This window comes from Protobothrops mucrosquamatus, unplaced genomic scaffold, assembly GCF_001527695.2.
Source record: "Protobothrops mucrosquamatus isolate PMUCROS unplaced genomic scaffold, P.Mucros_1.0 scaffold324, whole genome shotgun sequence".
Classification (NCBI taxonomy): Eukaryota; Metazoa; Chordata; class Lepidosauria; order Squamata; family Viperidae; genus Protobothrops; species Protobothrops mucrosquamatus.
In genome coordinates this window covers 237,174-309,262 of record NW_015386663.1, presented here as the reverse complement: position 1 = coordinate 309,262, position 72,089 = coordinate 237,174, and the positions used below count along the sequence as shown (strand labels likewise).

Below are 72,089 nucleotides of genomic sequence, written 5' to 3'. Positions count from 1 at the left end.
ACACCATTTCAGACAAATGGCTGTCCAGTCTTTTCTTAAAAACTTCCAGTGTTGGAGCATTCACAGCTTCTGGAGGCAGGTTGTTCCACTGATTAATTGTTCTCACTGTCAGGAAGTTTCTCCTTAGTTCTAGGTTGCTTCTCTCTTTGGTTAGTTTCCATCCGTTGCTTCTTATGCTGCCTTCATGTGCTTTGGAGAATAGCTTGACTCCCTCTTCTTTGTGGCAATCCCTGTACCAAAGAAATGTTCAGAAACTGACAAACAACATTAGTAATAGGTAATCATTGTTAATCATTCTTTCATTGTGAAAGCAAGACAGAAAATATTACAATCGTTGCTAAGGTTATGGTCATAGTTATTGAATGATTACTTTGAGTAATGCTTCACAGACAATATGCCTCATGTGGCTCATGGTTTAAAGTTTGACACAGAGAAATAATGGAAGAATGGAAAGGGGGCATGAATTTCATGAGTAAAAACTTCCTTTCTTCCAAGCGTATGTGATTTTTGCAATTGCATAATTAACTTATGCAATTGCAAAACAGGGATGGGAAAGCATGGGAATCAGAAACTATTCCACAGAGATACAGATAGTCCTTGACGTATGACAGGGGTATCAAACTGCCGGCCCACGGGCCGAACGCGTCACGTGGAAGCCGCACCCACCCCATTGCCGGCAATGGCAAAACCGGCCCGATACGTTGCGCGACGTCACGTGACATCGCGAGTTTGACATGCCTGACGTATGACAACTGAGCCCAAAATTTCTGTAGCTAAGCAAAACAATTAAGTGAGTTTTGCCCCATTTTACAAACTTTCTTGCCACAGTTGTTAAGTGAACCACAGCAGTTGTTAAGTTAATGACACAAAAGTTAAGTGAAACTGACTTTCCCATTGACCTTGCTTGTCATAAGGTCATAAAAGGTGATCACATGACCCAGGGACACTGCAACCATCATAAATATAAGCCAGTTGCCAAATGTCTCAATTTTGATCCGGTGACCATGGGGATGCTGCAATGCTCATAGGTGTGAAAAACAATTATATGTCAGTTTTTTCAGTGCAATGTAACTTCAAACCGTCACTAAACAAATGGTTGTAAATCAAGGACTACCTGTGCTCACCCAGAGGTTGCTCTGAGATACCATAGGACTGCTGAGGGTAGACAACTTGAATTTCAACCTAAGATATGGTATTGAGCATATTGAAGCAATTGAAGAACTGGCAGTCTTGGAAGGAGTTAAAAGTTGGGTTTATGGTAGAGCTGGAACCCAGAGCTAAGTTGTTAGAACAAGAAGCGTTCTTCCTTCATCCTTCTCTTTTCTAGAATGCTTCTTATCATGCCTTCTGAATGATAAATAGGCAATTGGTATCTAGGACACTCTTCCTTGGCTGGAAGCGAGCCATCCTGTCTGCCTGGAACGGCAGCTGGCTGGAGATGCCTGGTCACTGACACAAACCCATCAGCACATCAAAGGGCCTTGTGAGCATCTATTTCCTGTCTTCCTGTTGCAACCCCTTATGATGTCAGAGAAGTGGGGGAAGGGAAAGAAGGGAATTAGTCTGGGGCACTTCCGAAGCATTTGTGGGCTTTGCAGTCCAAATGCAATTTTCTGATCACAGGACTGCACCTATTTCTCCCCACCCCCTCTGGCTGTTTTCAATTTCTATTAAAGGATTCAGGAAGCACAGGGGCCATATATATATATATATATACAGAGGCCAACCCAGTTGCCCAGGTGTTTAGGTTTTCCAGTTGAGGAGACCACATGAGTCAGATACCAGTTTTCAAAATACAAGTGGAAACAATTTTCTGTGGGTGACTTCTGTGTTACTCATGATGCATTTGTACTCCATATTTGGAAGGGCATAACCCCAGAATGTTTGCTTTGAGTCCATTGTTTATTCCATTCCTTAGTCTTGCACTGGTTGTGCAACATAATTATCAGATTTCTGCTTGCTTCTCCTTATCATTTTTGATAAAAAGGATTAGTATAAGAATATAGGAAGTGCCTTTCACTGAGTCACAGACCTTTTGGTCCTCTAGTTGACATTCTCTGTGGTTCCAGGCAGAAATCTTTCCAACTCTACCTCCTAGAGAGATATAATACAGTACTAAATCTGGGAAGTTTTGCTTCTAGTTAGATTGCATTCTAATCCTAGCAGTGTTAATTCAGCTTTACTACACTTAATGATGGAAATGAACTACACTTAATGATGGCAAAATATACGATTCTCTTTTCATTTTTCATTTTTCTTTGTATATTGTTGATTTTCATGTTCAGCTGGTCATATACTTTAACTCGTGGGATTGTTGGTTTGTTTCCTGCATTTATATCTGTCTTTTATCCAAATATCTCATATCCCCTCCCATTTTATCTTCAAAAAAAATCTGTGAGCTAGGTCAAACTATTAGGGAAAGTTTACACCCAGCAATATGCGTGGTTTTGAAGTCATACTTCAATTTTTTTATTACTATGATTCTCCCATAGAAAACATTGAGAGTCATACTCACTGCTTTTTTTCTAAAAAAAAAAAAAAAGGTGCCGGAACTCACACATGTGATACAACCCGCTTTGTGTACCCTACAAGGTTCCATCCAAAAAAGGTGCCGGAACTCCGTTCTGGGCGTTCTATGAGAAAAAAAGCCCTGGTCATACTGATCCATCAGAAAAAGAAATCTTGAAAATTCATAGCTGGATAAAATCTATATTAGGATTGACCAAACTGACAGCAAAATACTAGAAAAAAATAATTCCATAAACTCTCACTGTTTTGTGATATTTTGTTTGAATCCAGTGAAGATATTGCCTAGTGTAGTGAATTTTGGAGATATTTCTTCCTGTTTATCCTATGGTTTCTTCGTAGTTTCCAACTCCTCAGAATTCACATGTATGAATTCTGTTTCAATACTGTCCTCTTAAACGGGATCAGATTGTGCATGGGCCGACCCCCCCCCCCCCATGTCATAATGTAAATGGTAATGAAGTAGCTTTAGACATTCTATTCTGGCTAATTTGTCTTTTCCTCTGGTGATGTATTTTCCTCCACCCTCCTCAGCTAATCAGGAGATTGTCTAGCCTGCATGTTAATGATGCATAAGAGTGGATTGCATTTCCTTTGGGTTTAGGTTTTGATCTTACCAGGCCTAGCAATGCGTGGAATTGCGGTTTTCCAGCATTAAATGTTTTCTTCTGGGTGGTTAATAACCGGGACAAATGTCTTTGATTTTGCTCTGCCGTTGTTATGTTAGAGCACTGGACAAATCAAGTTAGCTCTTTGCCTGCAGGGTTGTAAGCAAAGAATTGGTTATACACATCAAAATATCACAGAGTAGCCATATTTTTAGGACTAAAATATATTTTATTAACTTGATTGTACTGTGGAATCAGAGCCATATTGAGTTGGCAGCATGTTCAATGCCAGAAAATATTTCTTATGCATACTATTATACATGTTTAGCAGCCAATAACATGCCATATTGGGTGCCTGTTTTTAAACATGTATTTAAACTGGCAACGATTGTGGATTTTTATCCAGCTGGTACTGAACATTTTGTTCTGAGGCATAACAATATTTAGCAGACACAGGAATTTCTGTGTGTGTTCCTGTGATGCTATGTATGTGCAGCCATGCTCTGTCAGAGATCTAGGATGGCAAGTGCATGTGTGAGGAGACCCCTCAGCTCTTTTTTGTGGTGTGACCTTTTCTGGAATTATTCCCACTACTTCCTTCTATCTTCTTCATTGTTGCTTTTATAGAAATTACATCTTCTTCCCCAGGGAGAGGACCCTGTTCATGCACCAGCTGTGCCATTGCTCCAGAGGAATGAGATTTAAGGGTGGGAGAGCTTTTACAGGATCACACTGGGAAAGGTAACACCTGCTCTCACAAAGAGGGAGGGAAGGATATTTCTATCCCAGGCAAAGCTGCCAGATGATGGTATCCTGATTTTTAAAAAATATGGCCACAAGTTGAAAATAATTGAGGACAATGCAAAACTACCTCCTGCCACAGGGTAATTTTTAGAGGGAACCATTGATTCTGGTTATAATATCAGTAGATATTTTAGGGTATGTCAGATGTTTAGGGTGTGTTATTGGAATTTCTGTTTTCTTATTATCACACCGATTTCCTGTCCTATGCTGCTTTGGGTGCATCAATGGCCCGGAGTCTAGGACCTTGTTGGTTATCCCGTGCCAGAAAACCCCAATCTTTTTGAATTACTTACCAGACAATTTTGAGACCGTGTTGTGGGTACAGTCACAAAATGGCTGCCATTTGGGTAGGGCCAGTTATAAAGCATGTAAAGAAAACCCTGGGTTACAGCCTTCTATAACTGGAAGGCCTAGAGGCATTCTTGGAATAAAGGTTATGTTTGTGGCTAGTTCTTTGCTTGATAACATTTAGCTTCCCCATTAGCTTTTTAAATTAAAAATGCTCATGAAATTAGGGGAGATATTGAACCTTTTGAGAGATGTCCTCCAGAAGTTGGTGCCCAGACCTTAAGCACAGTCCTAATCAAGGTTCTTGATATTGAGGACTGTCAAGGTTTCTGTGGCTTTCAGACCACTCTTGCAGATTGATAGTCTTTATATAGTGATTCCCGGCATAGATGATGCTGTGATAGAAATTCTCTGTTGCAAAGCTCTTAAGGCACATGAATCTGACAGGGCAGAAGGATGGGGGTGGGTGGGAAATGTGGTAATAATCAATATGCCCACTCAGGTAATAGACAAAGAGCCTTTTGAAGTTCCTCACTGGTGCGTCTTGAAATTACACCTTAGAAATCACACTTCGGAAACTGCCTGTTTCTATCACATTTATCCCCATCACGCTATTCTCTTTTGGTTAAGCAACTTCATGCAGAACTATAAAAAGGAGCAAAATAGTAAGAGAGACAAAATAGCAAACACAAGTAGCTTAAAAATAGCAAGAACAGAGAAATTAAAAGCATGAGATTAAAAAAAAGGGAAAGAAATACCGTACTGTTGAAGGAAAAGTCTTCATCATGGTTCAGTCCAAGCCGGGAATAAACAACATGGCGACTGCTTTAGAAAGAAGGTTGCAGTTTGTTGAAGAAGAGAGACAGACAGAAATATGGCTCTGGAAGAAAAGAGAGCGAGCACATGTAGGGAATGGGTTTTTATACCTTCTTGAGCCTTTTGTTTGGAGTTGTTCCTGTGGCATGAACTTTGACCTGAGTCTGAATGTGCCTTTCTGGTATTCTGATGGTGGTGGGTTAATCCAATTATGTCCCAAAGGTTATATCCTGCTTCCATGGGGCTGTGGCTGATGACTCTTAGATTTTTGGTGTGAGGGATTCTTGATTCTAGGGATCTTTCTTCCTAATCCCAGTTTCCTGACTCCAGTCTTTCTGACAAGATTATCACATCTGCAATTCTACAGACTGCTTTTAAAATCCTTTAGGGAAATATATTCTGCCTTTTAAATATTTCCAAAAATATTTCTTTCTCCGGGGGGGTGACTTCCCACAGTACAGCAAAGTCTAGTTTATACAACACTATTAATTGTACCTATCCACAAACTGACCCATGCATTCCTTTTTTGTTTTTAAAACTTCTTACCTCTCTTTTTTTCAACATCTTCCAAACTCCATCCAATCAGTTTTTCGCTCAACTCATTCACCCTTCCTTCCTATATTTGTTTTGCAATTCAATCCTCATTCATGCTATGTGAGGAAACTCCTTTTGTGTTCAGGTCATGTTCATCACTCATTTGTTCTTGAATCTTTTTGCTTTATTATGCTTGTAAAGTACCCTGTTCTCACTGCATTCAATTTGTTTTTATATTCCTTCTGATATAGCCGGCTCTCACCCCATATAAAAAAGCAGCAGAGGCATGGTCTTATGTACAGTCATTTTTCCTTTCCACAACAAACTATGTACTATTTACTACCTTTCTCTCAGCTTTCCATCTGCACACCTCAACATTCCCCATCTGTTTTTTCATCATTAGTAAATATTCTTCCAAGAATGTTTCTGAACAAATTCAGTCACTTGCTCAAATTTTTCACCATTTGCTGGACGTATAATTTGCCATTGTTCATTCCATCTTCTCTATCAATCACCACTCCCTTGATTGTCACATGATTCTCCAGTGCCAATATTCGACATAGTACCATTCTCTACAGCAGGGGTCTTCAAACTTGGCCCTTTTATGACTTATGGACTTCAATTCCCAGAATTCCTCAGCCAGCATGCCTGGCTGAGGAATTCTGGGAGTTGAAGTCCATAAGTCATAAAAGGGCCAAGTTTGAAGACCCCTGCCCTACAGTATATCTAAAATTTGCTGTACATTATTTTGGTTCTCGCCAACCACAAGCCACCATCTGCATAAAAAATTCATCTTTTCACATCCCCATCCTACACATCATTATGGTTACTACAACCATTACTTATGTGTTTATCCATAAATATATTAATCGAGCAAGAAGACACCATGCATTAGTTCCGTCTCTGTTCAGCGTTAAAGCACATGATAACAAATAGTAAATGTATCATATGTTCTCATATGTGGTTTTGTTCCACCATATCTGTTTTTTTCCTGTAGTCTTATAACATTAGGACTTCCTTTTCATCATTCTCCCCTGAGTAATAACATGTACATCGTTGGTTGTGGTTCCCCTCTTCAACTTATAAATGCCATTTTCAAATACTGTTAGCAGTTCTACCTTTCAATTTCATCTTCTATATAAATAAAAATGTAAATGTTTGTTTGTTCAAAATCTTAAATCTCCGAAAGTTCTTCACTGATTGCTTTGAAATTTTGACACAACGTTGCATTCGAATACGCGCGTGTTTTTATATACCTACTGTTATATAGATGTCACACCTGTGACAGGTAAAAACATGCTTTTTTTGAAAAACAGCGCCATCTGTTGGACATAAAAGCATACCCACAAGCATTGTGAAATTAAACATACTACAAATGTGTGCTTTCTCTTTTCTTTCTTTTCCATTTAACCAGACTGAGCCACAGCAACGCGTGGCCAGGTACAGCTAGTCCTAAATAAATTCATAACATTCATTTTTAATTCCTTTGGGTCTGCCAGGGGGCCCTTGTTTGGCCCTCTTCATACCCACCATCAAACTCATGTCCTGCATCCTCATCAGACCTTTGCACTTTCTCAGGCCTCTTTAATTTTAACCAGTCCTTGGTCTCTTTTAACATTCTGCAACTATTCGTCCCTGTTTATGTACATATTATACAGTAGCTTTCTCTTATTGTTTTTGCAACTGCCATTCTCTTATATGCATTGCCTCCTCATCCACAGCCTCTTTTCCTCATTCCTTCAAGCATCCTCTTTCATAATTCCCATTACACTGGTATAACTCCACATATTTCTTTTCACTGTATTCCAAGAGTTTCGTAATTCTCTTTCTTTAATGGCTCTTTTCTTTTCATTCTGTTGGGAGCAAAATTCATCTACCTTCTAGTGGGTATTTTTTTTCATACAGAATGCAGTCATTTGACTTTCACTCTAGTTTTTTATAATTCCTCTCCTTTTCTTCCACTTCTTTTCCCCCAATATTCCCTACTAGGCATGCTTATTGCAAATAACCATATTCATATCTTTTTCTATGCAGATGAACTACCAGACATATTTCTAATTAACTAATAGCACAATATTTTCCCCAGGAACACATTCATTTAGAATGTTCACAATTTGTCCCAATTCATTTCTGCTTTGGCTATTATGGTAATTTACTAAATCATAACATGCAGTAATAACCAACTTATGGAGACATCCTATCATACTCCCTTATAACAACAAAGATAGTACTAATTATTTCTGACCTAAATTGTAGCCCTTGCATTCATAATTTAACCCTTCATTTCCCTGTGCCATTTGCATCATTTCCTGCTCAGAAAGGGCACTACAGGTCAATTTTGGCACATGAAGCACAATTTTGTGTCACACTATTATATGCAAGCTAAGTTTTCTTTGCAAGCCAAAATGCTGTTGCTCGCATCCTACAAACTAGGAGATAATTTCACACATATTCAGGATTCACTCTGGCTTAGAGACAATTTTGGACAAATATGAGGATTTATTGATTTAAAATGTAAGTGAATATATGACAAAGACCATTAAGAAAAATCAGTGCAACAAGCATTAGATTAAAGGAGAATTATCTCTTGATTCCCTTCCTTCTTTTTTTGCTATGCCACCTTCTTAGCTGTTAATGCCCTGGGTAGCTCTTTGCTGCTCTCTGGAGGGAAGCACAGGATGTTGGGTTTGTACAATAAAATGCAATAAGACGCAACAGCAACAGCATTCATACATTGCACTAAAGCATAATGTGTTATTTGTTTAGTTTCAGTTTAATGTGTTGTGCAAATTCAGTCACTGTGATTTATCATGTTGGCTTATGTTTAGTTGCTGGGGTGAATAGAGCCTGTTGTGGCTCACTGTATAAGCCATATTTAATCAAACCATAGCTTAATGCAATGTGTCAGCTCTCCTTCCCCAAACTGCAAAAAGACACATTCTCTCAAATTATCCAGGCATAGAAAAAAAAGAAGCATCCTGCTTGTTTAAGGAGAGCAGGGACAGATTCATCATCACAGAGAGAAAATAACTTTCTATCCTATGTGCCTAGCATTTCTTATATCTCCTATTTCCTTTGTTCTTGCTATTCTTATCCGTCCTGACTCCGAAATGCATTCTTTGTCAGTTCTAGGGCTCATGGAGAGAACTGACAACTCAGCCCCAATAGATCGGCACAAAGAATAGCACCAACTACCTGTGAGCATTAGCAATCAGCTTTTTTTTTTTTTTTTTTGCACAAGCATGTTGCATGCCCTTTCTGTTAGGTTTACAACTCACCCCCTCCCGTGCGTTCATAAGGGCAAAAAGAGAAAGAAAAATTTAGGAGAGTAAAAAAATCTTGCAGTCTTCCTCTCCCTCTTCCAGAGTCTATGCATTTGTTACCATATATTTGAGAACATTTATTGGTTTGCAAAGAATTCCATAAGACTGTCTGCTGAGTATTTTAGAGAACTGTAGAAAGTACTGATGGACCTCCAATCAGAGGGCAGATGGTTTTGCAGCAAGCACTTGTCAACTGAACAATAACTCAAATGGATCCCACAAAACACAGGCAGACAACGCCTCACTTACTTTGAGTACTTTGATCATGTTATTTGTATGAGTATATTCACTACCCAAAGTATTGTCATTTTGGGTAGTGAATATACTCATACAAATACAATGAGAAGGAATGCTCCTCCAAGAACACTGTCCTCAGACCCCTTTGGCTCACTCTTTAGATGCTCTATTGCAGTGGTTCTCAAGCTGTGGGTCGGGACCCCATTTGGGGTCGATCGACCATTTCATGGGGGTCGCCAAGCAAGGCTGTCCGCCATTTTTTTCCCCCTTTTCCGGCAGGTGCCTTACCTCCCTTGGGCTGGGCTAGCTGGTGGTCGGCCTGCTCTGTCTCTGCCGCTTGCCAGATATGCCTCGGCCGGCGCAGGGGGCGGAACCACACATGCGCGGTGCTCCCGGGCAGGGAAAGTCCTCGACTTATGACCAGTTTAGTCCTCGACTTACGACCGGTTTAGTCCTCGACTTATGACCGGTTTAGTCCTCGACTTACAACCGGTTGGGGTCGCAGCATTAAAAAGGTTGAGAACCACTGCTCTATTGGTTGTTTCCAGCCATTAAGTGGGTGGTTGCCTCCTGAGGCTTGCTAGGCCTAGATGAAATACAGATATGAAGACTCCAGCCTTCAGACCACTTCCTGCTCCTGCTCATGTTTTGCCTACCCTTTATTGTTTCTGTGCTGAAACTTTTGTGGGGCTAATGGCCATTTAGCTTTCCTCATGATTTGACCATATGGAAAAGTCTACATAGGGTATTTCCCACTGCTACTGTTTGGAGGAATCAGGATTGATGGCTGTGTCTTGGACACATAGTTCAGACTCTTTTGAAATCTACCTTTTAGATCTTCATAGACAAATAATTTTATAATTAAAATGTTGAATAAATTTGTCACATAACAGACTGATAAAAGCTTGAATGCTTTGATTAGGAAAAAGTAGTTTGCAACCCCTAAGCTAAAATGCATTGTAATTAGCAAATATCTTTTCCCCCCATGCTGCTAAGCTGTAGGCATAGTTGTGTTTCTTAATGTGCATTCAGTCATGTTTGTGATAAGTTCTCCATCATTAATTCTTTAGCCAGCTGTATCATCATCCACAATTCCTTTGAGAACTAGAGTGCAATACAGAATATGCAAAGCTGTAGAAGATTCTTAAGAGTGATTGTCCCCGCAGCCATCTCAGCATACCTTTCTAGTAAATAGCTAAAGTCTCAACCAGATTCCCAATTTTAACCATGCAGAAAAATTTTCTAGGAATCCATTAGATTCCATAAGGCTCTAGGCAGACTTTCTCAAGTGCTTCTCCATTCTTGAAGTGAAAGACTGGTTGAATGTTATGAGCCCAATTCCCACAATAAATTCATCCAGATATGATTATTTTTATCACAATAAAAAACATTGCAACAGCCAAGGATATTATTTGCTTTGTGCGCAGATGGAGAGCAAATCAGGACATCCTCAAATTATTATTTTTTACTTGCATTCAATCATGTCCGATTCTTAGAGACTAACTGGACAAGTTCCTGCAGATCTCTTGGCAAGGTTTTTCAGAAGTGGGTTGCCATTGCCTCCTTCCTAGGGCAGAGAGAAAGTGACTGGCCTATGGCCATTCAACTGGCTTTGTGCCTAAGGCAGGACTAGACCTTACAATCTCCCAGTTCCTAGCCTGATGCCTTACCCAAAATACCAAACTGACTCTCTCCATGTTGTTATGGATGCCATGAATTCCTGAGCTGATCCTATATAATCTTAGTGTCAAGGTTCTGACTAATGAAACAAAATAAAGTAGAACTCTGAGGCTTGAGAATTCTTCAAAGAACCTATTTATTGGATACATAATATTGGCACGATCAAAAGTGAAACCAACTCTAAATTTTCCCCCAGAGATTCAAAATAATTAAATGTAACAATTCCCTCCCTTCTATTATGCTACTGATCACATTATCCAATAAGTGCATTTGGTGGTGGTCTTGACAGTTCTTCTCTCCCCCTTCAGTGTCTGATGAGAATGACCTTGGTTCCCTCGAGATCGTTCTATGTTTAGTCTAATAAAAGTAAAAGCAATCTGATTCCCCCCCTCTTTATGTGGTAACTGAGAACGAATGACAAAGATGGCATCAGCTAGGTCAGAGGTAGACAGCCTTGGCTCTTTTATGAGTTGTGGACTTCAACCCCCAGAATTCCTGAATCAGCATGGCTGGTTCAGGAATTCTGGGTATTGAAGTCCAAAAGTCATAAAAGAGCCAAGGTTGCCTACCCGTGAGCTAGGTTCATTGCAGAAGTTGACACTTAGCATGGGGGTTGATTTCCCCCAGGACCCATTGTTCTGAATTCTGCAACACCACTACTAAAATTATCTTTGTTGGCTTATTTAGAAGATGGTTGTACACAGGTGTGTACAGAGTAGCCCTTACTCTCAAAACCTCTTGTTCCAGACCATCAGAGCACCTCTAAGCTCTGTAAATTGAAGGTATCCAGGAGCAGTTGTGTATCCAGGCTCCATATGCTTCCCATGAATTTATCTTTTCAGAAGGGCACAGTGCATCTTTCTTGTATTTACCTCATTTAACAACATCCTTATCTTGCATTGATTAGTGATTTTTAAATATTTTCCAAACAAGTATCATTTGCTGTAACCAGTTTGTCCAGAGAAGACCAAACCCAAACCCTTTCTGGTGAAATCAGTGCTTTTCTAGTTCCATCTCCTGTTCTAAAAGTTGACTTTAGACTTTCTAATTCAATTCCAAACTCCAGCATGTTAGAAATATTTTTTCCCTATAATTGTATTCCAAAACCAAATGATGAAGAGATGGAGTAAGTCTCCTTTTCTCCACCCAGAGTCATGTATACTATTAGGGACAATAAAACAATACTTCAGAGATGGACGGTTTGACTTAGTATGTTATGTGAACTCAGTTGAAATTTTATCAGGTTCAGCTTAAGTTGCAATTTCTACCCTTTCTAATTCTTTCTTGGTAGTGAGATTGAATTTCTGTCCGTTGGAAATTTGTTCTCCATTGTTGATGGATCATAATACAACTATGTTTCTCTCCTGGCAGTGAGCCCTACAAGCAAGTTCCAACATGCTGTGTCCATGGCAAAAATTGTTTATCTCTCTCCCTCTGCTCAATAAAGTGTAACCAGCTTCTCTTTTCAATAGATGGGCACTGCAGCCTGAGGTGATAAGGTCTGAACTTCAGAGAATAAGGTGGGACATAAAAGAAAAGTAAGTGCATTTTTCATGCAAATTTAAGAGTCAGAGCATGGCCTTTTATTAGGCACCCCTCAAAAAGCTTTCCTTTATGTCATGATGTGTATTACAGTTGTGTGTTCCAGCTTGTAGATTACAATGTGTAGAGAAGTAATTTGGTTAAGTTATTTCTATAAAAATTAAAACTGTAGTACTTAGAAAATTGATGCATTTATTTGAGTATAACCTTTATAGGCTAAAGACCACTTCATCAGATATATGCAATATTGAACTCAGTTGTTCATATGTGCATATATGAAGAGTAGTGGAAAGGATGCAAAATGTTGGTATAGAGAAAAATATTTGGCAGTGAATTTCACAAACAACACGTTTGTCAAAATATATTTCCTTTTTTTGGATAATATTTTATCTATCTAGTTTATGAAAATGTATCCAGTACTGTATATACATTGACTGATTTTTAAACAGTTATAAGATTCTTTGTTATTTTGTTTTGAGGAGGAGATTTTTATGTGGGGGGAGCTACCCCAATTATTCAAGAGAAAACATGGGATTTTGTGGGTATGCAATAAACCTTGCCCAGTGATTTTTTTCCCCTCAACAATTTTCCTTTCTCCTTTCTCAGGTGGCCTATGGCACCTGTGGAAGCCCTGTATACCGTTCTTCAAGAGGAGATCCAGGCCTTTGAGAAGCACATAAAATGTTGTCAGCAGGCTTTTGACACTCACACTCTTTACAATGTATTGTTGCTACTGCTCTGTGAAGATGATGGTGTAGTAGGGATTCACAGTCTTGAGCAGCTGGAAAAGCTTGTGGAGTCTAAGGAATGTAACAGACAGGACATTGTGAGAATTGCAATTAGTGGGGATAAATCTGACATCGCCAGCTACATTTCTTGGTTTGTCTCTTACGTGAGTTACCTAAGTTCTTTAAAAGAAGAGTTTGATGCCAAAGTTGTGTTTCCTTTGTGTGAGAACCTGTATGTTAATGATGACTCGCTGGATGGGTGGCCTTTGGGATTCATGAAAGGATGCAGGCCTCATGCCACAGTGTCAATAGCACGTACAGCCAGGCAGTTGTTTGCCCTCAGAAGGAAATGGGCCTTGCTCCTGAGAAAGGACTCAATCTGTGAGCAAGCCTTCCACCCTCAGAGCCTGCTTGATCTGCAGGGCTTTGCTTACATCCATCCCTTTGTAAAGATCTTGAGGTTAGTCCCAGATCTTTTTCATAAGAGCTTAGTAGCTGCTGAGCTTACTAAGCAGTGGGTGAAATACCACGCCAGCAGGCATAGCTCCCACCCAGAACATTCACATCCAGTCCTAATCCGGAGGTGTGGTGACATAACAGTGATGAAAGGCAACCTCGCCCATCCCTGGCATGGTGTATCCCTTTGCCAATCTGAACTACCTCGAAACCATAATGACTGTATGAAGACCTCACGACCATCCACAGCCAACAACAACAAAAATAATAGGGACATGTATCAGACAGCAATTATCCAGGAAAGGAATCAGCTTCAGGAGATCTACGGGGAGCTCCTGTCCCTGTTCTGGCGGGAAGAACGTTCTTGGACACTGGAAGCAGAGATTCAGGAGGTAAACCAGAGGATTTCAGATCTGCATCTGCAGCAAGAGGCCAAGAAAAGCGAACTAAAAGCCCTTGAGCAACAACTCAAGAAAGGCAACTGGAACGTGTCTAGAGCACAGCACCAAAGAAATCTCTGTGCGCTGAATGCCTTACAGAGGCAGCTTAGGCTGGAGAAGTACCACAAGAACATCTTGCAGAGAGATTGGCTACTAGAGTTGGAGGTCAGGCCAATCCTTATACGACCAATTTATACAGTAAGAGTCTAGGTTAATAAGTTGTGGCTAATCAAGGATGGTCACAGAACTACCAGCTCTAGTTCTTCCAATAGCTGTGAGGAATTGGGTCCTGAATAAATTAAAAAGGCAGTGTGCTATATTTGGGGGGAGGGGATAGAGGCCTTTTCATAATGTACTGTATTAATAATCTTGTGTTAAAGAATGGAGGAAACGAATCCCTTTAGTTAGGTGTGGCTGTTAGGTAAAAGGGGTTCTTCTGGATTACTTAATTCTGCTATCATGTGAATGATTCATGTCATTTTTGTTTGCCTTCCAGTTGCAGGAACGCTGCCAGAAGTTTACGAGGCTTTTGCAGGCCGAGGAAGAGATTCAACATGATCTCCTGCCAGCCGATAGAATTGATTCGCACAGTTCCTGCAACTCAGTGGGCCTGAATATATTGAGTTCTTGTCCTTGAGAATGAAAAGTGCTCTAGCCTACAGTGATACCGTTAATGTAGACTTGGTTTCAGGGGAAATTCTCCATCTCACTTTCCCCCATCTTTATATTACATAATATAATCACCTCAGTCCTAGCTTCATAAGCTGTATTGTAATGTGTTTTACTAAGGGCTGCCATTGATGATTGTCTGGAAGCTGCAGCTGATGCAGATTTATCTTATCAGGGATGTAGATAAAGTTGCTACACCATATCTTTAAAAGTCTAATCAATAAGACTAATGGTGAAAGATGCTAGGAATTATAATTCAATAACAACTCATGTTTCTCACCCCTAATAAAATAATTTATGTGCCCATACTAATTCGTTGTTGGTATCCTTGATACTTTGGAATAGGGCAAAGTGTATATTATTACTGACCAAAATATCTTATCATGGAGTCTTGCTTACTGGAGAGTGGCCCCATATTTCTCATGTTCTGGAAAGAACTACTGTTTCAGCTACATCAGCTGGAACAGGCAGGTGTCCCAGCTTACGACCAGAATTAAGCCCAAAATTTCTGTTGTTAAGCAAGGCAGTTGTTAAGTGAGTTTTGCCCGATTTTGCGACCTTTCTTGCCACAGTTGTTAAGTGAATCACTGCAGTTGTTAAGTTAGTAGCATGGTTGTTAAGTGAATCTGGCTTCCCCTTTGACTTTGCTTGTCAGAAGGTCACAAAAAGTGATCACATGACCCTGGGACGCTGCATCCATCATAAATACAAACGTGTTGCCAAGTGTTCGGATTTTGATCACATGACCATGGGGATGTTGCATGGCTGCAGGTGTGAAAAATGGACATAAGCCACTTTTTTTTCACTACTGTTGTAATTTTGAACCATCATTAAACAAATGGCTGTAAGTCGAGACTACCTGTAATTTAAATTTACAAACAGTTCATGTGGTATAGAATAGTTGCATGACTTTAAGGCCCTATTGTATTAAATCAAAGGTGTACAACTAGGACTGCTTTGCTGTGGTTAGACAAGTCATTTTTTTTCTCCTGGAATTTTTCATTAGTGAGTTTATCAAAGGGAACCTTATTCTTGGTTTGGGAGCGCTCTGTATGCTCAGTTTGTGGATTTGGCTTTGCAGTTGAAATGACCACTTCCCTGGTATTAAGGAAGTGTTTTCCCAGGACCGAATTTCATCCACCAAAAGGCTGTTTTGATTGAGCAAAGGAATGGAAAACAGGAACCAGAAACTGTGTTCTGGAAGTAACCAAATCTTAAACAAGAAGCAGTCACGGGCATTGACGAAATCAGTCATGACTTAAAGTCATGGCAGTCAAAAAATTCCTGACCTAGCTGAAATAGAGACACCCATTGCTGACAAAGTTCAACTCTTGTCTGGCCTCTTTTGGATCTGGAGCATTAGGGTATTCTGGGATTTACTCCTGCATCTGGAATGCCTAGAAATACTCACTAGTCTTATCTGAGCAGGCTGCTGCTGTTTCCAATTTGTCGAACCTCACTGTCATCATAAATGCAAGCTGTTGTTGCACCTTGCACAAAGGGTGACCCAATACATTCCTAGCTCAGGTAAGAGCAAATCAGGGGTTGCATACTGTCTTGAATTTATTATTTGAATTTGAATTTATTATATTTATACCCCGCCCTTCTCCCGGAGGACTCAGGGCGGCTTACAGCCAGTTTAAAAACAATTTGATACAAATACAAAATACAAAATTTAAGAGAATAATTAAAAATAAATATTTAAATAGGCCGCTTCTACTAAAATTTAGTTAAAACCAATTTAAAATACCCCTAGGCCAGTCCTGCCCAGAGTTTGCATTCTTCACAGCCTTGAGTCAATAGAAAAATATGTTGACCTAAATGGTGTTATCCCCATAGGATTTATGGATTTAATGCAGGAAAGTTTCAAGCAGTGATTGGTGGATTCCAAATTTCTTTTCGTCCTTTATCCAGTATCACTTGCTAAGCAAGTGAGTCCTGTAAGGGAGATAGGGCGGTATATAAATTTAAATAATAATAAATAAGCAGGAATCCTCCTTCCGATCCAGTGCACCATCCAGTGCAGTGGGGTGGGACTGGCAGGATTTCGCCTTAGTTCAAATTTCACCTGAATAGTAGAAGCATACTACCATCATAGAGTTGTAGTCTTTCCAGCTCTCCTGTCTATAATATGGAAATAATAATTTTGGCTAACTTGGCAGGATTGAATTCATCAGGTAAGTTTAGTGGGATGAGCTTTGAACTTATAAACTCACACATGCTGCCTCAATTGGGAGGCAAGGAGGGGGAAAATGATGAAACATGCATTGTGATATCACAATGTAAACTCTACTCCTATAAAATACAGAATAACAGAGTTGGAAGTCATCTAGTCCAACGCCCTGGTCAGGCAGGAAAAACTATACCATTTCAGACAAATGTTGTCCAATCTCTTCGTAAAAACTTACAGTGTTAGAACATTCACAACTTGTGGAGGCAGGTTGTTCCACTGATTAATTGTTTTAACTGTCAGGAAATTTCTCCTTAGTTCTAGGTTGCTTCTCTCCTTGATTTGTTTCCAACCGTTGTTTCTTGTCCTGCCTTCAGGCCCTTTGGAGAATAATGTGACCCCCTCTTCTTTGTGGCAGCCCCTCAAATACTGGAATACTGCTATCATGTCTCTCCTACTTCTTCTTTTCTTTAGACTAGCCAAACCCAAGTCTGCAGCCATTCTTCATATGTTTTAGTCTCCAGACATTTGGTCATTTTAGTTGCTCTTCTCTGATTTTTTTTCCAAACTCTCAATATCTTTTTTGTGATATGATGACCAAAATTGACTGCAGTATTCCAGATGTGATCTTACTAGGGTTTTATAAAGTGATACAAATACCTCGTGTGATCTTGATTCTATGCCTCTGTTTATACAACCCAGGATTGTATTAGCTTTTTAGGCTGCTGCTGCACACTGCTGGTTCATGGTTAAGTGATCGTCCATTAGGACTCCAAGGTCCCTCTCACAGTTACTGTTTTTAAGCCAGGTCTTGCCCAATCTGTACTTGTACCTTTGATTTTTCCTACCTAAATGTAAAGATTTGCTTTTCTCCATATTGAAACTCATTTTGTTGGATAAGGCCCATTGTTCAAGTTTGTCAAGATCTTTTTGGATTCTGAGTTTGTCTTCTGAGGTGTTGGCTACTCCTGCCAGTTTGGTGTCATCTGCAAATTTGATGAGTTCCCCTTCAATTCCCTCATCTAAGTCATTGATGAAGATATTGAAGAGTACTGGGCCTAAGACGGAATCTTGTGGTACCCCACTGCTTACTTCTCTCCATGTGGATGTAGTGCCATTGAGTACTACTCATTGAGTACCGTTTGTCAGCTAGCTATAGATCCATCTGGTGATGATGTTGTCTATTCCACCTTTTTTTAGCTTACTAGGGAGTAGGTTGTGGTTTACTTTATCAAATGCCTTACTGAAGTCTAAGTATTACTACGTCCACAGCATTTCGCTGGTCTATTAGTTTAGTCACTTTGTCAAAGAATGAAATAAGATTGGTTTGACATGATCTGTTTTTAACAAACCCGTGCTGGCAACTAGTTATAACTTTGTTTGTTTCTAGTTGTTCGCAAATCTGTTTTTGGATTATCTTTTCTAGGATCTTCTTAGGTATTGATGTTAAACTGATTGGTCTGTAGTTTCCTGGGTCCGTTTTTTTCCCTTTCTTGAAGATGGGAACCACATCAATCCTTTTCCAATCCTCAGGTACTTCCCCGGTGCTCCAGGATTTTTGAAAGATGTGGTGCAATGGTTCTGAGATAACATCTGCTAGCTCCTTCAGAACTCTGGGATGTAATCTGTCAGGCTCCAGTGATTTATATTCGTCAAGGTTGGATAGAATTAAGTCCAGTATGGCTTTACGTCTAGTTCCCTCCTCCACCTTTTGGATGACAAAGTTGTCGGTTAGGTTGGTTAGGAATCTGTTTGATCACCCGCTTGCTGCAGAGTTTGTCTCCCAGTTGATATGTGGATAGTTGAAATCTCCAATTACTACTATGGTATGCTTCCTACATACATTTGTTAGCTGGTTGGCAAAGAGTTCATCTATTTCTTCTGATTGGTTGGGTGACCTGTAATATACGCCTATGGTAATGTCACTTTTTTCCTCTTTTATATTGACCCATATATATTCTGGAGAGATTTTATCTTGGATCATGTGCATTTCTGTAGATATGTAGTATTCTCTTACATATAGTGCAACTTCCCCTTCTCTTTTTGTAGACCTGTTTCTTTTGAACAATTTGTATCCATCCATCAGTCCATTCCATTCATGGGTTTCATCCCACCAGGTTTCTGTAATGCCAACTATGTCATAGATAGATAGATAGATAGATAGATAGATAGATAGATAGATAGATAGATAGATAGATAGATAGATAGATGGATAGATGATAGATAGATAGATAGATAGATAGATAGATAGATAGATAGATAGTTTAATGTTACTTTGTTTTATGGAGTTGTGCATTTGTCCTTTCTTTGATCCTAAACTGGAGTACATTTTAATGAAAACTTGAGTACAGTTTAATGCCCAGAAATTAATGGACAGGCATAACTTCTTTGGTGAGGGAAGCAGAACATATGTTATGCTTACATAAAATCAAGAATTTGAATTCTCTGTTTCTGAGATTTCTGCTGGCAAGCCAAGGACAGGCGTCTGGCTGAAACATCTGAGAGGCAATAACAGTCAGAGTAGATTATTCAGATCTGGTGGCAGAAACAGGAACATCTTTCATTTATTTATAACCTGGACCGAGGCTTAAGGAACGCAAGAACAGCCTTGCTAATAATCTAAAGAAAAGGCAACTCAGAATGCATGCACATATGTGATAGTGAGAAGGGAAAACTTTAGTTGAATCCTTGTCTTTGATTCTACTTGAATGGGGCTTTTTTTTTTTTTTTGCTGGATTTTCCATTTCAGGCGCATATAAAAGGAACCAGGCAAAACATACCAGTGAAAGATTTATTGGTGCAGCCATATCCTTCCTATTACATTCAGAAGAGTTGTACTGGGGTCTCTGCCCCGACAGTTCAGATTTGCTACACAGGGCACAATGGAGGTCACTGTCTGTGGGTGGGGTAGGCTGGCAGCCAGCTGGGAATGAATAGAGGAATATATGTATGGCCTCATGACAATCCAGCCCTCAACAGGTAACCCCTGAGGTAGGTGGGTAGGGACAGCCTCCATTTTAGTAACAGAGAGAGGCAGTGGAGCAGAGTGGTGCCATGAACCAAATTCTTATGTCATATGGTTTGCTGCCTCACTAGAGGCAAGAGTCAGGGTTGACCTTTTGTGTATATCTTTTATTCCACTTACATACAACAGATTTATGGAACAGGACTTCACAGTTCACTAGAGTCCCTGCTTAATGACCCAGTAGGATAGCACTGCTGGAATCTTGCACTGAACGTGTGCTGCATGGTGTCTGGGCATATGTTTGGCCTATGAATCAAGCACAAATGCAATGTACATGACTGAATGAATGCAACTGAAAAGGGAGCAGGCTTTTCAGATTCTAAAAGTTCAAATTTAGCAAACAAAACCAATGCATCTTTCATGCAGTTTAGCTTTGTCACAAAATCTGATCTTTATATGGCAACTGTAGAAGAAAGTAGCAGGATTAAATTAAAAGAAAACTAGGCAGTTGTCAGGGGGAGATACAAGGGTGATACGGGCCTGAGAAAAAGGCAGAAGGTTTTAGGGTCAGGTAAAATCCAGGAGCTAGAAACTATTGCTTTGACATATCAAAAGGCAAATGAAGACAATCCTTTATCCCAATAGAAAGCTTGTATAATACAGTGCTTCAAAACTAAAAATGCAGAATATTTTAGCTCTCCCTCAGAGATATCTTATTCATTAATTGTCAGGGCCAAGCCATCAGTAGGTTTTCTGGAGAAGTGACTCTGTTGACCCAGCTAGGGCTCCTTAAAGAAATACTAAAATGAGTAATGCAATGACCATGGAGAGACTAAAAAACAAAGCAAGAGGAGCAATGAAGGTAAAGCATGGAAGACTACTAAGTGGAAAGGAAGTGACTGAGTATAACAAACAGGCTTGGTGGATCAAAATAATTAACTAGATTAGGTTTCAGCCTTAGCTTCTGAGATTCCTAGTTGCCTGGTTGCATGTTTGACTTTCTTTGCAAGAGGGGAGAAAAACAGCATGAGAATAGTGTAAAATTTGGGGGGATGATCTCACTTAGAACCATATCCATCATTCAATTTTCACTCCATCATTAGTCAGTTTGTTCCTGGTATCCAGCCCGCACCATCAAATTTTACCTGCACTTCTTCCTTCCCTGTGTAAATGGATTTCCTTCCTAGATCACCTCAACACTTTGGACAACCGAAGAAAAAGCAAACATAGGCACAGTACTTGCCCAAACTGATGCACGTGCCCACGAATATTGCACAAATACCACATTCCACTTGCTGAGCACATCACGGTACTGAAAACCTTGCTGGTACACACTGCAATTTGTGGTCTCCAACCATCCTTATTGCCATTCCTCAAAAGGAAAGGATCAAAGGTTCCCATAAACATGAAATCCCAGGCAAGGATATCATGCAGAAGAGTAGATGAAGCCCGCTCTCTTAAACAATCAATAAATAAACACCAGCTATTCTTCCACTTCCTGCTACCACCCCAGAAAACTTAATTCTGAAAGAAAAGCATTGCCCTTAACATTCGAGAAGGTTTACTTGCCTCTTCCTTTTTTTAACCTGCTGCTATTTTTCCAACTGCAAAACAGTTTAATCTGCTCGACTTCTCTAGACAGGAGACTAATAACAACTGGCTAAGATGTCTATGTATTCAGGTCAATATATGGCACAGCACTACAACAAGGTCTGTTCAGTAGGAGCGTGGGTGCTAGTGGCTGGAATTATATTCTGTGTCTGTCCATAAGAAGGCAGCAACTCCTCTTGCTCTGCTTGCCCAAGTTCTCTTGTGGTCTGGAGCTTCTGGGAGGGTTGTGACTCAGCTGCCAATTGGACTAGAACTATGATCAGTTCAAAAGCCACTGCAGGAACAGCACGAGGAGAACAGCTTATCCCACAATGCCAGGAAAGAACCAGTAGCCATATAGCAGCCTGCTCATACTGGCATGTGAAGTTCATTGTATTCATCTCGCCCATCTTCATCGAAGTTTGGCTCTGCATCCTCTAAGTCTAGCTGCAAGTGAGAGGGAAGAGAGGAATAAGTATCCATTCAATTACAGTGGGTGCCGCTGGGGAAGTTGGAGGATGGTCGAGAGATATCATGGAAAATGCATATCTGCTATTCTAATGCAGTGAGGAAGGCAAAAATTAAATTGCTTGTTCTTCCTCTTCAAGTGGTACTTGTGCGGCACACTTTATAAAGCATATTATCCATTTGACAAAAGTAAATGTGCACAACGGTCAAATAAAGATTAGTTCTCTTAGCATCTTACCGCTTTCAGTTCTCTTTCATGGAAGAAACGTGGCAACAGGTATCGCCGTAGAGGAACTGTCATGATCAGGACAAATGGGAAAGCCAATGATGCCACAGTGGACTTTACCACCCAAAGCAATACAATGCAGGCTAGTTGGATGCACGTGAAGAGATTCATTCGCCAAGTCTTCACCTGAAGGAGAAAAAGGTGTTAAAGAAATCTTGTGCACAAAAGCAACAACAAAAGAAGGTTCATAACAAAAAAAATGGATCTTGGGAATAATAATAACATCATGAAATATCAAATTCTGCCTATTCTATATCCCTGGGAAGGACTCGATAGATGGATAAAAATGCCAAATCCAGTCTGAACATCTGGCTGACTGTGATGATGATGATGAAGATGGCGATAACAATAACAATTAAGGATCCGATAGGTAGACAAAAATGCCAAATCCAGTCTGAACATCTGGCTGACTGTGCGATGATCAATAATAATAATAATAATAATAATATATGGTGCTTGAGTCCCTGTAACTCTCAGGGAAGAAAATTACAGGAAGAAGATAACAGGAATAGAAACATCAGATAGTAACTATTATTAAAACACACAGTCTATATTCTTAATAAAATACCATTGTTCTTGTAATGCCATCCCAATCTCCATTCACTACTTCCACCTGCAGACATTGTTCACTTTGCCATCCAATGGATTCATTCTTTACCTTCCCAATTTCCCTGAAGGGAGCCTACCTTGATAACATAAACGTGATCAGGGTGATGCTTGGATGGCATGAAGATAAGGAGGAGCCGTTCATATAACTGAATGCCAGTCAAAGATGTCACACCCATATACAGAAAAACCCCGAACAGCACAGCCAATGGAATCTGACGAAGTATACTTCCCATGGCAATGGAGAGACCTGCAAATAGCACAGAGTGTTCCATTTTCTTTCAAAGATACCAATGTAACTATAGTGAGAATATAAGACAATGCCTAAAATGGCACACATAACTTTCCAAGGAATTCAGAAGAATGGAGCTGGCAGAGATATACAGGTACAGTGGTACCTCAGTACCTGACTACTTCAAAACTCGTCGAATTTGGTACTCAATGCATTTTGATGTGAAAATGTTGTCCTGGTACTCAGCGTTTGTTTTAGTACTTGACATACTGCAAAAGGAAGTAGGGGACAGCTGCAGAGGACAGCTGCAGAGGACAGAGAGAAAGTCAACCATGCTGGGAAGGTTGACAACATAGGAAAAGGGACAGATAGGAAGTCCTTCCCAGCTGAAATGAAGTGTCACGTGGTAAGTCACATGGTTAGTTTGGTACTCATTCTTTTTAGTACTCATTGTGCCTCCTGCAACCAATTAAGGATGAGTACTGAGGTACCACTGAATACACATTCATAGTTTGGAAGGCAGAGGATCTGCTGATTTTATTGTTTCTATGATTCTGACAAAATCATCTGCTCAAACCTCCAACCCAACTAAAGTATGTATTAGATAGAATCATTAAACAGATGATGCTGGCCAGGCAGATTAATCTAATTTCATCAAATGAACATAATCACCACAAAGACATATTCCTCTGAGAGGACCTCACCAACAAGGCCAGCGATGAGCACTCCTGTCACACGTTGTTCTTTCACTTCCTTGATCTTTGGCTTCTCACCAGGAGCTATGGCCTTGCTCATTACAGTAAGGGCATTGACATGAGTAATGGAACGGACAGTAGCAGCTGTGAGCCAAGGCAATCCCAAAAGGGCACAAAGTCCTCCCATTGTCCCAATAAGCAGCAAATCAAGATGGAAGCCTGATCCCTTCAACAGCTTCCGTTCCTTCTGGCTGACAATCAGACTACAAAAAAGATGACAACAGAACATGTGTGAATTTCAAGGACATCCTAACACTGCTTTGCTTTACTAAGGGAAATATGAAGAAGCCATGGTTTAAAATGTTTTGCAACAATTTTTTTTTAGATAGGAAAGAGATGGGGCATGTTGGTAATAAATGAAAAAGCAGAGCCAGCAATTAAGTTCTATACTGCAGATAAAGCTTCCTGTGTAACATGCACATAGTAGTTACTGGAAGCAGATGGGAACATTCTTGTGCAATGTGGACAGTAAGAATATTTAAAATCCTCATTGCCTTAATTCTCACCATTTCCAGTGATCTTTAGAATTTACTTAGGACTCATAGGATGATAAATATGAGTAACCTAATCTATAACATAAAGGTCTGGCACTTACGTGGTGATCTGGGTTTCCATAAAGATAAGGATGAAGACCAGTAGTGCAGGAATGGCAGAAGCAAACATCATCCAGAGGGGAAAGGTCTGCTGAGTTCCTAAGGGATGGATGAACCAGCCCCGTTTATCTGGGGCAGTAACCGACAGCACTGAGGGCACATTCAACTTCTGTAAGGAAAATATAACATATCAGCACACTAAATGTTAAAATCGGGATAAGATAATAGCACATATGTATAACCACAGTCTCATGGTTCTGACTGATAGAGACGAATAAAGCAGAACTCTGAGGCTTGGAAATCTCTCAAAGAACATGTTTATTAGTTACAGTTAAAAGTAAAACCAAGTCTAAATACACAAGTAACAATTTTCCAATTATAAAGTTTAATGTCCCACCCAAAACTATGCTATCAACTACATTCCTCAATATACTAATTTGGCGGACTTTTTTATGCAATGCCCAGTCCCTAGTCACGGGAGTAGCTGATGACCTTGGTTCCCACGGGACAGAAGATTATTTGGACTAACAAAGCACCTCCCTCCGTTCCATGTGGCAACCTCAAATGAAGGGAAAAAATGGCTGCAGCCAGGCTTATTTGCAAAGTTGACAGACAGATTTTTAGTTCTTAATAAACCCTAGCCTGACCTGTGTTACCATGTATGTACATCTTTTAACTGCCTATCTTCATAACCGAAGTCAAATGGGATGAAAAGCAATTTTACATGGCTTAATTCCAAAGTTTTCCTAAGTAATCTCAATAGATAATATTTCTGTATGTATAGTTTTTAGCCTTAAATTGGTTCTGTATGTTTAATCCTGGCTTGATACATTTTGCTATAACTATGAAATCTAGATGGGAATTTTAGCTTTTAACTGTACTAAAGACATACCTGCTTCTACAATCACAAATATCCTAGCTCTCCAGAGTCATACATAGCATTTGGTGCTAGTCAGAAGCCCAGACAAACAAGTAGTTGTTTGTCCTTAGATGACTCCACATTTTAACAAAACCTCCCACTGAAGCAGAGGTCAGCTGATCAATACATCACACAATATGACTGGGACACCCTTTATTTTCTGCATGGCAGCCTTCTGAACTGAATGCTGATTAAAAGGCCTAAATTCAGAGTTCTGCACACACAAGATTAACTCCAAATGGATGAATGGTTACAAAAGTTGATGGAGTTAGCAGAGATGGCCAAACTGACTGCTTTGATTAAAGAAAAAAATACAATTACTTTTGTTTCTACTTGGAAACTGCTTCTGGACTTTGTGGGAAAAAAATGAAATTTTGATTTTGGGTTTTACCGATTAATAGGTTTGTTGTTATAGAAATGGCTAGTTTATAATATTATTATGTAAAACAAAAAGTTGATGTTTGATGTTACTATCTTATTCTACTGCACCAAAGGAAGCCGAAAATCAATGCCTTTTCCTTCTTTTTTCTCCTTGCCCTGCACTTTTCCCTTCCTTTTCCCTTTCCTATTTTCCTACTATTTTCTTTTGCACTGTTGTATTATATATTATAAACTAATAAAAAATTAAAAAGGAAAAAGGTTAACTCCAAATGCTTAGAAAAATCAATGTATTATAGTTCCCATGAGATGGTGAATATTTCAGACATGCAATACCAACCTGTGTATACGTATCAGTAATAGTATAGTCTACCAGAACCATGACAAGTATGGAAATAGGGATTCCAAAATCTCCAATGATTCGCCGGGCCTATAGAACAAATATGGGAGAAAAAAATGAACATAAGGCAAATTGGAGATATTGCTGGGAGATCAACTCTACCTTCTGAACCCAATTTCCCCAACTTCTGAAGAAATGCCCCTCGTGACATAGAAGGGTGCTTCTAAGTAAAAGCACATTGATAGGGCAATAATGCACTTTCTGAAGGATAATGGATATATCTTTAATACTTTATGTCTCTTTATCTCTACATTGCCAGTTCCATAGAACTTACTTGGCCAGGTTCAAGATGTGTTTATTTTGAACACTCTCCGGGTTTACAACAACTCAGGAGCATTTTCACTTTTAAAATATAGTGGAAGTTGAATACCCAAATTTCTATAAAGACAGATTAAAACTGAGCGTTGCAGGAAGAAGAGGGAATGCCTTTTGATTCCACAGCTATGATTTTGGCCAAGCTATCTATTAAGAAATTACACAAGGACTCAGAAAAACTACTTCATTTATTACTTTTGGGAATCCTAATTTCATTGGGAATTAGAATGAAAAATACAAATAAGTCTGCTGAAAGAGTTACATGGGAGAAAAGCTACAATACATTTTTACTCGGAGCCAGATCTTAGGTTTACCTTTCCTCCTAAAAAACGGCTGTTCTTAAATTTGCGCATAAAAAAGGCAATGAAAAAGGTCCCCAACATGAGGATGAGGGATAGAAGGGCTGTGTTGGGTTGCATTCGGATATCAAGGACTGTAGAATCGGCAGGTAATATGCTAGAATTCAAATTTCTTTGAAGATTTGGTGGATAGAATCGCAGCAAAGGATGTTCTGCAAATATCTGGGAACACAGCATAAGGAAGAAAGGCATTTACTACTATATCACTCATTTCAGCCACAGAAACTGTAGCTGTTAAAACCTTTTATTTAGGTTTAGCATGACAGGAGGTAGTAAAAAACAGATCAAAATTGGTAAAGAACCACATGCCTATCAGTTATTTTAAACTGAATCCGACAGCTGATATAAGCAGCTAATGTTTTAGTGGGGGTTTTGTATGGGGTATTTTTAGAACAGGCCTGTTATTTAATTTGATTTTAGACAGAAATTTGTGTATATTTATTGTGGTTTTTATTATCGCCTGTTCACCGCCCTGAGTCCCGTAAGGGAGATAGGGCGGTATATAAATTCAATAAATAATAAATAATAATAATAATAATAATAATAATAATAATCACAAACTCTTTGGAGAAAGCTTACCTTGTACAGCTTGTAGAATGTTTCATAAATGAAGATGAGGGAGATGAGGAAGGCAAAAATCTCCTGGGTGAAGGGTGTAATGTAGCGCACTAAGAAGCTGCCTTCAGCAGCTACGATAATGACAATGAAGACAATGAGCCAGAAGCCAATCCACACCCGACCTGTCAAATACTCGATGTTCTGGCTCTGACAAAACTGGCAAAAAATAAATAAAAATCGGGAGCTTAGAGACATCACCTAAGTCTGCCTTCTCACCCTGCATAGTTTCTTAGCCTGTGCACAACAAGTCCCCATAATATGATCTTATAGGTATCTATTGTTTCAAGAAGACAACAATAATTGAAGTTTATCAAAACACTGCATAAGATTTCAATGGAGACAGTATGAACTCTAATTTGTATATGGAGGACATTTCAAAAAACCCATAGTGGGTTACTAGCCTACTTCCCAATATCCACTGTCTTATTCTATTAAGCCTTACCAGGCTGCTTTGAAATAGAATTGCAGATTAATTACCGTACCCAACCTCCTTCCCTGTTTAATACAATATATAGAATGCTACCCATATGATTGCTAAGCCTGCTGAAGAGAGAGACCCTCTGAGTGCAAAATTCTTTCAGGCAAAGACAGAAAACATTCAAAGCAGCAGCAAACACAGCCATGTTGGTCATTGATTAAGATGTGTGGCTATAAAAATTGAATAAATATATAAACTACTGCTGTACACCATTATAAAGCAACACACCGCCATCTTAGCTAAGGCAATGCATTTATCTTAAATTGTTAATTTAAGACCAGTGTTCTTATCATAGGCACAATTTGCTAAAGTATGAATGCACAACAATTGATAACTATTGGATCCATTTGTGGAGATTAGGAAACTTTTTTTTTTACAATATGAACCATCACTAGCTTTAAACAGGCCAAATCTAGACGTTACTTGAGCAGCATAATAGCTTCATAAAAACATGCCAGCGGAAAAGATCAGGTCTTTGTGTAGTATGACTGTTATATGTTGTGAAGTAAAAACACCCACATTTGTAGCTAACTTTAATGAGATAGTAAAAATGGTTTCAGCATACAGGAGAAACACTTCATACATATCATTTCTCACATGTCTTATCTGTTCAGTATTTTGACAGCATTTTTTTTACATACCTTGTAAAAAGCTTCTTCAAAGACCAGCAGGGGCCCTGAGAAACCAATGATAAGGAGTGGCTGTGCACTCAGAAGTGAAAAGATCATGCCCAATACTGATGTGGAGATAATCAGTTCTGAAACACCCATAAGACCATCTGTTTTCTCACCTGTAAAAAGAAAGCAATGTCTTTAGGATACACTGCAATGTTGCAGATATAAATATCCAGGCAGGTTTTTTTTTCACATCTGGGATTAATAGAAAAAAAATATTTTTCTCTCAATTGCCATTGCTAATGAGTCCTTCCATACATATCTATTCTACTATTACACCTGGATTCTGGAATAGATTATATAAGGTCTACAATTGCATCTGAAAACAGACACACACACAGAAACACACACCCCTCTGGCTAGGTTCTTATATCACACTAAGTCTGATTTATTTAAGCACAACTTGTTGAATAATCTGTTATTGCCTGGGTCTATATACTGTGTTATGGTTAATGGCTAACAAACCAAAATGGCTAGACTCATATAAAAACCAAACCAAATAAACAATATTATGGCTTAATGCAATATATGAACCTATCCGTGCATAATTCTCACGGCCAAACAACTGATATTCAATCTGTCCCAGAAAGATCTCTACTGGCTCTGAAGAGGACTAAAAATAACTAGTTACTTATGAGTAACTGTGATTTTACAGTGGTCATCTGTGAATTCACACATTATAGGGAAGCCCTCCAACCCGACAGGAGAAAGGCTAGCTACACTCCGGTGTCTAGCCCAAGCTACCAGCATCCGAAGTCCAAAAGCACCAACTAAGAACAACAGTGAACAGTGTGTTTGGAACTGGGTAAGAACATTGATCTTCTCTTCTTTATTTTGAAACTGATTTCCTGGAAAAGATCCCCAAAAGCAAAAAATCCTCTGAAAGTGAGAAGGAAGAGGACTATAACCCCACTCTTCCATAGAAGGAAGCGTCGATTTAATTTTTATGGGGGACAGAAATGGATTAATGTAAAGTTACAATCTGGATAAAATTGAAAACTATGGAAATTGTCAAGATTTTCCATTTGGAAGAATATTGATGAAATTATAAGAAAATAATTTGTTTTGTTTTGGAGGTTAGAAAATAAACAGCTACTGACATCTAGTGGTGGATCAGAGTATAGAACTACAGCTGCCCTGCCTCAGAAATTGGCAAGACACCCAGAAATAGAGCACAACTTGTTCCTTTGATCCACAGTGACTCTCAGCTAAACAGAGAACAGCTGGGAACAGAGGAAAGAAAATACATTGGGCTATCTTTCACAGAATGAGAAATACAATTGTTATAAAAATGGCTGACCTTCTTGGATTATAAACACTTACTAAGCTGTGATATCTGAGTTTAAGAATCATCTGCATAGAAAGAAAAACCTTAATTTTTGGCTATCTTTCTAGGGAGGAAAATACTGGATTGTTTTAAGTGGTTGAACATTTTGGACTGTTCATAAAGATAAGAACTATATAAAACTATGGTGTTTGGAACTTAAGACTGGTTGCTTTGATGAAAATGGAAGTTGCATACACAGTAGTGGCAGAAAACCACACTCAATATTCTTTTCTAAAACTTCCAGTCTGGAATACCAGATATCTGCAAGAGTAATACTTCAAGACACGACAAATATCTTCCAGGAGAAACTGCATGCTATGTTGTAATTAATTTGAAAGACAATTGTCTCAAATCCTGATGAGATGAAAAATAATTTTGATGACATAAGTGAGCACATCTTTGACCTAAGCTCACAATTAAAAAACTCTCAGAAAATGATGACAAAGAATGAACAAATAAATCAGACAATAGAACAAAAACCAGAGGAAAGCAATTTAAAGATGGAAGCTACAAACAAAGAAAATCATAGTAACACAGACGAAGAAAAATCTGCAAGATTCTGCTATAATATCAGAAATGGAAAAGACATTCTATTTTTCAGGATTTCAAAACAAAGCTGAGGATAAGAAAGAAGATTTGACAAAATGGACTATAGAGCTGTCAGGAGAACTACTAGAGTTTGGGAGACAAAAAATGAAAAGAGAAATTGAGGGAGAAGGAAAATGGAAGCTTCTCAATGAATATAAATGGGCGAAATTCCACCTCAAAAGTGCTTCACTCAATTTGTCTTTCCCATCTTTAACAACACTTATAAATATACAGGAAGAATCCGCTGGCAAGCTGAACACACTGATTTGGAAAGTTCCTTGGCAAAAGAAGAAGGCGAGAGCCAGACTCGAGAGATGATTTGAACTTCTAGATGGAGTGCTATATGACCAAACACTTGTTTGAATATGGTTAAAAGAATAGTTAAATTTTAGATATGAATGGGTTTTATAGTAAGAGAGATGTGATTTATAAGTAGTATAGTATTTTTTTACGATATGGGAAATGAAAAAACATTGGGATGATTTAAATGTACGAAATAGTTTAGATATTTAAATGTAATCAATTTTGAGAAAATTATAATTAACAAGAAATGTTTTGAATACTGAGGGGAAATTACCGTAAGCTTAAATAAGAATTCTGAAAACAGGACCTATAGCGATTTATATAAGATGACTTTTTGCAAATGCAACTATAAAATAAGCTGATAAGAAAAGACGCTACGTACTGATGTTATTGTTATTTGTACAAATACTAGAAAAATGTTTATATTCAACTTTGTATGTATTGAAAGTATTAAGAACTATATTTGTTCAATATTGGTAAAAGGAGAATATTATTGGAAGAAGAGAAGATCAAGGAAAGGTATTTTTAGTTAGTATGTTGATTATGAAATCATAGAAATTAACTATTATTGATTGTTGTTAAATTTATGAACTCAGACAACACGTTGTTTACTAAGCACTAAAGATTGTTAATGTAAAAAATCAATAAAATATATTTTAAATATATATATAAATTAGAGCAGAACTTGACTGTCAGATTTTGAACTGATTCAGCCAGACAAAATCATACGGTGAACAAACTACGTCGATTGCCTATCTGCTTCCAAGTGAACTCAGTGCAGTGATACCTACCTTTAAATTCTTTAATCAGAGGTGGATAACCTTTTTTCTTTCAACAGCCCCATTCTTTTGGGAATAATCTGTAGATAGGTGCATGTCCGTGGAGGGACTTAAGCAGGGGGAGATGGTTAAAGCCAGTACTCTAAAGGGCTACACATAACTCTGTTTTCCATTTTGTTGCCCCTTTTTAATATCTTCCCCATTCTCCAATCCAACAAAAATGTTCTTGCCAGAGAAATAATTTGATTACAGAAATTTTATGGTTGTTGAAATTTATTTATTTATCTGTTTGTTTGTTTGTTTGTTTGTTTATAAAATTTATTGGCTGCCCATCTTACCTCAGGGTAACATTAAACTGGGTTACATATATGTATTCATTGCCCTCTAGCACCTTGATCATTATTCCAATTCTCCTTTATTTGTCTATAAGAAGAGATTGAAATTGACTTCTCTCGTTTGCTGCCATCCTTTCCCAGTTTGGACTCCTAGGTGGTTTGCTAATGAAAATCCCATTGTAGCAACATAAGGAGTAATAGAGTTTTTGTGGATGCCATAGAAGATGAGACATACAGTAGACTAGAAAGCCCTAGAGCCAGGCAGGGGTGAAACAGATCAAAGCCAAGCTCATCTGAATGCAGCAGAGCCAAATGGAGCCTGTCCACTAGACTAGCACAGACACAGGCACATGAACCAATCCCAGTCACTCAGCTAGTAGAAGCAAAATGTTAACCTCCTGCTCAACATCTTGGGAAGTACAGAAAGACAGGAACCAGCTTGAGCAGAAAATGTGTAGGGAAGTGGGAGATGAGGAAAAAGGAGGGCGGACTTGTTACCTAGCAGTCCCCCAAAGGTGATGGCAGGAGAGAGAGCAGCGAAGTAGATGAATAGCACGGCTGCGAGGCACTGGCTGTGCAGGGCATCTCTGAGGTCACTCAGATACTTGGGGTACCTGCGCTTTATGTCCCGCACCAAACCACCAAAGAAAATGCCGGTGCGCTTCAGAGGGTCATCCTCCTCCTCCTCGCCCTCTTCTTCTTCTTCAGCTTTCACCTCACATAGCTCTGGAAAGGCATAAATAGAAGAGCAGGGAAATGGTCAGAGATGCTGAAGCAAGACACCTTTCCACACTAATATCCTACTGTATGTACTCAGACAGGTGCTCGCATCAAAGTTTCCCTTATTTGCTTCTACTAATTGCCACAAAGTCTGCCTTCAACATCTACTTTGTTACTGCATCAATTTTTAATAGTGTTACTGACATGTCAAGAGTATGTCATATCTCACCCATTCTATTCTAGCCACAGTATGAATCAGAGGAATTAGATACAATAGGCAAAGACAGAAGAGACCTTTAGATTCCTGAAAGTTTGTTTCTTTGAGGGACTTCTTCTGGTCCCGCTCTCTTCTCTTCTTCAGCAGCACTTTCTGGAAGGTGGCAATTGATCTGAGCAAATCTTTCCCTTCTACTTCTGATGGAGGAATGACAATGCTGCAGTCTAGGAACTCATTGATGGCATTAAGCAGATCTTGGCGGTCATCTGCCAGGTAAGCGGCTTCATGGAAATGCTGTAAACCAATGGGAGAACATGGTGAGACACAGACAACATCTTTATACCCGCCTCTGCCCACCCTAATATTACCAGTTGGTAGTGTAGTCCCCAGCTCAAGATATAGCCCTCAGTTCATTTTCAGTGAAACAGTACAGTTGCCTTTAATTGACATTTTGTTCCCATTTTGCCTTTTGAGGAAAATGTGTGTTTGTGTGTGTATGCATATGCATACACATGCATTTGTTTAAAATATAATTAAAGTTCTTCTATAGTCTTTAACTTCAGCACACAAGCAATTCAATGTAATCTTGATTCCAATAAGTGGACAATTCATGTATTGACACTAAAACATTATTTGGTGCTGAGGTAAAATACGTGATCTCCCAGTTGTTGCTGAACTCCAGTCTCCAGCAGCCCCAGTCAATTTATCAATAACAAGGAATGTTAGGAATTACAGCTCTGCAATGTCTAGGATGATACTGATTTCCCATCTCTGTTTTAACAGTCCTTTCACACAGTATTAACGTAATAAGGTTCATATTCAATTGCTAAGCATGATCTTGTTATGTGGTTGTTTAATTTTTCTGGTTTATCTTTAAAAAAAATTTAAATTAATGAGCAACATTTTGAGGAGGTAGAAAAAAACTTTTAGAAATTTTAATACTGGCAGGAGAGAACTGAGACAGTGATCCTGGGATTTAAGAATTACTCCCTTTTCACTACTACACTTTAATTACATTAAACAGAAGTGTGGATAAATTATTACTAAAAGATTCCTCCACATGAAAAACATTGCTGAAGGCAAATAGGAGGACAGAGTTCACAAACAACACATGCTATAAAAATGCTGGATCAATTGCTCAACAGGCCAGACAGGAAATGGGGTGAAATATACTTCTTGTCACAATAGTTTATTTTTCAACTTCTCCTGTTAGAACCTTGTGAATATTTGGAAGGACAATTTTCACACAAAACTTACCATTGAGTAGGAAAGTAGAAACTAAAATATAGCTGGAGCTCTAAGCCAGCTTTTTTTTAAAAATAAATTTCATCAAAAATTAATGCTATCAAAATCTCTGTCCAAAATCAAGGCCATCAAAATCTCCAGGTAAGTTTAACTTGGAAAAGGTAGGGAGGTTAATATAGAATGTATCGTTGTTGTTTTCTGAAATCTAACATGTAGGACATTTTTTGTTCTTCCATACTCTTCACTTTTGCCCTTGACATGTAGTTTATGTCACTCCATACACCCTTTCATGTGACCAACATCTCCATTTATGCTTGAGCTTCAGCCTGAACGAAAAGCCAGGTCTTTACCTTGTCTGACATGAGAGTAGAGATTGAACGTCCAATCTCATGGTAATCCACATTAGACTGACTTGGCCCTAGCAAAACAAAGATGAAGCGAACAGGAATCGGAACTTCCAGAACTGATTCCAGGAACACAGCTTCATTTAAACGGACAAAAGCCATTGATGGTTGTTCAAGAAATTCAACACAACCTACGAGGAGATGAAGAATAAAATCAGAGATATTAGATCAGTGTAGAATTTACAAGTAACAAGAAGTATGTCCCAGATAGGGAAGTCTAGGCAGAAAGCGTTCAGCATAGACAGATTCATGTTACATTTAGTGATATCTTACTACTTCAGTTGCTGTTAATACAAAATCTGTGACTAATATAAGCAGCTCAAGTTCAGAGTTGGCCGTTACTGTATCCTATTTTTTTTTAAAGAGATACCAAGATTGAATTTAAAAATAATAATCTTCATCAGTGTGCAACTATATTTTGACCCAAAAATGAATGTAACGAAGCCAATTCAGAAATTTAATTCCTCCCCCAACTCCATAAATAAAGGTAACCAAGAAGGAACAGAAGCTATGTCAATCTTAGTTTTTCTCAGTTAAAGAATTTCAGGTTGAGGAGCTAAGATTTCAGAATGATCTCATAGTTAATAGGTAACTGGCCAAAGTCTTACTATATCAATGGAACACAAGCTGAGCCACAGCAGTTAAGCAAATACACACATAGAGAGATAATGCTTGTATTCTGGCTCTAACATGATACTTTTGGCCAGGCATGGAAATGGTGGGACTACGTTTAGCTTCCTAACAGGGGTCCTATTTCTATATCTTATGCAGTAAGCCAGTGGTATGGCTGCTACTACTGTCAGTAAATGATTGTGGTTTCTTCTATGTACTCTCTTTCCCTCCTTTTGTCTAGTTCAATGATGGCGAACCTTTTAGAGACAGAGTGCCCCAAAACCGTCCCCTGTCCCCGCTCCGCCTCCTGCCTTGCCTGCTCTGGACCTGCCCGCCCCCTGCCCCGCCCACCCATAGGGCCATGCACCGCCTCCATGGCCCGCCACAGATCGCCCTGGCAGCCCTGCAGCGCCATGGCAGCCACACTGTTCACCCACACCCCGCAACATCATCTGCATGCTATGGGGCATGAGGGCGGAGTCTTGTCCCTGCTGCCCGGCTATGTCCTTGGCTGCGCTGCTCCATTTGGGCTGTGCCTGGGGGCAACTCTCCTCCAGGGGGTCTACTGATGAGGAGGGGGGCTGCAGGGGGAGGCGGGGCTGGGGCAATGGCACGTGTGCCCACAGAGAGGGCTCCGAGTGCCGCCTCTGGCACACGTGCCATAGGTTCGCCACCACTGGTCTAGTTACTTTGATATGAACAGTTTGTGCTACTTACTGGCCTCCGTACTAGTAATCTCCAAGACTGTTCTGTTTTACTTTATTAGTTTATATTTATGTACTCCAATCATGCCTGGTTCTGAACAGGTTATACACATCCCAGAGTAGAATAAAACCAAAATATGACAGCATATGCATAACTGGAAATACTACAGCTCCCCTAATTCCATGAGCCTTTCTCAAAATCTTTGTACTGCACTTTGATTTAGGATTCCTTACCAACAAGCACTACGGTGGCCTCAGCATCATCAGGAATCTTCTCCATCAATTTGATGTATTTGCCACGATGTCCCTCGGTGTTGTGAAGGTGCATGTTTTTCTGTCCCAACAGGAAATATCCAAATTAGCTGGTGGCTAGAGTAGCCCTTGACTTCGTGAAATGTATAAGCTACACTCTAGTTACTAAGGTCCTACAAGGTAAGACTTTAACCCCTTACTTTTCTACATGTTTATTTAAGGTAAGTCTAAATACTGTTCCATTATATCCCCCTTACAATTCATGGATTTGTTAATTAATTAATATATCAATTCAATTTATTCTCAGGACCATTATATTATACTAATTATTTTCTTTAATTTAATGACCTACTTTCTCCATATACTCATATTCTTGATTAAGTCATTTCTCCAACTTCTTCTTATTCCATCTCCATGACTAGCAGAATAAATTATGGAAGGCCCTGAAATATGCACAATTTCACACTAGTGGTAAAATCCAGGTTTTATTTGATACAAACTTTTTAAAAACTGTTTTGTTTGTTTGTTTTCAGTGCACACATACCAGTTCATAATTCATATACTTACTTTTCTTGAACTTACACGCCACTGTCAATTAGTTTTAATTTAAATTAGTAAATTACAGATCAATTCAATCTGATCCTGTAATGGGCAGAAAGAATAACCTTGAGAAACAGGAGGAAGAGCCACTACTAAGATACGGTCAGATAAAAGAAATCTGAGTGCGAGTCTGATCAGTAAGCTGAGAAAATATCTCATACAAGCAGGGCTTTTTTTCAGCCGGAACGCGGCGGAACCGCGTTCCGGCACCTTTTTCCGGGCCGGCCGCACCGGAAATAGCCCCTCCCAAATTTTACTTGCATTCCTGTTCTCTAAAGGGGCGGTCCTAGGGTTTGATGAGGGCGTGGCCAGGTTTGAGTTCCGCCACCTTTTCTCCGAGAAAAAAAGCCCTGCATACAAGACCCCTCTTAGTTTTCAATAAGATAAAGGGATGAACAGGGGAAGCACATTCATACTTGCAAGATTCATGCAAAGATAATCTTTGTAATGAATTTACTACTTGTAATAAAAATAGTATTAGCCTCTATGACTTAGGTAACTTAGGCTGGTCTACCTTGAAGGGTTGACATATCCTTTTTTAAACTCACCTCTCTGTACTCAGGGTCATGGATTCGTGGTTCTGTCATCTCAATCCTCTCTTCCCCCATCAATGGCATGCAAGTGTCAGTTGTGTGGTTGTGATTGAGATGATGATTTCCCACTACAGAATTCAGGCTGGAATTGGAATGGTTCCGGGGGAAGAACGCCTCCTTCTCATCATTGGGGTGGCTGAGGAAATAATACTGATATCAAAGAAGCTAAAAAAACCTTGGCCTAATTTCTCTGGCTAAACAGTTGCTCTTCAAATAGCTGTCCTAAAACCTGACTGAAGTGAAGAAAAACCGTTGTTCACTCTTGCTGTATCCATAAGAAGCAAATCTCTGCTCATCTACCTTCCAGCTCCCCAATGTATTATAAAATTCTGATTTTCCTGCATGTATGTAGATTTGCTAGAACTTCTTATGTGTGATATTTTTCCTGTTTCAGGCTAGCCAGCACATCTATACATCCTCTCTTTAATAACTTCTTTAAGGAATCACCAAAAAGTTATCTTGTTGTCTTCGACTGTGTCTTATCATCCCCAAGACCTTGCTTAATCTTTAGGATCTAAATTTTTGTACTGTGTCATAGTTACTTATACTTTAGTAGTTCTTCCTCTTCTATTATATCTTTATCCACAATTCCAATTAACTGTATGTTTAGATTCACCATTTTACACCAGACCACCTACCTATGCTTGAGCAGTAGGGCCCTCAGGACATTGGCTCTGTCTTCAGCCTTGATTTGATCTGAGATTATCATAGTTTCAACCACCAGATGAGCAATGCCTGGCAATGTTGTTTGCTCCAGGTCCAACAAAACAGCTCCTGAGATTAAAAAAAACAACACAACAATAATGGAAGGGCACGGGAATTATTTCACAGTCAAAAATTTTCTCAAGCAGATTGTCTCCTTTTATTCTATTTTTTTTCTTTAGGCAAAAATACCAAATTCTTACTATGTTTAGCAGCATATCTGCAAAATATGCAGTTAAAGGCTTTGAGAAGTATTGTCCGCTCATACAAATGTATATGTCTTGTGAAAAAGATAAATAAAAGCAAAGCCAACATTTAATGGTTTAATGTATCATTAATACATTTAATGATTTAGTGTCCTTTTCTTGTTCCATAATTACACTTTATGTTACATTCTGCCATCGGACTAGATTGATAATGACTGCAACCATTGATCATTTTCTCCTTGTTATGAATAAGTTTATTTCAATCCTAAAAATTCTTCCTTCAGCTTAAGTAAAACGTCTTCCTTTAGTATATTCCTGCCTAAGAGGCAACAATACATGTTTCAAGCCAAATCCTAACCTCATCAGAGTTACTCACCATGGGCAATAGTCTTCCTGAGCTCTAAAAGGCTGCGAAAAGAGAGTGAGGCAACGTGAGGTTTCCCCCAGCGTGCCGTATCCTCTTCCACATCCTCCTCAAATTTGATCCAACGTGCCGTCTCCTTCCAGTGCATGTCCTGGTTTTTGTCCACTACTAATTCATTCAGCTCCACAAAAACCTAAGGAAAAGCAAGACAGTTAAACTCCAGTACACTACCCTGTTTTCTGCTATTAGTTTATAAGAATGGCATCCCTAACTGCCATTATAAGGATGCTGCAGGGAAGAGGTAGTGCCCTTTAGCTCTGCCCTGATAATACCAGAGATTCTGTAAATGACACATGCTTAACAGCATCCAAAGTATAATTCAAGAGGAAATGAAAGTTATTGCCTATATCCTCATGCCAGTTCAATCACTCAGGTCTTAGCCACCTCCAGACTGGATAACTGCAATGCACTCTATATGGGGCCAGGCTACCTTTGAAGAGTATTTGGAAGTTTCAGCTGCCTTAAAATATGCCAGCGTGGGCATTTATGTGTATTTGTCCTTCAGTCCATGTGACATCTCTGCTTTGCAAGTTGCACTGACTACCAGGATGCTCCTGGGTGCAATTCAATGTGCTTGCAGGTAGCTTTAAAGCCCTTCATGGTTTGGAGCTAGGTTAATTATAAGAGCTACTGTCCCCAGTGGAGTCTCCCCATCCTATTAGGTCTGGCAGGAGAGGCATCTCCAGGTCCCAACCACAAGACAGTGCCATCTGGCGGGAGCCAGGAAGAGGATTTTTTCTGCCATGGCACCTGTCCTTTGGAATATCTTCCTCCCAAGAATAGGCTTGCACTGATTCTTCTGGCCATTCCCAAGGCATAAAAAACTTGACTCTGCTGTCAAACCTGGAGCCCTAATAGTGTGGGTGAGCCAGTTTCTTGACTATATTGACTGTGGGATGTTGTGATAGTTCATCTTTGCTATTTTATAGTACTTGTTTTTAATTATTGGCTTTGTTTTTATTCTGTTTTAAATGTTAGCCATCCAGAATCATGTATCAGATAGGTGGCCTTATAAATGTGTTAAATATATAAATAAGTAATATGTACTGAGAATATGCATAAGGTAAGAGAAGGCAGCCTAGATTCACATTCTAAATAGTCTGTAGTAGGAATATATAATCTATTCCAATAGTGTGTTGGAGAGTTGCATTCCAAAAATTAGAGGATGAGGCTAGAATAAAAAACTAAATTTGATTCTATAACAGTTATATATATTGCTAATTAAAATTAAATAAAGCTGATGTTGTATTATAATCCTCTAAGTATGCATTTAATAATTCTCTCTTATTTCACATAAAATATTGTAATTTTCAGATCACTTTGAGGAATACTTTCAGGAGTCATTCTTGGCTCTTGGACTCCAGGTTGTACATTTCCAATTTATAACTGTAATTTTCCAGGCCATTTTCCCTCTCTGAACATGGTCTTCTTTTATTACTGAAGAACCAAATAGCAAAAACTAGACTGGGACTACCTGTTTATATCCTAAAGTAATAACCTTGGTTACTAGGCTTACACTAATTCCTAGAGACCAATCTTATCATCTCTATTATCCCTGCTCCTATGGAAAATGATTTACCAGCAAGCAATAAACTGAACAATGCATGAAGGTGCTGGTGCCATACATTGTGAGATTCAAAAGGAAACGCCATTGTGGTACCTCATGGGGTTTTCGGTCAAGTTTCTTTTTTTTCTTCTTTTTCTTGAAAGATTGCGAGGACAAAGATGTTTTGCTGGACCTGTTGATTTGGCTCCGGGATGGCTTCTTAACCAGATGTCTCCTAACTCCTGGATTATCTTCAAAACGATGGCCTGGAATAATAGCAGTTTCATGTTTTATGGATACATAAAACACAAATGTCCTTCTATGACTAAAGCTACATGAATGCCATAAGTGCTCCAAGAAACACAAATCTTTGTTAATGACTATAGAACTCAGGGCTCACAAAATGCAGTTTCCATTTTAAATGCTCCATTTCCCAGGAATGCATAGATATAGAAATATGTAGCTTTTGTAATGCATAATAAAAGCTCAAAAGAAATTGTTTCTTAACACTGGCACCGGGTAACTATTGAATGCAGAATAAATTATAAAAATATACAAAGATATATTACTTATTTTTATGAGTCACACAATACCTTTTTTTTAGAGCTAAATCTGAAAAAAACCCATCAGTTCATTTTACCCAGTATCTCCTACACTGTTTAGCAATACACGCAGTAGAATCTTTCCACCCAGACTAACTTTGTTGAGATTTTCCATATGCAAAACATTATGATGAGCATTTGATTTTCATTTAAAGAAATTGATATTGCAATACAGGAATCCAACAAAAGCTCATTTTTCAAAAGTATTTCCCAATACGAAGAGGTGCAATTACAAGTGTTTGGCAAAACACTATTTAAAAAGTGCTATGTATAAAAATTGTCATGTGTTCCCTGAAGCACAGCAGAACCTCTATTGCCTTGCTGTTTTGCTGGGTGTTACAAAGACAACAGGAAAATCTAAGGCTGGAGCATTATCTTATGTAAGCCTTGGAGCCTCATCTATGGCAGGGCTTTTCAACCAGTGGTATGGGTACCACCTGTGGTACATTGGCACCTGGCAGGTGGTACGCGACCATCCTAGAAAAGTGGTAGCGGGGGAGGGGAATGAGAGCGCCGCCAGGCGGGCAGGCAGGTGTCTTGCTCGGCTGTGCCTTGGGGGCACTTTTTTCAGTGCCATTGTAACTTCGAACAGTCACTAAGCGAACTGTTGTAAGTCAAGGACTACCTGTACTTTATCACTTTTTTCCTTTTTTTTTTTTTGGGTCATCAGGTTTTTGACACCTTGCTAAGCGACTGGTGGTACTCGGATATTGCCATATCCTAAAAGTGGTACAATGGGTGAAAAGATTGAAAAGCCCTGATCTATGGGACTGAGGGAAAGAGTTTTTATAATATATGTATCATCATAATCACGATCATGTGAAGTGCTAATACGATCACGTGAAGTGCTAATACCACTTTATAATGCCTTGGTGAGGCCACACTTGGAATACTGCATCCAGTTTTGGTCATCACAATGTAAAAAGCTGTTGAGACTCTAGAAAGAGTGCAAAGAAGAGCAACAAAGATGATTAGGGAGACTGGAGGCTAAAACATATAAGGAACGGTTGCTGGAATTGGGTATGTCTGGTTTAATGAAGAGAAGCCGTGTTCCAATATCTGAGAGGTTGCCACAAAGAAGAGGGAGTCAAGCTATTCTCCAAAGCACTTGAAGGCAGGATGGAATGGAATGGATGGAAACTAATCAAGAAGGGAAGCAACCTAGAACTAAGGAGAAATGTCCTGATAGTTAGAACAATTAATCAGTGGAACAACCTGCCTGAAAGTTTTTAAGAAGAGATTGGACAACCATTTGTCTGAAATGGTATAGGGTTTCCTGCCTGAACAGGGGGTTGGATTATAAGACCTCCAAATTCCTTTCCAATTCTGTTATTCTATTCTGTTCTGTTCTATAATGAGATTGTTATGGCATATAACCAGTTATATCTTAAATCAATCAATAATATTAAAGCATGGATAAAAATCCTGTAAAATTAAAATGTCTGGGTAAATAAGAACTTTTTTTTTTTGCAGATGACTATGTAACACAGATATGAGTGGGCCCTTTGGGGAAGGTATTTCTCAGGTGAACCTCTGGTTCTTTAAATAAGAAATTTCTAATAAAGCAGACATCTGGAGAGTGTACCTTCAAGTTATTCACAATATAAAGGGAACTCACTGTACTACACCCACTTTATTATATTCATCAATTTTCCACTTTATCCCTCTTTCGGTTTCTGTAATCTTAGTGCAACATTCCTAATTATGTTACATTACATAACAATGCTGTAGTTCTCCTCACAGCAAACACTTCAACTACTGCTGATTGTTAATCCAATGTAATTTCTCTATTGAACATTACTTACAGGGAAATGGAGAAAAATCTTTGACGAGCCAAAATCATCTAAATTGATGAGCGGATTGCCGTTTAAATATAGGGCTCTTTAGAATCTATATAACTAAGTAGTTTTAGGTCCCTTCTTCTTTGCACCATTTCCATTTATGAATATAAACTGCCAAAGGCATAATCTTACAAGGGCTAGTCTTTTGTTTGGTACCTCATCAAAAGTTAATGTGTTTCATAATGGCAAAAGCAACCTTTGAGTACAAAAGCACTGGCTATAAATGCTTCAATGAACAAAGTATAGGAGAGTTGTTACCTCCAGCATAAAATGAGAATAATGACTACTGATAAAGATGAATTAAATGGGTGGTACAGGCAAAGACAATTCTTAGGAGTTCTATTTTTCACCTTGAAACATTAGAAATCTCAGATGGCTTGCAGCCTACCGATCCACCAATTTGAGCTTGTTGAAAGTTAAATCCCAATCTTTCCCATTTTCTGTTGCATATGATAAAAAACAAACACTATTCATCAGTAATAAAGCACTGAAGCTAATTAGAGCAAGTGCTACAATGTGTTATGTACAATTATACATGACGCTCATCATTTTAATTGGAGATTGCATAGTTGACTGGTAGAATGGAGAAACGAATGAATGGATGAATCTGTGGATGCTGCATATGTGAGGTAATTTCTGTGGATGATGAACAGTGACGTGATTGCAAGTCCTATTATCTACTTTTAGAGTAACATCAATTGTACCCAATTGATATACTGTATGCATTTCACCTATTTTGTGACCTTTTCAAGTCCTAGTACCTCCTTAAAAAGATGGGTAGTACTCATTAGATTAGATTACAGAGATGTAATCTAACATTTTAGTAGTCAAAACTGTTGTGGAATCCATTATATTTCAGGAAGAAGATACAATCATCTTGCTACATAATGTTAATTTGTTCATCAATTTCATATACGTATCTACACCAGTGCAATTTGTTTTTGTGCAGAGATTTTTAACAGGAAAGATACAGGTTATTGTATATTGCTTATATTTTTCAGTTGGGCTAATAGTTGCTTTTGAGACACTGGATTAAATCCTGTTCCAGATTAACTAGTACTCTGTGGGCTGTGTATAACATGCCTCGGATACTTTGTTATATATATTTATGAAGATCAAAATGAAATATTTTAGTTCCTAAAGGGGATGGGGTTTTTTTTTGGACAAATCTAAGTACTCTCCATTCCCATTCTCAGCATATTTAACCAGTTAACATGCTCAATGCTGGTAGCAACGTCTGATGGTCTTTCAACATATGAATGTATGTTTACGAGTAGTTCATCTGATAAGAAAAGCATGTCACAGCTCAGAATGTACAATATCTGTGTGTGGAGTGGGTGGATGAGTGGATGGTGGATGTTGATGGGAAAATAAATTACAGGCATCAAACTGAGGAATAAAGAGTTGCAATTGCTCATGGGTGTGTATGTCTAACACAGGAATGAGGAAATATAGGTTGTAGTTAAATGCCTTCAGGTGCACATTTCCAACATATTTGAACAAGTAGCCTCTAGAACAACAGAGAAATAAACTTTTGGGATAGGATAAAGTTAAGCAAATAAAAAATAACTTTAAATGGGAAAAGAATAATTAAAATAATTAAAATAATTTCTAGTAATAGAAAAAAGAATTTTGAAATATACAATTGTCAGATGGTGATAAGATATATTGCATATAGTGATAAAATATATTCAAAATAAATGACGTTTGTTATATTTTAAATCTGATTATCTAATGGAAAAAAATAAGTCTAAGTGAAGTTGAGAGTAAATATGTAGAAGGATGCACATACGTATACCTGTACATGTGAATCCTAGCACAAATGCAGTACTTACGAATTGGCTCCAGACCAGGACAACCCAAGTGGTTCTGAATAGCCTCCCATAAATCATAGTCTTCGAAGTTGAGAGCAAACTCCTCAAAGTCATCATAATCTAATGAATTATAGGCACATACAGCTATCTCTATTTCTGGTCTGTCTCCTATTCCAGTGTCCTTTACTGTCTCCTTTCCGTTTGGAATGGCCATTGTTACGTTCTTTAGAAGATGAAAAATCTTGAGTACGTCACAAAAAGTAGGATTTAGGCAGGAGATGAGTTCCTCTTCTCTGAATTTTTTCAGATAGCACAGCATCCAGTGCTCAGGAATTTTTGGATAGAATTTGATGAAGAATACTACTACTGACCATCTAGTGAAACAACTAGCACCAAAATGCTGGCTACTTGTTTAGAATCCAAGTGGAAATATATCCTTGCATACTACCAAAGCCAGCAAGGAAATCCAGTATATGATACGCTGCTATGCTGTTTTCCTTTGTGGCCCCCCCTTCACATGCTTTTAGTGTCTCTTTCTACTGAAGCTTGGAAACTAGTCTATTGACATCTTTATGTCCTGAGGCCCCAAACTGCATTTCCATGACGTCCCTTCTATGTTTTTGCACTGAGAGAATGAGAGAACTCAGCTTTGGGGAGGGGCAGGGAAGGTGCAGAACATAGCAGTAAATAGATGACATTTCAGTTCGTTGTAGGATTCGAGACCATGAGAGATACTGCATTTGATACAGATTCCTATTCAAATTTGGCTACTTCCTCCAGAAATTGAAAAACATAATTCTTCAAGAGCAAAAAGGTGAAGATAACTTTAGGTTAAAAAGGAGAAAGCAAAATCGTAAAGTTTCAGCAAGGAAGATTCTAGGTTAGCCTTAACATATGAGAATTGAATACCATTCAGTAAACTATGGATGAGTAGTAGCACAGGATATAGAGAATAAAATTATTGGATTGCAGTATGTCTGGTCAAATTTGGTAAGAAAGATATGTATATTATTTGAGGATTTTCTGTCCAGTAAAGAAAGGCTTAGAGAATCATCTTTAAGTAGAATGATTTATAACATCTTGTAGGATTTATAACATTTTGGAGGATCCTCAATGCTTAAATAATTAAAAAAAATTATTTCATCAGTTTTGCTATCCCTCCCTCCCTCCCTTCCTTCCTACATCACATGTGAGATTGCTAACATAACAAGAAAAATCTCCTGCATATTCCTAAAAAGCACTTTTTAGGCATAACTAATTAAAGCTTCTCAAGTCAAAATATCTTATGAGTTAAAATCATGTATCTACATCTCATTATAGACTCCTGTACATTATAGCTAGCCTAGTACTAAAATAACATTATTTCTTGGAACTGAAAGCATAGTGGTAACATTTGAAAGAAATATATTGCTGACTATGTTTTGAATGAATGTATGGAAGTCAGAATTATATAAATTAACTTCAGGGAGCAAAGTAAATGCTAGAATATAAGGAACTGCTTAGATTTTTTTTTATCTTAATAAAAAGGAAGATCAAAAAAATACAAGTAGAACTTTACAAAATCATAACTTATGTAGAAAGAGAAACTAAATAATAATTATTCTCTATCTACTTTCCTTTCCTGTATATTTTCTTAGAAGTTAAATATCAAATATCCTGAATCTAGAAGAATATTAATGAGTGCAATTTACCTAAATACAGAACAAAAACAAACCAGAATTATTTATGTTGCATGGCCATTAATATAATGGTTATTATATGCTGTTATATTCAAAACCGCAATCTCTTTCAGACTACAAATATACCGAAGTATAGCAAATGAATATCCTGAGCATTAAACATCTACATACATCATTCTGTCATTAGAAATATTACACAATCCAGTTGCTTATTTTTAACGCAGAACAATAGTTACACTGATGTTTTTATGGGCCTCCCAGTGCTGCACTCAAGGTAACTCCCAGCATATAGGCGCTGCAACCATCACCATTACTAGGGACAGAATCAAAGGTCAAAGTTGTCTCACTTTTCATGTCATCAAGGTCAGCAGAAGCCAACATCTGAGCTTCAGCTTCATCAGTGGGGATTCGCTGATATGTGGCATTCTCTATTGCAGTCATGCTGCCAATGCACACTCTCTCCTTCAGATCATAGTTTGACCGCTGCCCACTTGGCACCTGACTCCATGGTCTGCGCTTATCCCATCCCCGACATACATTATCTCTGTATTCAGGAAAGCTGTGGAGGCAAGAAAGAGAACAATGATGGCAGAGAAATAATAACTGAAAGTGAGAACTTGTTCCTAGAAGACAGAATGTAATTCCAGAGTTAGGAAATTTGAACAAGATTAAAGAGTTACTTTGGATTTTCTTTTAACCTGCACTCTCTTAAGTTGCATTTGGAAGGCAACATGCCAATTCCACTTGAAACAAAGCAGGTAGTAAGTGGTGCCAGAAACCAAATTGGATGGTCCAACCCACTTTCTCTTTCTGACAACCTTTTTCTCTTTCCCGCCCACTTTCTCTTTTCAACATCCTCTTTTTTCTTTCTGAAGTAGCAGACTGCGAGGAAAACAATAGATTAGTTCAGTCCATAGGTGTAAACTAAATGTCTGCAATGAACTGCCCCCAGAGATCAGGGTTATCCCTGATCTCCCTTCCTTTCGCCGCGCCCTCAAGACTTGGTTATTCCAGCTTGCAGGACTGGCCTAGGGTAATTTTTAGGGGGGGTTTAATTATATTTTAAATTCGACAAATATTTAAATATTCCTTTTAATCAATTTTAAATTTGTATTGTTTTGTATGTATTTTAAATAGATTGTCAGCCGCCCTGAGTCCTACGGGAGAAGGGCGGGATATAAATCCAAATATAAATAAATAAATAAATAAAATAAAATAAATAAATCAGGTTGAGAACTGTAAAAATCTTAGGTTGTGAATAATCTAAGCTCTGTCCTAAAGAATTTCTCAACTAAGGGACCACTTGCAGGTTTCTTAATGGTTTTATCTGAGGTACAATATTTCCTAACTGAAAAGATAAATCTTCAAAAGCTTTTTCTTCAGTGGATAGATCTTGTTATGACAGCTTTGATGGCTGTAACATCTTTAATGTATCAAGTTCCAACAAAAAAAACCCCAACAAAGCAAAACACCAGAGACATTGCGTTCTCTAATGTAAACTTTATTAAGTAAGATAGAAGGGAAACTAGCTCTGAGGAAATGGCAGGAAGCAGATAATTAAACTCTCTCTGACAGTTCAGGTCACATTGTCCAATATATCTTCCAGTAATTGTTGCGAGAAGAAACTTCAGTTCCAAAATAACTCTTCAACGACTAAGGAACACCTGTGGTTCCCAAGCTCTCCCCACTTCCCACCCTTGTACTGTAGGTAAGCAAGAAGCATTACAGTGGTCCTAAAGGCAGTAGGTTTTGTGGCTTGACATAATGTTCTCTTCTAGAAATTGTACAGGTAGTCTTAGGTTACAACCATGCATTTAGTGACAGTCCCTTAAATGAGGGGGGGCTTCATAATCAATCCTAGGAGTTCTGGCTGCTGCAGTGACCCCACAGCTAGGTGATCGTGATCTGCGGTAGTGTTTGGTGCCCGGCTCATGATTATGACATCACAATGAGCCCCAATCACATGATCATCATTTCCAATGATCCCTGTCAGTTTCCAACAAGCAAAGTCAATGAGAAAACCAACAAAAGATTGCAAGTCCTGTAGTTCTTATCCACAGCTCTCACCTGCTAGCTTTCTTGCCTCTTCCCTTAATGACCCACATAGTCCTGCACAGTGCTTTTTTTGTAAAAAAAAAAAAAAAAAAGTGCCAGAACTCACACATGTTATACAACCCACCTTGCCTACCCTACAAGGTTCCATCCAAAAAAGGTGCCGGAACTCCGTTCTGGGCGTTCTATGACAAAAAAAGCCTTGGTCCTGGAGTTATGACAACCTCCTGTATTGTCAGGATTGTCATTGCTAAGTGATGTAGTCACATGATGTCATTGCTATTGTAATACAAGGACTACCTATATTCCTCACTGTTTAAGTTTGCAAGTAAATATTTGAACCAAAGACTCCCTGAGTATAAATGTAAAGGCCATCTCTAGCAACGCAAGCTTCTAGAGATTTCTCCTACACCAGAATGCAAGTACTTTTTTTTTTTTTTGCAACTGGTGACTACCTGGACAAATCCCTGCGATTCTCTTGGCAAGATTTCAGAAGTGGTTTGCCACTGCCTGTTTCCTAGGCCAAGAGACAGTGACTAGCCCATGACACCCAGCTAGTTTTGTGCCTAAGATTGGACTATAACTCACGATTTCCTTGTTTCTAGCCTAATATTTTAACCATTACACCAAACTGGCTCTCTACACACAAAAGTTACCTTAAAATAATCTCTTCTACCTATAATAAGAAAGCCTAAAGAGCTAAGTGCCTAAATCCCTGAGAAAAACACAAGTTGAAGTTAAATAGCCATGGAGGAGTTTGCTGGAGGCTTGTTTTATAATTTCCCCAGGAGAAGCAACTAACTGTTGGGAAGGAAAGAATGGAATTTAAACACATTTCAGGTGGTACAATTGCATCTTCCAGGACCCCAGAAACAATATAACATAACCCATGCTTCTGGAGGTAGAAGTAATCAGATTTATATTAGGATTGATTTTATTTTGCATGTGCTCAAAGCAAGTTGCCTAGTTTTTCCCCTTCATTTTCTTTTGGATGGATCTATCCATTGTTTCTTTATTTACATCTGGCTTTTTGAGTCCTAATTCTTTTTTTTTTTGAAGCCTAATACTGTAATACATGCTTGTAAGCTGTGTGTCTTAATATACTACAAATACTTTTTAAAACAAATATATTAGTATTAGTTTATGTCATGGAGAGCTGGAATCTGATATCATGCCTTGGAAGGAAGAGACTTTTGCAGATGAACTACTGAGATACCAGAACGTAAGGTACCTTTGCATTTTGTAAATTAATGGAAGGAGGATGCTTTTGGCCTTCTTTCTATTATCCTGGTGCCTGCGCTGCCTACATTACACTATTTCCTTAATAATGAGAAAAATATGCATTCTTCTTTACACATTCTAGAATGGAAGATACATATTAAAATTAAACCTGGATGAGCTTTTTCTGAAATTAAGTTTATCCCATTTATACTCTCAAAGTGAATTCCTGAACCTGAATTGGAAAGGCATGTTACTACTTTGTCCTGTATGTTTCCAATCTATGTGAATTCCAAAACATACAAAAAATCATCCCCTCTTACCTATTAGAAAAAGTAGGGCCTTTTTCTGGCAGCAGGCTAGAGAAACATGGGATTGGGGAGAGATGACTGTGTTTCTCAGCCCCATGAAATGACAAAGTGCGTTGGGTGCCATGAGCTTCCTCCTCTTCTTCTTCAGGCTCCTCCGGTCCAATGGTAAACTGAAAGAAGCAGTGCAAAGGGTTAACATGACACAACATTATTCAGAAAATTAACTTTCCTATTGCTTTGGTTAAAACTGAGAAAAAATAAGGGACAATGAACTTTTAACACCAGGGGGAAAAACGGAGATGATCCCCCCCCCCTTTTTTTTTTTTTGCTTTTTATCAGTCAACAGTTTCATACTAACATTGTGCTATAAATGTCTATGGAGATTCTCAATCATCCAGGTCATGGTTGTTCCAAATGTACTTTTCAAAAGCAATTAGACTTGCTTGGGTTTTTTTTTTCTTTGAAAGCATTTTGCTTCTCATCCAAGCTTTTCAGAACTGAAGAAGCTTCTTGGATGAGAAGGGAAATGTTTTTAAAGAAAAAAAAAAGCAAGAAAGCTCAGTTGCCTTTTGAAAAGCATATTTGGGGCATTGTGCTATAGAGATCCCTACCTTTGACAAATGACACACACACACACGCATACCAAACACAAAATACCCAATCCCTCTTGCACATGGGATTTGGGAACTCGAATTTCAAACTTCTTTCTTGTGCATGAACCTCCAAGCCCCAAACTCCTCTTGCAGTGTGGAATGCCTGCAGTTCAATTCTCACCGGCTCAAGGTTCACTCAGCCTTCCATCCTTCCGAGAAGGACCCAGATTGCTGGGAGGAATATGCTGACTCTGTAAACCACTTACAGAGGGCTGTAAAAGCACTGGGAAGCGGCATATAAATTTAAGTGCTTATTGCTATGGCTATTGGAAGTCTCTCACCTCAACACTTTTTTCAGTCAGTCCTGCTGTTAAAGTGCCCAAAGACCTCTCTTTGGGAGAGGATTCAAGATCAGACTCGGCTGAGATTTCCTTCCCCAGAACCTCTTCCCCTTCAGATTCTGCTTCTTCTTCTTCTTCCTCCTCCTCCTCCTCTTCTTCTTCCTCCTGGATGGTTGGAGTGACGTTGGAGGGAGGCATAGACATTTTCCTTGCCTTTTTCTTCTTTTTCTTTTTCCTATTCGAATGAAGACGTCTCTTCTGGGTCTTCGGGGGTGGAGGCAGGTGGGTTGACAGGGGGTGATGGATGTGGTGGGATGTTTGGCGATGGACTGTGGAAGAGAAACAGTGGAAGGGATTGTATTCTGGAGAGAGAAGAAAAAACTTTCTACAAAGCTTAAAAAAACGAAGAGAAAAATAGAAAAAAGAGATAGGAAATTTATCCATCTAGTTAGAATGTATGTTCTTCTTGTCCCTCCTGGGATTTTAATAGTACCACTAGAAAAACATGTATTGTTTACAATATGCTAGAATAACATGTAATTATTTGTATTGTATTTTTCAGCCAGTAAGACTTAAAGAATTGTTTATAGATTGATTGATCAGTAATAAAAAGACATTTGCTGTTCTCAGATTTGTATAAAAATATATTCTCTTGCAGTATGAATGTACTAACAAATCGACCTGGTTTTAAGCTTTCTGAAATAAGCTTACCAGATCATAATATCACAAAGCTGCACATTGTATTGGATATTTGCCTAAAATCCAAAATTCATCTGGAAGATATTGAAAGATAAAAATGTCCATATTTCTCTTTAATATAATGATTGGGAAAATGGATCTTACAAGTCAATGTGCTATTTGGCAGTGTATCCACAGGGGCAATATAATATATATTTGATGGAAAACAATTTGAACATGAAATCAAATGTTAATTTTTGTTTTGATTTGATATTTGAATCAAATAACTCTTGGAGTTTAGCCTTTCCCATGCCAATAAGTCTTACATGTAAATATAAAGAACTGATAATCTTACTAAGGTAACCTATTAGCTGGAAATAATATAGTTCTATAACAGTGATGGTGAACCTTTTAGAAACTGAGTGCCCAAACTGCAACCCAAAACCCACTTATTTATCACTGGGTGCCAGGTGGGCGTGGCCCACTGGGTGGGCGTGGCTGTGGTGGTCATGGCAGACTGTATGGGTGTGGCCAAGATGGGCGTGGTCACCTCGATGTTGCTCATGGGGAGGGATGCCTGTGGGGACCGGGCAGGGTTGGGGGAGATCCAGGGGGTCTCTGGCAGGTGGGGCAGTGGGCAGGAGGCTCGTCCTGTGGGGTGAGGTGAGGCAGGGCTGGCGAGGCAGGGGCCGGGGCAGCTGCTGCCTGACACCATCGGCCCCCGCAGAGGCCAGCAAGCGCATGGGGGCCAACAGTGTCCATCAGCAGCCACAGCCTGCCAGCCCCTCGACCGGCGCACTCTGGGGCTCTGCAGCCCACCACAAGAATTTCAGAGAAGCTACCTCTAAGCTGGACAGATGGCAAACAGCTGAGGAGGCGCTGCAGTGGGTCGTGCCTGGGAAAAGGAGAGCATGTGAGGCCAGGAGGGATTGGACAAGGGGGAGGGAAACCAGCCGTGCTGGGATGCATCCGGCCATGTGGGACCTCGGCGAGTTAGCGGGCAGCTGGTTGAAGAAAGACGGTTGCCATCTCTGGGGCATGGCAACACAGAGCGGGCTCCGAGTGCCGCCTCTGGCACGTGTACCATAGGTTCGCCACCACTGTTCTATAATCTATAATCTATAATTCCCATTGCATTAGGAAGCTTGTTGCATCTCTCACATATGTCAATCATTAAATACTCCTAAATCTATTTTTCATTTTAAGATTTAAGCCATGTCACTCAAAAAAGCCAACACAGTTCTAGGCTGCATCAAGAGAGAAATAGTATCAAAATCATGGGAAGTGATAGCACCATTCTATACTTTACTAGTAAGGCCACATTGCGAAGACTGTGTCCAGTTCTGGTCACTATGATACAAAAAAGATGCTGAAGCCCTAGAAAGAGTTCAGAGAAGAAAAAAATAGATGATAAGGGGTCTGGAGGTTAAATGATATGATGAACAGCTAAGGGAACTAGGTATGTTTAGCCTAATGAAGAGAAGGCTCAGGGGAGACATGATAGCAATTGGAAGACTGTCATATGGAAGAGAGTGTTGATTTATTCTCCATAACCCCTGAGGGCAAGAAAAGAAGTAGCGGATGAGGCTTATCAAAGGGAGATTCAAACTGAAAATATGGAAGGATTTGCTGATAGTGAGAATAATTAATCAATGGAACAGCTTACTGCTTAGAGTTGTTGATGCTCCATCATGGGAGGTTTTCAAGAAAAGATTGGAACAACCATTTGTCTGACATGATTATAAAGACTCCTGCTTTAGACAGGGGATTGAATTAAATAGAAGACCTCCAAGATCCTTTCCAGCCCTATGATTAGAATTCTATGATAAGTCAAGAGTTTGGGACAGAAAACATGGACAGCTTTACCAGTATATGACTCTAGATGGCAGTCTACACTTTTGCTAAAGCAAAGATGAATACTGTATGTAAAAAACACGGAACAATATTATATAAAGAAACAGATAAAATTGGAGGGGGGAAATAAATAAATCTAGAAACAGCAATAGAGTTTTCTGACAGAATTATTTTGGTGCTATTTAAAAAGTTGCTGTGCAGCTTTTCCATCTTTTTCTTCTTAGCACATAATTATGAACCATGTATAAAAAAGCAGCAGTGGGTAAACAGAGAAGGAGCTGTACCTGTAGGTGAAAGCGTTATCTGAAATCTCTGAAGAATTTCATGAATGAGACAAGAATTTGAAAGTTGTTTGGCATACAAAAAAAATTATAGAGAACATCTCATTGGACATCTTAATTCTACGAGTAGCAGCTAATGTAACTATTAAAATACAGAGGAGGTGAAGTGGCTTGGGCACGGATTCTCACATAGTTTCATCCCACTACCCAAAGGTCTCCCTTCCTAAGCTAGGTAAACTAATAATAAGAAAGGCAGGGGTTCTCACAGCTTATTCTGAGGAATTTCAGCGTAAACGATGGTGGTTTGAAAAGAAATTTTCTACTGGTTTGCTATTGTGGACACATCAATACTTGACAAATATCTGCAGGCATGAGGAACTGAATAATCTTGCTCATCCTGATAAAGGGATGTTCAATTGGACTGGCTCTATTTTTTTTTTAAACCAATGCTCCTCTTATCATTGTGGTTCATTGCCATACTCCCTTGAAAACCAAGGGCACAGATGATCATATCTAGCACATAAGAAGAGATGCTGCCTAGGGAATAATCAGACAAGGACAGCATAGCAGACAGCAAGATAGTGGACAGGACAAGAGGCTCAGAAGGAAACCTCCCTAATTTCTGGGGCAGTAAAGGAGATGGCAGCAGGACAGTACTTTCAGACTTGCAAGGTTCTGTTAATGCAGCTTTACCATAAAGTAGAATAAGCACATCTGGCTGTGATTCCCGTCTGGCCTACTTGGTAAAGCTGACATCAGTCTTGCAAGAAAAGGGTTTCTTCATTTCAAGTACACTGTTAAACATAAACATATAAACATTTTTATATATTGCAAAGGAATGTATACATAACGAAAACCATAGCCAATGTGATTATGAGGGCAGACTGAGAGAATTCGTGAGGGATACGAAAATGGTAAATGTGAATATGGAGTTGACCATTTTTGGTAGTGTTAAGAGTGTAATTTTGGAAAAAATGGAAATGGAAAAATAAAGTGACTGCTGGTAGAAAAAGTCTGATTCTAATGTGGAAAAATACTGAATGGCAGTTCAATATCGCAACAGAAATAATGACTATAAGGAAAGAGGATAGGAAAGCTGTTTGGAGCAAAAACAGGGTAAAAATGCTATGTCAAATCACTGAAATATTATGCTAATGCGAAGTGTACAAAAAGACAGTTGGTATAAGGTGAAGTGAAAAAAGCTGTAGATGAGTAAACATGTAAATAATATGATTGCTGCAAAAGCTACTACTTAATGTAGAGGGACATTTTGATTTAGCAGTTCTTGATATAACAACTTTGGAGGCAAGTGATGAAATGTCTGTGATGATTTATTATTGTACACATAAAAACATTATGCAAATAACATAAACTGCCACAATGAGGTAATTGCATATTTAATGGACATTTGTAGATAACGGAGACATTGCCAATCAATAAACATGTAAAAAGGAGGTTTTAGCCTACAGTGGTACCTTGGTACTCAGTTGCTTTGAAATCCATCGAATTTGGTACTCAACGCATTTTGATGTGAAAATTTTGTCCTGGTACTCATCTTTTGTTTGGTACTCAATGCACAAGCTAGAAGTTATCAGTATTTGCTGCCTTGTGATTCACTTTATTATTCCTTATGGGAAAAATCTGTTTGGTACTCATTGTTTTTGGTACTCATCTTGCCTCCCAGACTCAATTCATGATGAGTACCAAGGTATCACTGTATTTGCAAGGAATGTACTCAAAAGCACCATTGAACAATTAAAATTAAATAAGGCAGAGAAAGTGCACAGTAATTTTTGATGAAAATTATAAAAATATTTTGGAAGTGTATATAGAGAACTAGAATGAATAGAATTTAAAAATTAAAACAATCTCATTATTTGGGAGGAAACTGAAATGCTAGAACAAGTATTTTAGAGATCTGCATTGGAATGCTAATAATACCACAAGGATTGGGACTGAAACAGATGCTGTAAATGTTACAGTCTTTCAGTGTTTCACCCTAAGGAAGCTGTGGCAATGTTGAAACATGTTAAATGTGTAGATCGTATAACTGGAGAAATATTAAATATGGATGTGCCTTACTTATAGAATAGTTGGATGACTATTAAATGTGTATGAAGATTGCATTTGTGTCTTTGGATGGAAGAATGACACTATTGTTCATCTATATACATAGAAAGATATAAGGAATTCATTTATTATGTGGGCCTGGGAAGGTGTTAGATGGAATTCTGACTGAAGGGTATGAAAAAGTGTTAATGAGCAAAATTTGAGAAATGTGACTTTATGCTAGGGACAGGGAATGAAGACCAGATATTTGAACTTCAGTAAGACTCTGAGAAATATATTAATATAAGGAAGAATGTTTAAGTATGTTGTTGCTTTACAGAAAGTATATACTGAACTGGAAAATGTTAATCCAACTCACCTATCATTCTAAGATTAGATCAGCAAAGTCTATTAGGAAGAATGATAAAGTAAACACAAGAATTCCAGTGAGGTTCCATTAAAACTCTAAATAGGCAATTGAGAGCAGTTAGCTCTAAACAGAAAACTCTATATAGGAAATTCAAAGTAGTCAGTTTGTTTTTTGGGAAGTTTTTGAGAAAGAGATGAGGCTGCACCTAGAAACAATTCTGGAGACAGCTGCTAGTGTCCTTATTATGGGAATCAGCTTTCTCAAAATGGAATGCTTAGAGAATGGCTCAATAAATGAGCCAGGAGAATGGAAAGGATGCATAGGTATTTATAGATAAATTTACAAGGAATGCATATGATGGTTTAATTGTGTATATGAATTTATGTGGTCATTTGTAGTTGATGTCTATGGAGATTCTTAATCATCCAGATTCCAGGCCATGGTGCTTCCAGCTGACAAGCTCAGCATCTTACCCACTGAGCCACCAGGCCCCCCTGAGAAAGTATGTTTGATAAAATGCTTATTAAATATGGAAATTCACAATGAAATGATAAGACATGCAAATGAAAAGGTATTAGATAGTACCTGGTCTGCTGTGATAATTGAATGTTAAAAGAAGCAAAAATGGCTTGGTGTAATAGCAAGATTTTGTTCATTTTGCTCAGACAAACTTCTATTTTTCTTTTGATTGGAAGTGAAAGTTGAATGGTTAGTTGAAACATCAGATTAAGCAAAACAGTGGGAACTGAATATTTTAAAAAGGAAGTGCAGTAAAACTAGAAGAGATTGTCAAGAATAAATGAGTGATGAATGTGGACTGAATACTATGGATGAGTAATTTCTACCTAAGTATGTTGAGGTGGTTTGAATGAGGATCAAATTGCAAAACAAATATATGCAGGCAAAGTCAAGAAGTTGAAAGGGGCATAAAGATGAAGAAAATTGTGGTTGGAGGGAGTTGATTAAATCCTCAAAAATAGAGAGAAGTTTAAATGCAATATATATAAAGCAACATGTAGAAATTTCTTCTTCCACTGGCTGGAATAATTGCTATCAAAACAGGGAACAAGGAACAGATGTAGGTGACCAACTTTCACAAAAAAGAGCAGTTTCTACTTCTATTCATAGGAAAACCAGAAAGAAGCTAACAAGTGTCTTGTTGTCCTAATTATTATATGAGTCTCATTTGAAAGCAGGGAACTTACTGGAATTGTATCATTAACCTTTTTTCTAAAAAAAATGCTAATATTAATATGCTATTAATGAGGTATGGAAAATATAGTGAACTGTATTCCGGTAAACTCATTTTCTTATTTCATGACTTTAATTGCTTTGTCTTAGTATTTCTTATTCCTCTTCTGCAGTCTATACAACACTGCTCATGTTAAAAGGAAAAACATGATAATATATATGTGATTATATGAACTTAGATGTTTTGTAGATACATAATCAGTGGATCTCTTAAAATTAAAAAAATACACAGTGGTTTTAATTTATATATCCAAAAACGTGGCCGCATTCTTGGAAAGATTACACACACCATATGTGGGCGTGACTCTTCCACATCCTGCCTTATAAAAGCAGTTGAGGGGTAAGTGGATATGAGTGATGATTGTTGTATCACTGTGGCAATTTTTTTTTATGTCTAAAAAAGTTGGTGGTGAAATTTTTAGTTTAAAAAAGATACACAAACACAATAGCTTTATAAAGATTGTAAAATGTAAAGTGTTAATTTAAATCAGCTTTCAGGAGCTAAGATGTGTATGCCGATTTTTCACCAGTCCTCTACTAATTTTTTCCAAAGACAATGGAAAAATATGTGCTCCCAATTTCTAAGTTCCAAAGGAAAAATAAAGACATATTTTATGATAACAAAGAAGTGTAGTCTTCCATTTACTATTCTTCACTCTTTTCTGCTTACTGAGGTTGTAAATATCTTGTAGGTATTTATTTTAAAAGATGTTGAATTGTCAAGGAACATGAGAAGGATAAAGGAAAGGGTGAAATGATAATAGAAAAAGTAATAAAGTGATTTCTGTGCAAAAAGGTGAGGTAAAAATCAAAACATTATTACCTCAAAAATAAAAAGAAGAAACTATAAAAATAGTGCTCTAAAGTAGAAGAAAATCATAAGGATAGGATAAACAATATCCAAGTAGATTCTGCTCAAACAGGTGAAGTATGACAAGCTTTAGTTAGACTTAAAATATTCAGTTATTTGGAATTCCGCATGGGAGATTGGTGCTTTCCTTTCTGTTTTGTCCTTTCCCAAACACATTTCTTTTTTTAAATCCAGAGTTGATTATCTGGTTCTAAATGAAAACTCTTATTAAAAGTTTCCTTGTGTGTAAGACTACAGAACTACATATCTATAACTTGAGTTCACAGGATCTTTCCAAGGTTAAGTATTGTATTTCTGGGCTTTGACTAGGAAGATCCAAGTACTTTCTCTTCTATTATTTCTGGAGTTCGACTTAAAAAAAGCTCCTGGCAGAAAGCTAAAAAAATTCCCATTTGAGCTGATTTAGATGTGTCAGAAGATTCAGTTTGTTTAGTGGCAGACTACTGAAATTATTTCTGGAAACTCCCTGGAAGAGGAAGAATTATGCACACACCTTGAGGAGCTCCTGGGGGAAAGGCAGAATATAATTTTTTTTTAAAGAAGTCTCTTTAGGGATTCAAGTCTTGAAATTATTGCCATTCCTAATATATCACAATCATCTTGAAGAGATTAAAAAAAATCAGTCAAAAATGAATGCAAAAGAAGTCTGTCACTGTTCAGTAACTGCTATTCCTTCTAATTTCTTTAGCAAAAGGCTCAGATATAATTCAGAAATCATAAAAGCTTGCTCATCAGATTTCAAGGACACATTGTGCAGCTTAGTAACAATGAATGTATCCCATCAGCTCTAGAACCTGCAGGTAAAATGCAGGTAACATGATAGCATGGATAAGGGCTATAATTGTTTTTACTAATAAAAATCATAGGTAAATTTTTCATTTGGAAATATAGAGTTTTGACATGCAATAATCAGCATTATAATATTAGTAAAATAACTGTGTAATGTTGCTGACATTCAAAATCATTTAACTGGAAGGAAGATAAAAGCACAGTAAGTGCAACAATGTGACAATGTACAGAACTATGTATTGCTTCCCTATCTGATGCTTCCAGACTTTCCAGTCATCCCATTAGCATAATCCTTTGCAGGATAAGCAATCTGGACAGTACCAAATTAAAGTAAGTTGGACACATCACAAAGAACGATTTGGCTAATTAAGTAAGGATGATTTTGATAGGATAAATACATGTCAATCTCTCATGAATATATGTTTTTAAAACCATTTTTCCGTATATATATTAGCAATCATTTGTGCTTGGAATTAAGGTTAATTCCAGATGGCAAGTTAAACTGTTCCTGCATGGCAGCTTAACCTGCTGTTGCTAAGGTTGACCATTCTGAATTGAAGTGGTTTGGCAATGAAACCACATTAACACTCAGTCCAAATGATAGCCATTGCATATCCTGACTGATCATTTTTTTCCTTCCTGCCTTACTATCCATGCAGGGAAGACAAGATTTGTTGACTGGCCTCTGCCTGGACATGGCATTTCCCAGTTCCTACCTTTTCCTTTTAGGAATTGTTCCCTCACTATTGGTCTTTTTCTTTATTTTCAGATATTTGCACATATGAATGCTTTCACTTCCTCTTTGCAGGTCTTTTTTTTCTTGACATTTTTTTAAATTCTGCCATTACTGCTTTAATACTGTAAAAATTAAAACAAAGTGACTATTTCCTGATTCTGATGATCCATGGTAAGTCCATGGGAACACTGTAGTAAGGAAGAAATTCTGGTTCAGCTTTAGAGAAACAAAAGTAGAAATCAATAGTTTCATTCCAATATATCCATGTTGCAAGATTTAGGAGAGAAAAAAAGATCTTTGTGTTAAATAGTTTAAATAATTGCAAGGTTTGTTCTAATCAAACTGTGTGAGATTCAGGTTGATGGAGATTACACAACTAAATGCTAGCCTTCAATAGATCCGGAGTTCTGTATGCATTAGCAGCCTACGCATATGCCTATGTCTGTGGCAATAAGATAAACAGGATGGAAATGAAAACAGATCTTCCATTTTTCTAGCACTAACATTTGTAGGAACAAATGTGTTTCATATTGATGTTTTTTTACATAATTGATTATCTTAAACTAATTTAAAATCAACCTTGGGATCAGAATAAAGCTAAACATAATGTAAAAAATCCCCTCAAACTCATAGTATTTTTCAGCTTTTATGGGCACTCTAGTTGTTCCAAGGTCATGTCTCCTATAAATATAAATATAGGTATGCTTCTCTGTCTCTCAGTAAGACAAAAAAAAAAAAGGCAATTGTGAGACAGGAAGGTCTAAAATGCAGACCAAAGTCCACAAAAAATGTTTTGTACCATTATTGTTTAATAAAATATAATAGTATTTTAAATGCCAAATGAAACTTGTATTCTAAAACCCTTCTTTTCTTGTAATCAGATTTCATTGCCAATATTTAGGATTTTTCACATAACTAAAACGTGTATACATCTGCGTCAGCATCAAAGTTCTACATTCTCAGATTCTTAACACCAGCTTTTTCTATTTTCAAAGTTTAACATTTGTTTAAATGTTAAATGTTTTAGTTTTAGTCAGGTTGGGTATGCTACATTCCATTATACATTATTTAGAAAAATATAGCAATCTGCAGTGGGGTGACCTAATTACTATTTATTAATTATAGCATATAAGATGCATTTGGGCAAAAGCCTTCACATTACTAAATACTGTTCCTACCTGAAGACTTAAGGTAGGACCAGCTTACATGATTTACCTACATTCAAAGTCGGTCTCAGAGTAGTTGCGGCCTTGCTTTTCCTGGTCTCGTAATGCAGACTTGCTGATCAGGTCTCCAAACCGTTCAACACCCAAGGTCTTGTCCAACTCCTCCTCATCCTCCGTGCCAGGAAAGGCTGCCTCATCATCCCCACCATCCTGCACATTAGTCAACAATATCATCAGCAAAACAAAGAAATATCTCAATACAATCCCTTATTCCAGGGAGGCATCGAAAGCACAGATGCCTCTTTGCCTGCTTTTCCCAAATAGCACCCTCAGTCATATTTCCCCACTGTACAGCCTCAAAACAGTAGAACTGGGAGGACAATGAGGGATCGTTGATCCCAACCCCAATTTCAAACTTGAACCCTTTATTTGACTGTTCTAACCTGGTTTTCCTTCATCCCCAGATTAGGAATCTATCACAGCTGGATGCTAGGATGTCTGTCCAAATATCCAAATACTGTAAAAGCAAGTAGACTGTGCCTGGGTTTATCAGTTCCAGACCTTCCTTCAACATGCACATTCTCCACTCTCTTCAGGATGAGTAGAAGTAAATCTGATATTTAAACTGTCAAGTTCCTTCCCATCCCCCTCCCATTCCAGAGGGAGACCCCGGGATTTTCCACCTCATCAGGGAACCAGGCTGGGATAGCACAAGTCAAGGACAGGTGGTTTGATCCTGGAATATACAACTAGAAGCAGAATATATACAATGTAGTTCACTGTACTCCACATTACATTAATTGGGGGCATCCCAGTGGCTTCCTACAAGTCCTTCTAAGGCCCGAGGTGTTTTTCTCCATCTTCTCCGATTCCTTTCCAAGTCTTTGCCACTGGGCAGCAGCTTATCTTCTGCTCAACCCCAAATTCTCCCTCTTTGTAGTTATTTCTATAATTTCCTCACACCCCTGGCCCCAAGGGTATAAACTGAAAAGAGGACAGGAAGTAACAATCATGAAAGTTTAATCCTGGGAACTCTCTCAGTTTGGGCTCTTTCAGATCTTTAGCTCCAGCCACTGGTAAAAAAACATTCCTGTCAATTTAGCCTGAAATGCTGGTGCCAAGCTGTTGTGGACTCTTCGGTTACTATGGAAACACAGTAGGCCCTGCGATGGCAGATCTTTGCTGAATCAGAGAAAGCAAAACAGGTCTTAGCTAGAAACATTTAGCTTTAGGGAAAGACCTTCATAGCCCTTCTGTTGCCCGGCCAGGTGAGTTTCTGCATCATTGCCACAAAGGCAAGGCAATTGCAGCAAGTTTTAATTAGAGATAATTTCCATGGATGAAGCTGGATTAATTTCTTGCCATAAAAGTAAACATAGAATTCTGTAACATTTCAAAGAGTAACACTTGTATTATGGCATATTTTTTGGTGACATCTAACGAACTGGAGCATTATTTGTGAAAGCTTATTAAATGCTGTTATAGATTTGTTTGTGTTTACTATACCAGGAATTCTCTGTTAATTTAAATTAAATTCTAGGTTCAGCTTGGAATACATTTCTAGTGACAAAACTAATTTCTATTATGTATAAATGATGATAGGATATAAAGGATATTTTAGAGCATACTGAGTAGGTATACCCTAGAAATAACATGATTGTAGGTAAGGACATACAGATTTCAACCCCTCGACCCATTATTTTAGACATTCAACACTGCTCTGTAATAGTATATCTGATGGCTTTTGAAGCAGCCTATCAGTAAATAGTCAATTTGCTTTTGGTGTACGCCGCAGGGCTGATACAGCATCAAATTTCTTTTTTATGGAAAATTACAGAGAGCCCATAGAGCTAGAGATTCCAAATGTCATAAATTATATCTTTATGTTTCATTTAGAGGACTTCATATGGGGACTAAAAGTGAAGCAAAGGTCAGTTATTTCTTACAGAAGTATGTTTTTCAAATTCAAAATTTCTTTATCAAAAATATGTAAGATCCAGTCTTGAACTATATATCACAAAATACATTCCATTACCTGTTCACTTGGAATTTTGTAAGCATAACAAGAGGATAACATAGTTGCAGATTGACCTACCTTTCCAAATAGTTAGCTGTTATTGACTTGAATTAAATTGTAGATTATTGCCATATTAGTAACATATCAACATTATATAGCATGATAACCACTTTCTCCCAACTGCTTTGTACGTATTTTATTATAAAACAATAGTTAGGAGACAGTATAGAATTTTATACAATGCAGCTAATTATATGAAATTGTCTGTTCACAGAAATTAACCTTTCTAGTTTATGAAATGCCACAAAAAGTACAGGAATGTAAATTTAGAAAAAGCAAGTGTCCTCCTCTTTCCTGCAGCTATCTGTAGTGTCTGAAAGCCTGAGGTCAAGCATACTTCCTAAACAATGTAGAATGAGAAGAATGACCGAAAGCCAGACTGATGTCCACTCTATTAGACTACTATTAGATTTATATTTCATAATTCCTTAATATACTCAAAGTGGAATACATATCACTCTGTCCCCAGTTTTATCTTTTCCATAACTCTACCATATAAATTGGGCTGAGAGACAGCAACTGGCCCAAAGTTATCTAGTGAACTTTTTTTTATTGTGAACCTAGATTTCCACTACCCTAACTGCATCTTAACAATTGCACATTTCTCTCCCCTAAACCTCCTCATCATGCTGTTTAAGGAGTCCTCCACTCTTTAAGGAAGACTTTTGGGGAATGCAGATGATTGCAGGATATGAAGATGATTAAACCCTTTTGCTGTTTACTGCCAATATCTCTCTTCTGAATATGAAAAAGACAAAATGTTGGTACTGACTACCAGAAAGTAAATTTTTAATCTGTTGCAAAAAACATCAATTTAAAGTCTTATGGCACTTTAAAGACTCAAAAAACTCTGCAACTAAGCTAATGACTTAAGAAATCTGTTTAGGCTTTAAAATGCCACAATAATTTCTCAAGACTTCCAAATCTTTAAAATGCCATAAGACAGAAAAAACATTGAGTGGTATTTTTTAATTATGGGAGCAATGAACTAGTAGTCTAATGTAGTACTTGGACTGGGAAGAATATGAATGATTCTAGCTTGCATTTCAACAACTTTTCTTAATTTCCAGTTTCCATATCTTTCCATTTTTGCAACCCTTGAAAATCAACCATTAAGGCATTTTTTAAAAAAAAATTACCTGCTGTACATTAGTGAAGATGCCTCCCAAAGAAGTGGTATCCCCAGCTGCCATCTTGGTTTACAATCTATGGGCCGTCATGCAATGTTTGGGCAAGTATCAACCCTTCTCTTTCATTAACAGGCATCCAATAAGTCTGAGGCGTGGCATAACCTGTGGAGAAAGGACATAAAACCTTGGCAAGGGGATCAGAGAAATGGCAGGAAACTGTAGCTACAACTGTGAGGATTAAGAGCTAATGGAAAATAAGAGCCACTATTCAAAATCATGCGACATCCTTATGCATGACACCGAGTTCTAAATTAATTATAAGCACTCAGAAAAGAAACCTGGATATTGCTCCACAGTTCAGCAACTTACTTGGTTCAGATTGCATACAGGTTAAGTATTATGATGTACAAGGAATGCCTAGCACAACAATAATTTAATAATTCAGAAAGTCATGTGCCATCATAGTCACCAGCTTCATGAAGTAATGAGGGGAATGGGAGTGAATGTCCATTGAAAGATCCTGAGAGTTAACTGAATAGATTGAGGAGTGAAACAAAGTGAGATCCCACAACAGATGTTTGCAAAGAATAAACAAAGAACAAATAATACAAGAGTTAAATGGCAGCCATTTATAGTTAATCAGAGGCACAGTTGAGTAATCTCTCTATTTGTGTAATCCTTATGTAGCCATTGGGTCTCACAAAGTTTCTGAATACCATCTTGGGATTTTCCGATCATTCTTTAAAATAATTGGACAGTACACAGAACTGCTCTCTTTATCTTTGATTTAAAAAGGACTTGTGAAAGTATTTTTTTCCTTTCCCGCTGGGCTGATTTAATTTTTAAACGATCTGTTTCAAGAGCAGTTGCTGATCAATGTTTATTTTATATATCCAAAGGCTGATTGGATAAGGCCAATTAATAACTTCAGAGAGTTTTCTCTAGAAGAACCAGAATCTATTAGTTTCTTTAGAACAAATCGCAACTGGACCACAGCAATGGAATTGTTTGTTGCAAATGGGGACATTAAACTGATTGTAAAGATTTTCTAAATTAAACAAATCACAGTGTCAAATAAATTTAATTATATATATGTTTTGCATTTTTAAATTGCTGACGTGAACCAGAAATAATTTAGAGTTCCTAAAAAGGCCATGCAATCAGCTCATTTAAAAGCGAGACTTTATTATATAGCAAACGTTTAAAAACATACATATGCAAGTCCTGGACTGCATGAAGAATCTTATGAAATGCTTAAATTAAGACAGTAATTGCTTTCCTGGGCAAGAAAAACTGCCCTTGGGCAGTAATAAATATTGTCTAGAAGACCGATACTATTTTATTATAATGCTCTAAAAGGTAAAAATTCTTGAATGGAGCTCAGTTCCTGATGATCACACAGACACAACCATGCAGCTAGTTCTAGGCAGCTTTCTATATGAGTTTACAATAGCTAACTTTAATGTTTAAAAATGCATTCTATTTTTAGTTTTATTTACTTATAAAACTTCCAAATAAGGTTTGTAGTAAGTGTAGCCTGCTGGTGATAAATATTTCCAACTAAATAGTACTAAAAGAAGCTTCGTAAACTTTAGAGAGATTGCTACAGGGATGTCATTTATAGACCTTGCATATCTAATAATGATGCTACTAATGGTTAGCACCCCAGTTCTGAAATATCCTCCTCCACGGGATCCAAGTCATACAGATATTATAATCTTTCAAGGGCTACATCAAGACTTACTTGTTCTGGCATTTTAGAAGAATATATTAATAGCCATCCAAGGGAGGGCAGTTTAGAACCAAGCTAAAGATTTTTATTTATTTATTTATTACATTTCTACCATCATATTCCAACAGGACTTTCAGTGCTTTTACAGGAATACATAAAACTACTGCAATGTCCATGTTCCATTTTAAAAAAGAAAGTTTAAAAATATAAAAGAACCAAACTCCCCTCCCCCAAAAAACAGGTGTCCCAAATGTCCTCTGGAAGAGCTGTTTTCAGCTGTTTCTGCAAGGTAGCTAATGTCAGATTATTCTAAGATTAGTTTTAGATTAATCTAAGCTTTAGTGGAAGGCCATTCTAGAGAACTGACGCTACTACAGAAAAGCAGCGTCTTCAAGCCTGCCAAACATCCCAAATCTGAGAAGTTACCAGCTGTTTTTTTCCAGCAAGAATGAATTTCTCCAGCCAATTCTAGTTTGTGAATGCACCCTGAAAGCATAAATTAAGCATTGGTCTTCTGTCCACTTATATTATTTTGAATAATAATGTTCAAAGTACAACTCTAGAGCTTTTTTTTTTACATACGGTAGTACCACTCATCTAGTCAAAAGTAAACACATCCCCAACATCTGCTTATAATCTCATTTGCTGCTGCTAATGTTATCTCTCATGTGCTGAGATGGGTCAAATTAGAGATCTCCGTCAGTTTAACACCAACATTCCTCATAAGAGTAGGAAATCATGTACTGTACTGTGCAGGCACTGCAAAAGTTCTAATATTTTAAAATATGAAGTTTTGCTATTATGCAGATTTAGTTCTATAAAGTTTGCTAGTTGATTCTGAATGACAATAGGTCTCTAGAAACTCAGGCAAATCTTCCTTTGCTTAAAATTCTGAAGATACTATGCAACAACACTATCCTGTTTCCTTTCCATTTCGATGTCCACATTCACTGCTCCCTAAAGTGCAGCAAGCAATGCTAAAACCTAAGGCTTTTACAACTGCATAGCAGAGAAAGAAAAAAAACCATATAATGATAGGAAAGAAAAATAAAATGTGCTCTCTTTTTATTTTTGGAAGTTTTTATCGCATACATTTGGAGACTTCCTAAGCTATAAATCTAATAACATAGATTTATCCTACTTGAGTACATAGGCCCCAAATCATTCGCAGACTTCTTCATTGGCATCCACAAGCCATCCTAAAACATTTTTTGTAAAGCACACATTTGAAAAAAAAAGACATATTTGAAGCTCAAAAAAATTCAAGCTCAAAAAAAGCAAAGACGAGAATAGTGAAGTCTGATGGAGCACATTATAGAGAATTGGAATTTGTGGAAATATGATGAAGATGGGTGTCAATAGGATTAGGAGGCAAAGATCGGTAACCAGTATATTATTCATCATGCTCACAATCTAAGGTTCATATAGTAACTGTTCTAAATGGCAGCAATTTAATCATTGGAATTTCCTCCATGATGGATATGTGGAACTGCAGGTATTCAGAGGATAGATTGAAAGAACCTAAGAAGAGTATCACTAACAATAGTACATAGATCTCTGGAAATTACATCCTAGATTCATCAGTCCTGAGATAACGGCCTAGCCTTAGAGCATAAAAATCAGGACAGGGACAGCTATGAGATCAGGAGGCAAAAGGGTTCTGTGAGAAGCAGGCACCATAAGCTGTGTTTTTATTAACAAAATGAAGATTTTTAGATGGTGACTGGGGAGTTCTTTTTAAAATAGGATTTCATCTCTTTTTCCTGGAAGAACTCCTGTGTCTTGATAAGCAGAAATTGAGGAAATGATGCTTAGAAATATAGGTGCTATCCTATTGGGGAAAGGGGGAGGCAGTTAAGTTAATACTATCAACATTGACCAATACAGTCCTGCAAGGTTTCAGGCACGGGTTTTTCTAGCCCAACCAGGAGATGTCAGGAATTTAAGGTACAGTCTTAAGAAACACTTAGGAGTTTCTGATGTGTGTACTTCTACTACATAATTGATTTGACAATTAATAAATGTGCTAATTAATTATCATTATGTACAGTATTCGGACACTTCTAAAGGTTGCTGTTACTGATGTGCCATTATTGTAACTTATAGATTTATTTATAGAATAAGAATATAGAATAACTACTGATTCTTAAGGCATTATTAGTCTTGCCATTCTCTCATATGAATTGATATTTTTATTGATTATCCAGACTCTTATTTGTTTATCAGACCATTTTGGACATATTTTTATTTTGTACTTATCCACTGCTCAACATAATAGGAACACTGTTGATAATTTTGGCTTTTCCGATCAATTGCAATGAGCAAGGAAAAGCAATAGAAGGAAGAGGACAGATTTGATTAGAGACAGACGTCACTTGCAAATTATAGGTTGTTGGTGCCAAAAGGAAAAAAGGAGAGGGACTGAATGTGCAACATGACAAAATTGCTCAAAATCTCACATTGTGTATATCTAGAAGTTGAGAACTGACCCCAATGTGAAATAGATGAAGACGTACAACATTCACAGAGGCACAAGAGAGATAATTTTTATGTGTGGTTTACTATAGTAATAGGAATTGCCTTCTGTGAGCAGTACCAGAGCTCACACCCACCTCACAGCCACACCCTTTGAAATGGAAGCACTGGGCACTAAATCTGAATAAGCAGAATGGAAAATACAAATGTACCTCTTCAAAGACAGTCTATTCTTTGTTACTACATTTTCTGTCACTGAGCCCTGCCATTGAAAATGGTTCCCAGAGCTGAGTCCTACCTCAGATAAAATCCTTATGAGCAATAACGAGATGGTGATTGCTTGTCTCTAAGGTTTGCACCGGTTCTCGTGAGGGGACTGCAGACTTAACGAGCAGGATGTTACTTGCACTTCCTTTGGCATGCCAAATGTACTGGATCATATGCTGCCGAGAGGTGGGAGTGTACATACACTTGCTCTCGCACACATGTGTGCCTCAGCCCCCCCTTTTCTCTCTCTTGCATTTCCTAAACAATTGCATGGCATACTTAAATCCTGCCATCTACTAGCCTGGCAGATGCTTGGAATATCTTTTCTTGCCCAAAATAATTTTTACGCTCTGATGATTGGAGGCTAAAAACTCTTGTACAACAAGGCAGAGACGAGAGGAAAAGGATTTCTAAATGGATCCTATCATGGAAACCTGGGCTCTGTTCCGTGGGGGAAATCTCTGCCTTGCACCTGGTAATATCAGGGTAATGGAGATGCTGGATTAGAATGGGAGGGAGGCAGGAATGGGGGTGGGGAGGAAAAGAGGTGATACACAGTACCTTGCAGCTGCTGAGAAGGAGAGCGGCTTGCCTCCAGCCAGGGATCCACAAAATGCACACTGCTGCAACTGCCTTTTTCTTGCCCTCCTTCCTCCTGCTGAAGATCGCTCAACATGTGTCCATTTCCCTGCTCAGGTAGGGTGGCAGGCTGTGCTAAGACACCTCCTCCTCTTCAGTGCAGCAGCTTTCCGTTTCTACTGCAGGCAGCCATCCACTGCTACTGGCTCTGCTTAGAGACGAGCTGCACATTGGCTGCTCCTCTCCTTTATTTGAAATTCTGTGTGGTAGTGAGCTGCAAGGCTATGAGTCACTAGCTGTTTTTTTTTTTTTGCAGAAGCAGACAGCAGCTGAGCAAGTGGCTATTCTAGCGAGGGAAGTTGGAGGGAGGGTCAAAAGTAGCTTTTCTGATACAGTGACATTGGCATCACTGTGCCTAATTAGCATAGTACTAGGTTGACCCGATGCACTTTACGTACACTCATTTATACTTACATGCATTCTTGCAGTTCCACACAGCTATGTGTGCATTGTTTTTCACTGTACAGTATTTATATACGTGAGAGCTATTGTGGTCTGCTAAGCTGTTTTCAAAGTCACTGTTGCTTTCTCTTAAGAATTCTTTAATTGCACATCTCAGTCTGCCCCCTCCCCCCATGTACCATGAAGGATAAAAATACTTTCAGGATTGTTGTAATAATGATTACTGGACAATGGGCGTATGGCATTTAAATATGTACAACAGTTTTATTTATAATACAAATAACCAACCAATAAAAGAATTATACCGACGTGTAACTGTAAACAATAGAAAAATATTGTTGATAGATTGTAAAAACATTTACTTGCATAGGTATGCATTTTAAAGCAGCTTCTACTTTTAACTCGATACTGAAGCCAGTTTAGAAGTTACAGAAGGGAGGTATTTTGCTTATCAATTGCAATAACAAATCAATCCTTCGTTCTTGCAGACTTGTTTTGTCTTTCTTGCTAAAATCTAATTATTAATGCAGTTTTACCCCCTTGGCAATTAGAGCCGGTTATTTGACTCTCAGCTATTTTCTCAAAAGGATATAAACAGGAATGACAGGAGCAACTGCTGGTGCCTTATAATAAACCATCTAACAAGAAAAGCCTTTTCATGAAGACTCAGAATTTCTCTCTAGGAGCAGATGAAGCAAATCACATATTAAAGATTCTAAGGGCACTTCTACCCGTCATTGCTTTTACATTTATTCCTTAATTAATTTATTAGGTTTATATTCCACCTTTATTGCTTTATAAGTAATTGAAGGCAGCAGACATACATCGCACTCCTTCCTCCTTCTCTCTTTCCCCACAACAACCGTCCTGTGAGGTGAGCTGGACTGAGAGAGAGAGTGACTGATCCAAAGTCACCCAGGCTTTCACGTCTAAGGAGGGGTTAGAACTCAGTCTTGAGGTTTCCAGGTCAGCACCTTACCCCTACACCAGTGGTGGCGAACCTATGGCATGCGTGCCAGAGGCGGCACTCAGAGCCCTCTCTGTGGGCACATGCGCCATGCCCCAGAGATAGTAACCATCCCTCTTCAACCAGCTGCCTGCTAACTCGCTGAGGTCCCACATGGCCAGATGCATCCCAGCACCCATGCGCTCGCTGGCCTCTGTGTGCAGGGGCTGATGGTGTCAGGCAGCAGCCACCCCGGCCCGTCTCACCTTGCCCTGTGATAATGGCACCCCCACCTTGCCTCGCCTCACCCTGCAGGACGAGCCTCCTGCCCACCGCCCCACCTGCCAAAGACCCCCTGGATCTCCCCCAACCATGCCCAGCCCCCACAGGTGTCCCTCCCCACAAGCAACATCAAGGTGATCACTACCCCCTTGGCCACACCCACCCAATCTGCCATGACCACCACAGCCACTCCCACCGAGTGGGCCACCCCCACCTGGCACCCGGCGATAAATAAGTGGGTTTTGGGTTGCAGTTTGGGCACTCGGTCTCTAAAAGGTTCGCCATCACTGCCCTACACCAAACTCACTCTCATTCTTTGGAGGGCATCTCTGCACAAGGCAATTCAAGACTTTTGTAAATCCCAGAGGTTTTTTTTAAATATAGTTATTAAACTCTGCAGAATACCATTTTGTCATAGGAGGAACTCTGCTTTACTCCTCCTGAGTTTTAACCTTATCACAGGCACTTTAACAGGTATGCTAATTGAGATGAGATGGACTTATCTGCCTTCTGTTTCTTTTTGACTGGAGATGTGAAGACATGGAGAGCATTAAGCTGCCTGAGTTTTTTTAAACTTTCCCTTTGCATTCAGTAAAGAGATGTGGGATATTCCAGTGCCTTTTCTATAATTTCCTTTGACCAGTGGTGGGATTCAAATATGGGAACAACCGGTTCTCTGTGTGGATGCCGCTTCCGGAAGTCCATTCTGTGTCTGGGCAACAAAAAATTAGCTACCGGTTCTGCCGAACTGGTGCGAACTGGCTGAATCCCACCACTGCCTTTGACCTAAAAAGTATGATTTAGAATTTATTGTTTCTTTTTTCTCTACTACTACAGTCTGAAACCCTAGTTTGAAACATTGTGAAAGTGTGGTGTTTTTTTTTAATGTCTCAAGTCAATGTTGATTCTTGGTGATTGCCTGGACCAGACCCTGCAGTTCTCTTGGCAAGATTTTAGAAGTGATTTGCCCAAGGTGGAATTAGAATCCACCACCTCTCAGTTTCTAACCGAGTGCCTTAACCCCTACACCAGGGGTAGGCAACCCTGGCTCTTTTATGCCTACCCCTGCCCTACACCAAACTAGCCCTCTACTGGGACAATGCTTAGTTGAAAAAATGATGACATACTACTACTTTCACAGCTTTCACTGGAATTTTTCATAAAAAAAAGAATAATATTTTATTTATTTATTTTATTTATTAAATTTATATACCGCCCTATCTCCCTTGCGGGACTCAGGGCGGTGAACAGGCGATACTAAAAACCACGAATAAATAAATAGTTTCTGTTTTAAAATCGAATTAAATAATAGGCCTGTTCTAAAAACACACCCATACAAAACCCCCCACTGAAACACAATCCAAACTATGCCAGGCCGGCCGCACGGAATAGATGGGCCTTCAGGACTCGGCGAAAAAGGCGCAGGTCCGCAACTGTACGTAGGTCGGGGGGTAGGTCATTCCAGAGGGCAGGAGCTGCCACAGAGAAGGCTCTCCCCCTGGGGGTCGCCAGCCAGCATTGTCTGGCCGACGGCACTCTAAGAAGGCCCTCTCTGTGGGAGCGGACTGGTCGAAGGGAGGTGTTTGGTAGGAGGCGGTCTTGCAAATACCTAGGTCCATTGCCATGGAG

General features: G+C 38.5%; 1 protein-coding gene across 1 annotated transcript; it reads right to left on the bottom strand.

The window, feature by feature from the left end:
* Window positions 1-21,745: 21,745 nt before the first annotated feature.
* SLC4A3 (solute carrier family 4 member 3) lies at window positions 21,746-69,010 on the bottom strand. Its single transcript, XM_015815186.1, has 23 exons — window positions 68,753-69,010; window positions 63,727-63,879; window positions 60,564-60,720; window positions 50,466-50,794; window positions 49,544-49,701; window positions 46,298-46,509; window positions 40,129-40,280; window positions 38,421-38,601; window positions 37,775-37,910; window positions 37,092-37,272; window positions 35,926-36,025; window positions 34,322-34,506; window positions 32,804-33,020; window positions 32,288-32,515; window positions 28,425-28,573; window positions 27,267-27,461; window positions 26,643-26,849; window positions 25,954-26,043; window positions 24,319-24,485; window positions 23,673-23,926; window positions 22,817-22,986; window positions 22,083-22,256; window positions 21,746-21,823 (listed from the first exon to the last, which is right to left on the bottom strand). The coding sequence occupies exons 2-23, from the start codon at window positions 63,778-63,780 to the stop codon at window positions 21,746-21,748; spliced, it is 3,774 nt and encodes a 1,257-aa protein (XP_015670672.1). The 5' UTR covers window positions 63,781-63,879; window positions 68,753-69,010.
* Window positions 69,011-72,089: the final 3,079 nt, after the last annotated feature.

Excerpts from the sequence above, each read along its gene's own strand:
- SLC4A3 (XM_015815186.1), bottom strand. The coding sequence starts at position 63,780 with ATGGCAGCTGGGGATACCACTTCTTTGGGAGGCATCTTCACTAATGTA. Across the intron at positions 23,927-24,318 it reads ATGGAAACCCAGATCACCAC|TCTGATTGTCAGCCAGAAGG; the intron begins GTAAGTGCCAGA and ends TCTTTTTTGTAG. Across the intron at positions 22,987-23,672 it reads GCTCATCGCTGGCCTTGTTG|GTCTCTCCATTGCCATGGGA; the intron begins GTGAGGTCCTCT and ends TGCTATTTGCAG.